The 71,235-nt window shown below is 47.4% G+C and overlaps 2 protein-coding genes across 4 annotated transcripts in view; one reads left to right on the top strand and one right to left on the bottom strand.

The window, feature by feature from the left end:
* Positions 1–22,126, top strand: part of FLI1 (Fli-1 proto-oncogene, ETS transcription factor) — a 118,683-nt gene extending 96,557 nt beyond the window's left edge. For both annotated transcript variants that reach the window (XM_036449135.2, XM_036449136.2), the window contains exons 6-9: positions 14,154–14,219; positions 16,310–16,369; positions 18,583–18,630; positions 20,119–22,126. In XM_036449135.2, coding sequence (XP_036305028.1) covers positions 14,154–14,219; positions 16,310–16,369; positions 18,583–18,630; positions 20,119–20,648 — 704 coding nt within the window. In that variant the 3' untranslated portion in view covers positions 20,649–22,126. The remainder of the gene's footprint in view (positions 1–14,153; positions 14,220–16,309; positions 16,370–18,582; positions 18,631–20,118) is intronic.
* A 22,669-nt stretch (positions 22,127–44,795) lies between these two features.
* On the bottom strand, positions 44,796–70,985 carry KCNJ1 (potassium inwardly rectifying channel subfamily J member 1). Of its 2 annotated transcripts, none has more exons than XM_036449584.2 (2): positions 70,777–70,985; positions 44,796–46,579 (listed from the first exon to the last, which is right to left on the bottom strand). In XM_036449584.2, exon 2 carries the CDS (start codon positions 46,556–46,558, stop codon positions 45,440–45,442), a length of 1,119 nt encoding a protein of 372 aa, XP_036305477.1. In that variant the 5' UTR covers positions 46,559–46,579; positions 70,777–70,985; the 3' UTR covers positions 44,796–45,439. The 2 variants fall into 2 exon arrangements, with proteins under 2 accessions (XP_036305477.1, XP_036305476.1); XM_036449583.2 differs by lacking the exon at positions 70,777–70,985 and adding an exon at positions 49,008–49,159.
* Between the last annotated feature and the right edge of the window lie 250 nt (positions 70,986–71,235).

Genomic DNA, 71,235 nt, shown 5'->3' with positions numbered 1-71,235 from the left:
AGGTAATGCCCGGGTATTTGGGGGAGTAAATAACATTTCTCCGGCAGCAGGTCAGATGGCTCCCCGGCCCGGCCATGCCCACTCTGCTGCACTTAAATCCCAGGCGCTGGAAGGCTCACAGGAGGGCCTGTTAAGAACTTTGTCATCATATGTTTTTCCTTTATGATGAAATACCGCTAATCCATTTTTAGCAAAAGTGGGGATGATTGCTGGCTCTGTGTGTGTGTGTGTGTGTGTGTGTGTGTGTGTGTGAGAGAGAGAGAGAGAGAGAGAGAGAGAGAGAGGGAGAGAGAGAGAGAGAGGGCTCACACGGCTTCTGCGGTCCAAAGGCAAGATTTATTATTACAGAATAGACAGTAGCTTGCTCTCTTGGTGTTTTTTTTTTATATTAAAAAAATGTTTTCCTTTGAAATTCCAGAGTTAATGTTTTGTCTGCTTTCGATCTGACCCCTTTTGGAGAGCAGCATGCTTTTGTGTGTGCTTTTTTTTTTTCTTCTTCTTTGCCAGAAAGAGAGATAGAAAGAGAGGGAGGGAGAGAGAGGCGAAAGAGAGAGAGAAGGAGAGAGAGAGAGAGAGAGAGAGAGAGAGAGAGAGAGAGAGAGAGAGAGAGCGCTGGAAACAAAGAATCCTTGTCTGTAAGCGAAGCAGGCAGGAAACCCCAGTCCCCAGGGAGCTCCGCCAGCCAGGCCTGTCCCGGAGTCAGACTCCAGCCTCTGAATTCAATCTGACAGCTTGTCTGGGACACTTTCTAAGTAACCATTCTCCTTCCTTTCTCTGAGGAACAGAACTGCTATTTTTTTCGGTGGGTGTGCTGTGTGTGCTGTTATCACACGTGTGTGGGTTGCACGGCGACCAGGACACGCTTTCTCTCCATTATGGCCGGCACTTCGCCTGTTTCCTGGGACAAGTGTAAACTGGTTCCATGATAAGGAGGCCAACAGCGCCCAGCGTGGTGCTGTTGCAGGTACAGAGGCATGTGGCAGGGGCATGTCATCTTTCTTTGGTGCCAGTGAAGGTGTGGGTTCCCTGATTGGAAATAAGGGAATTCCATCTCAAGAACTATTCACATTGTGCAGGTTTTATGTCTTTGAGGATCTTTCACAAAATGTGTACGCAAATGTCTTCTAATGATCATTCTGGCTTTAATTCATTCTTTTCTACCCCAGACATGTCCCTGCAAGAGAGAATTCAGAGGTGACCTCCCAGCATTCAAAGTGGGGTCCTTCTCCCTCTTGCCTCCTCCAGTTACTCAGATGGGGTGACTGTGCCACCAGGAAGTGAGGGATGGTGGGGCAAAGCCAAGCGTTCTGACATGCGCATTTGGAGGCCGTTCAACTTCAGCTATGTGGGACCCACAGAGGCACAGAAAAGGAATTAATACATCAAGTAATAAGATTGCAATACACTTAATTTTTTTAAATGAGGGGAGATGGGTATTAGACCAATAAATCTAGTTGTGAAATGTCCCTCCAATTACAACAGGTAGACAACCCCTTGCTTTTCTAAGCTTCATTGGCCCATGGCTCTCCAAGAAGAGAAAGAAAGGTCTCAGAATATCTGGGAAATTTTAAAGACACCTGCCAGGATGCTTCAGCCACCCCATTCCACATCATCTGCTCATTTATATGCACCCTTGGCAGGTGAAGGAGCCCAGGAGGAAGATGGAACTGAGCATCTGTTCTTAAAATAAGTGCCTTCCATTGCTTCTGAAGCACCCCCCCCCCCCAATCCCTACTGTCAAGTGCTTTATTGGAACACTTAACAGAAAAGCAATCCCTTTCTGCCACTACAGTGCGGGTCTTTCTCCTACCTCTACCAAAAGGTACCCAGGGCCCTTTCCTGGTCTTGAATGGTTAGAGGTTCCCATGTTGACGTTGACATTCCTGCCTGCCTTGGGTATGTCTTTTGGCTTTATGTTCATCAAAGCTGTTCTTAGATGCTCCCTGGAGAAATCAGGAATGTGATAGGCTATAGGAAAGGTACTTTGGAGCAACTTGACCCCCAGAGCATCCTTAGACTCAGCCAGACTACAGCCTTTCCCAGCACCACCAAGGAACCCCCCTCCCCCGCCCCCATCTGCGACCTTGAGTACTCAGCTGGCCAGAGCTCCACCACCTCTCAGTGGCATTTCACACTTACTAAGTGGGACATAGGGGTTTTTGCATTTCCAATTCATCTCCAAATTCTTTACTGCTACTATTTTAGGCCTCCCTTCTCTACCAACTTTCACTTTGACTCACATTTTTCATCCCATTCCAAATAGCAAAACTAAGACTCAAAACGAAATTGCCTTCGGTTGCTGTAACTCCATTTCCACTACCATGCGATCTTGTTTTGTAATAGAAACTAGAAGTGATCCCTGTTGGCTTTTCTCAGGAGTGGGGCCCCAAAGTACTTTGGAAATAAAAGGCTAGGTCTACAAGTGCTCCCAATGGCCCACATCAACACAAAGTATTCCAAAGGCATTTGTTCCACTACATGCACTGATTTTGAAATTCTACAGGGAGATTCTCTGAGGGCAGCAGTAGATGTAGAGTATTGAAAGATTGTTTAGTCTCATGCACATCAAGCAGATTCTATCAATCCATCCATCTGTCTATCTCTCTCCCAGAGAAAGAGAGGAGCTTCTCTCCTGCCCGACAGCAGTGTTGAGGTTTGGGGCATGTTTTAGTGAAAAGTCCAGGCAGGGGTAGCATCATCAGCTTCTATAATAATAAAAGTGTAATATGCTAATTAGTCCGGACATCCTTCTGGAGGACCTTCTGAATGAAACCAGAGTTGTGAGGGAAGCCCAAGTCCAGGGTGCAGAAGGCAGGGGCTACTCTTGCATGAATTTTGTGCACCAGGCCTCTAGTTTTAATATAAAACCTTTCCCCAAGTTTTTTTTTTTTTTTTTAATAAATGTAACAACTTCTCTCTTTTTAAAAAAATATATTTTTATTAGTTTCAGAGAGAAAGGGAGAGGGAGAGAGAGATAGAAACATCAATGATAAGAGAGAATCATTGACTGGCTGCCTCCTATGCACCACCTACTGGAGTTCGAGCCCACAACCTGGACTGGAATCGAACCCAGGACCCTTCAGTCCATAGGCTGATGCTCAATCCACTGAGCCAAACCAGGTAGGGCGCATCTTCCTCTCTTAGAGAATCCCCTAGCTAACATTAAAAAACAAAAACAAAAAAAAACAACAACACTCATTTCTTTTGGGAGAAGATAGTCTTCGAGAAAGAAATACTATGGCTAGAAACACTAACCAGGACATATATTAGCTTTTCCTCTTGAGTCTCAGAGATCTGTAAGCTGAAGGTCAATCAAAAGTTTAACATGACTCTGTGATGAAGTTCAAGTTCTTGTGTCAGGCATCCTCTAAAGAGATAGTGGTTCATTAAGTGAGGCTATTACTTTATATCAAAATCCAACACATGCTTCAGGGCCCAGAGCAAGTTCCAGCCCAGTTCAAGATATATTTTCCTTACTCCCAGACACTGCCATCACTTCTCAGAATCCTCCCACATGCACGAGATATCCATGAACCTAAATACCATACCAGTACCTGCTCTTCTCTAATTGTGACTTTTTCCCAGTCCTGTAGCTATTCAGTAAGTACTTCTGACAGTAATGGATTCATTGGGGAAGGAAAATGTAGTCTTTGACCATTTAATTTAACATTGACTCAATCCTTCTGCTTTCCTAAAGAAAGAACCAGAGGAAATTAGCTCTGGCTGACACAAAAAAGATTACCTTCTCATCGCCAATGAATTAAACTCTGGAAAAGAATAGCAGCCAACATTCTATAGGACACATTGGAGTAGTAGAAGCATTTTCTCAGGCGTGAGCTCATTTATTCTCCACGTAACCCCGTGGGGACTAAATAGGCCATTTGCTTTTCCAGACTCTTAAATTTTAGAGGAGTTATTTCTCTCTGAGTATCTCCCTTTTACAGATAGGTTAACTGACTCTTAGAGGCATTAGCCACGTGCTTAAGGTCACACAGCTGACAGAGAAGTGAGGCAAACCAAGGTGTTCTGAACCCCAATCCAGCATTCCCTCTATTGCAAGGAGCTGTTTCCCTGTTTGGAATGGATGAACGAGAAGTGATGGAATCTTTTCCCGTGAAAATCTTTGGAGTCTTTAAGAAAAACCACAAACAGCCTTCTGCTTGATAACATTTAGCTATGACTCTTCCAGAGAGATGAAAATTGTTCTTGGTATCATTTGGAAAAATCTTTGAGCTTTTAAATGGGTTTTGGCCTGCCTGTAAAAGAATCATCAGTCCTGCCCAATATCCTAGAGGAGTTTAGAGAAAGGAAGTTTTCATGGCATGAGTCATACTTTCAATTTCTATTAAAATTCTTATATGGCCACATATGATTTCTCTCATGCTTCAGGCCTCCAGGCCTGTGCTAATTTGCATGTCTGGTTTAGATAATGTCTGAGGTACCTTCCAGGCTGAAAAGAAGCCTCTAATTCTATTATGTAAGACCATGTTCTAACTTCCAGAATTGATGGCTCTTTTTTTTTTTTTTTCAACCCCTGGGCTCTTGCTATGTGGACGCAGGATTCGGGGACAGAAGCATGTCATGCTCACCACCAGGCCATGAACATGGCATGTTTAGGATGACTTCCATGGCATGTTTAGGATGACTTCCATGTCCACTTAAAAAAAAAAAAAAAATATATATATATATATATATATATATATATGAGAGAGAGAGAGAGCACGCAAAATTATAACACTAGTATATATGTATGATTGATTATTTCAGAGAGGAAGGAAGAGAGAGAGAGAAACATCAATGACAAGAAAATATTATTGATTGGCTGCCTCCTGCATGCCCCATACTGGGGATCAAGCCGGCAACCCGGGCATGTTCCCTGACCGGGAATGGAACCGTGACCTCCCTCCCAGTTCATGGTTCATAGGTCAAAGCTCAACCACTGAGCCTCACCAGGTGGGCCACCTGTCCAGTTTTTTCAAACTGACCCCAGAGAACTGCCTTTCCCCTAAGACCACTTCAGATTTGAATCAAAGGGCAAACATGGGAAGTGTAGGTATTTTCAGTTTCTTGAGTTAAATGGCAAGTCTAAGTTGGCGTACATCTAAGAATGAAGATTTGGCAATTACCCTGATTCTAAATATGAAAAAAACTGGTGAACTCCTTAATAGACTAGGCTTATCTCACCATTTACAATCCCTCACCCACACATCACAAAGCAACTGTCAAGTTCTTTAGCTAATTTTGTGGTCTTCCAACATACAGACATTCTTACTAGGAGAAGAACTAAGAAGAAAGGCATTAGACTTCTCATCAGGGCACTGAGATGAAGGTAGTGCGACCCAGTCCCTTTTCATAAGAAAATGATAACATTACAGAGAGATCTATGTTTATAACATTGGACAGGTCAAGTCTGTGCTTAATTATTTTCAGGAAGACCCTCCCCAACCCAGTACCATCTACTCCCCTTCCTGTGTTTTCTTTTTTTTCATAGCACTTATCACCTCTACTGTTTGTTTGAATATAAGTCCCACAGAGCAAGGACGTTTGTCTGGACATCCCTATATAGTAGTGCCCTCTTATCCATGGGGATATATGTTTAAAGAGCCTGAAACCCCGGATAGTGAAGAACCCTACATGGATGGCTTTTTCCCTATACATAGAATCTATGATAAAGTTTAATTTATAAATTAGGCATAGGGGGAGATTAACAATAAAAAATGATAAGATAGAACAATTATAATAACGTACTGCCGCCAGAGAGCATGAGACCAGCCTCACTGTGAAATGTCAGCGTAAGACGCTCAGATCAAGGCCCTGAGCAGAATGGAGGGGGCTGAGCCCAGACAGACCACCTCTCCTTGAGCCGCAAGCCCTGTTTCCTAAGCAAACGGTTAGGGTTTCTTTTTTCCTACCTGGAATTCTCTTAAACCTGAGGCAGACCTGGCCGAAGAAGTGGGCAATTTAGTTGTGTCTACAGGGCCCTATGGTGGCCAGGGATTTGCGGGGAGGGGGTGTCGGGCAAACATCCAACTAACCTAGTCAGTATGAATAGCCTTCCTGCATAAGGCTGGCTCTGAAACCCCACTTTGAGGCTCTATCCAAATAAAGGGGTCCTTTAGACTCCTGTGTCACTTAGACACGGAGCCCACAAGAGAAGCAAAGTGAGAGGGGGCCCGCCTCGGTAGGCAGCCTGCGTGACTGTGGCCACTTGACTCCCCAAACTTTTCCTCTTTCAAAACCGTCCATTCCCCCAACCCCCCAAGCATTCTGCTCATATGTCTTTGTGTCCTCTGCACATGTACTATCGGAAACACTACCTCCATTCTTCTCCACGCAGCGGGGCTGTCCTGAGCCCAGGCACTGTTTGGATTCCAGGACGAGGTCCTTGAGTAAAGGAAACCTGATCCAGGATGTTTTTTTTCCCCCCGAGTTCCAAGTTTGAAGACAGTCCTCCCCAGATATTTCCCTCCTCCTGGGGGCTCCGTGGAAGCCAAGATCCTCTGTTGCTCTTTGTAAAATTAGATGCCACGGAGGCGAGGGCTGGGCTGCCCCTATAGGATGGGTTGAAATGAGGTGAGGACCCCGCTTCAGAGCCAGCTGCCTGGGGACTTGGAGCTGACAGGGGTGCAAGGAGGATGCCAGACAAAACCTGAGCCTAATGTACCAGGAGGCAGCACCTACCTCCACCCCTCACTACCTTCCAGGAGATATTCTTCAAACGGGGGCCCAGGATAACCCATTTCTTCTTTTAAAAAAAAAATATATGTGTTTACTGATTTTAGAGAGATGAGGGGGAGAGGGAGAGACAAAAAACCTGAAAAATCAACGAGATGAAGGAGAAACATTGATTGGCTGCCGACCCATACTGGGGACCAAACCTACAACCCAGGCATGCGCCCTGACCAGGAATCGAACCAGAGACCTCGGTTCATAGGACAATGCTCAACCAATTGAGCCACACCTGCCAGGTCGTTTCTTCTTTTGAAAGCGAGCCACCCTTTATTGCAGTTTGGGAATCAGTGGTCGGGATCACAGGAATGGGACTGTCCTTCCTCCTTCTAATCCTTCCCCAGGCCTTTCTTGCTGAGATGTGTAACCTCGTTTCACCACACTGAAACTCGGAGAGGTGCAGGCGAGGTCATGTCACCTACATGTATGTACAGTGTGCCTATTTTTAAATCGCCATGCAGCAAATGCTTGTTTCATCTTCCTCGCAATCCAAGAAAGTATTTTGTGATTCATCCATTTTGGAGAAGCAGAACCTGAGGTTTCAAAAGGGGTGAGGAACCTTTTGACTAAGGTCACCCGACAGAGGAAATGGTAGGGCTGGGACTTGAATCCAGGGTGGCGTGGTTCTAAATGCCGTGTCGCCCCCACAGAGGTAAAGCCCCCTAGAGAGAAAGGACATCTCGGCGAGGGCACCCTGCATGGATGCTCACTGCTTATGCACCGGTTGCCTGTGCACTGTGTTTGCAGGGAGAGACCAGGCCTGTAGGTCGGGCATCTTAGTGATCACCTGTGGGCGTTATAGCAGAGACCATGCCTAACAAGTAGCTGGTCCCCAGTTGTGGGTTGAGAAGGTTCCAGAAGCAGAGCAGGCGTTCACAAGCTGGGGTGCATTATCAAAGGCATCATGGAGGAGAGCCCCGAGGCGAGCTGCCTGAATTGGGTTGGTGGCCAGACGGGGCCCTTAGAAGCCAGGACCTCAGAGAGAGGTGGGGGTGAGGGGTGAAGGTAAGGGATCATCCAGCCCAGTCCTCCACCAACAACATAGATGGTGCTCCCTTGCGCAAGTCCTCCCTGAGAGCCGGGGAGGCATCTTCTGCCTGCCCAACCTGGTGCTTTCTTAGGAAGGTCAAGGCTGTGGGTCAGCGTCCTCTGTCCTAGCGCCCTTCTCCGTGGTCATCCTCTCTCTCTCTCTCGAGAAGGGAGGTCAGGACCTGACCAAGAGGAGCCCCTGCTCGGAGCTCCAGCAGCTGTCCCTCTGCCTGGGCTGAAAGGTCTGATTCAGAGCCCGGCTCTCCAAGGATAAACAGGGCGAGGCGCTGCCAGCCTTCTCGGCACAACCAGAAATTCGACGAGAAGGTTCAGGGAACATTCATCTTTTTCCATCAAGTAATTGAGGGGGCGGCCTCATGTCGTCAGGAGTGAAGAGAGAGGCCCTTGTGTGCGGGCGGCCCTGCACCCAGGGCCTCCCGGTGAGGTCATGACAAAGTGGAGAGCCGCGTGTTGCCGGGACATGGGGCCTTCAGACGGTGAACCTTGGGCATCAGGGCAGAAAAATGTCTTTCCTGAGACGCTTGGCCAGACTTCTGAGGCCCGTGTGAAAGCTTCACACAGAAACTGAGCTAACACTGGATTGTCTATGAGATGGCCGTGCCCAGACAAGGCTTCCCCTTCCAGAAAAAAGTCTCCATGCTCAGCTTTCTCCCCTCGAGAGGCTCTCCTGGAATCTAAGAGGCCATTTAGTGTCAGCGTAGCCACGTCGAGCATCCCATGATGGAGATACCACTCGGGCCATTGTATACAGGAGGCGGAGTGCCCCACGGGTGCCTGGCGGTGCCCGCCTTCTCCACAGCAAGGCTCTGGTCTCTGTCTGCTGTGGCTGAGTTTGACCTTGGGACCGCCTGAAACCACAAACACTAGGCCAAGCCCTGTGGGTGACTCGTCTGGGAAATCATCACAACATTTGTCATCCATGAAGCCAGGTGGCAGCAGCCTTCACCCAAGTCAAAAGTGAGCTTGTCAGACGGGTGTGCTTTTGTGCTGACGAAGCAGGCTGCCACCGCACACCAGCCCGGACTGTCAACCGTGGGCTGGTCACCGTCAGTCACACTGTGCCCTTGGCTGCTCCCTACGCTGTTTCCAGAAGCCAGTTCCCAGGAAGCAGACAGCAGGCGTTGTATTCGCGGGTGAGGGCTGGCGCTGGCGCTCACTCTGGTGGCTCTGGGGACCTGCACACCCACCAGGGCACCCGCCACGCCCGATGACAGCCAGCCGGGGTCAGGGAGGCCTGACACAGCCACAGGTAGTGTTTGTGCAGGAATGCCAGGCGCCAGCTTAGCGCCCTGGACCAGGCCTTTTCATCTTGGTTGTAGACATAGTTCTGCTTGTGTGTCCGGGTCCAGAGATGATCATGCTGCTCAGTGTTCACTTGCACCACAGTTATTAGGAGGAAAACAAACCCTCCTTTCAACAATGACATTGAAAAATTATCAAGGTAAACGCTGGCCACTTCAATAAAGTGGCATCTAGTCCGTGACTTGCCAGTGGGGACAGATTTTAGCCAGTGCCTGTAGCAGATGGGCTGCCGTCCATGATGCTCAGAGGGCTCACGGGGTTAGCAGAGTCCCCTGGAGACGGCTCAGCAGGGAGAAGGAAGGGCAGGCGCCTTGAATTCTCTTCAGCCAGTGAATGTGAGAGGAAATGTGGATGTTTGGCAAGAAAGAAAGCATGGCCCATCTATTCATCCAACAAGTTTCTACTGTGAACTTGCTGGGCTGGGCACTATTCTAGGTGCTTGATAATTAATGTCAGAGAATAGCCCTAACCCATTTGGCTCAGTGGATAGAGCACCGGCCTGTGGACTGAAGGGTCCCAGGTTCGATTCTGATCAAGGGCATGCACCTGGGTTGCGGGCACATCCCCAGTAGGGAGTAAGCAAGAGGCAGCTGAATTGATTTTTCTCTCTCATCGATATTTCTAACTCTCTATCCCTCTCCCTTCTTCTCTGTAAAAAAAATCAATAAAATATATATTTTTTAAATAATAATCTTTAAAAAAATTAATGTCAGAGAATAGAAGAAAGGTATTCAGGTGGGAGATACAGACAGTAAACAACAAACATGAATTAATTATTGATTCAGTTCAGTGATCAATGGGAAACTAAGAAGTAGAGCATAGAAAGCGGGTAGAGAAGAGGGGAGGAGAGGGGAAAGTTATGTGTTTTTGGCGACCATGTTTCTGGGTCTGAACATCCTGCAAGTGTATAATAATGATGCAAATATTAACATGAATTGCTGACATTTTCCACGTCTGACTCGATGCTAGGCCCCATGCCAGGTGTTTGCTTGGATATCTCATTCAATCTGCAAGGCTTGCTGGGCTCTTAGACCTCCCAGGCAGAATGCCAGACCTTGGCTCTTGACATTGGCCTTCTCCGTCCTCATGCTCTGTCTCTGCAGTAGGACTTCCTCCAGAAACACTGTCTTTCATTTCAAATCTTACACTTGGTGGATGTCCCCCCAAAGGCCTGTGCCCTCAGAGGCATGGGTTGAACTCCTCAGTGATGAAAGTGGGGGTTCTTTGTAGATTTAGGTGCCAGTAGCAGGACTTTCCATCCGATAGTTGAGGATGAAAAAGCAATGGGGAGGGGGGAGTCTTGGGGTGTCTGTTGTTCAGAAGCACACACCGCTCCTAGACCCTCGGCTAGAGACACCAGCCTCCGAATGGCCATTGTTATTGATTGCTCTGCTAGCTTTGCGGTGAGGACACAGTCCAGGCTGATTGCTGGTGGCCTCGGATTCGGTTGATTTTTTTTTTTTCCCCCCACTAGAGGACTTTTGTGTTGGTTGGAACCTTCATCGTCCCCTCAGCCAGGCTGGCTTCCCTCGTCCCCCTTCCCACCCCGACTCCCATCCCAGGTGGGCATGTGGGAGAATTATGACCCACAGCTCTGCAGCCCCAAGGCCCTGAGGCAAGGCAGCCAAGATGGGCTGCCCGACACTTTCTGATAAGGCACCAACTTCAGCCTTCGCCGGGTACTTAGAGTTACAGAAGAGCCCAGCCATCACCTCCCGCTGTTCATTTTGGGGATTCATTCACCCATTCTGTCACTGCTGCATGTCTACTCTGTCCCTGGAGTTAGAATAAAAGAATAGGAGGAAAAATTGACAAGAAGGTGGGAAGGAAATAAGCAAAGAACTTATGTGCATAGCCCATGGACACAGACAATAGTGAGATGAAGACCTGGGGTGGGGAATGGGTTGGAGGGGGTTACTGGGCAGGGGGGTTGGGAGGGGAACATGGGTAATACTTCAACAATAAAGACCAAAAAAAGAGAAGTCAGTGGTGATGATAGTCATAGCCATAATTTGGGCTAAGAAAAAAATGGTTCCAAATATAACATGGCTGTCATAGAGGATGCCTTCGGTAAATGAATGAATGAGCAGAAACAAGGGTTAGAAAACTTTAACACAGATCTTATCAGTTTAGTAAGTCAGGAGGCAAGTCAGGACTTCAGATAACACACACCAATTCCTGGAACTTAGTGATGTTTTTTTCTTATTGCATCTGTCACTTTCTATTCCACTTTCTGTTCTGTTCCTACTCAATTCACCTCCTTCTCCTAGGCGCTCTCCCATCTCACACACCACCACAAGCTTCGTCCTCCACCACCCCCTGTTTTCATGGAATTGCCACCTGCCCACAACATCTCTGGGCTTCTGCTGCCTGCACCCCAAGGTCATTAGACATGTCTATTGCCATGAACATGGCCTTGAACATGCCCTTGGCCCCCTCTTCTAGCCCTCTTTTCCTACTCGTTCCTCTGCATCAGTCCTGAAGCTGCCTCCATGGTTGTCCCCAGACAGCACTGGCACGTCCCATCACCCGCTTCTGCCCTATGTCTGTCTGCATTGCTCACTCTCTTCTCTCCAAGGAGATCTCGCTTAGTTTAGATGACACCAATGACAGTCTCCTTCTCCTCCTTCACCTCCTAATGTCTCTACCACTCCTTTGGTCCATTCCCCATCATTCCTCACAATCATAGTTTTCTTCTCATAGTCAAATGCAAGGACAAGAGAACATTTTCATATGGCCTAATATCCACTCTATGGCCAAGCACTCAATATATGGCAGAGGTCACTCGGAAGTAAATCACTGGAGGCCTACCCAGCATCCCCCACCACAGAAAAATCTTTGAACCCCACTTTTCCTTTGGCTTATAACAGCTTTGCACACACTCGTCAGACCCCCGCAAGACAGAAAGAAAAAATGCAATGAGAGCCATCAACCTCATTCCAAGCTTGTAAACAAGTTAGGTTTTTCGTTTGCTTTTGTTCTATTTTGTTTTTAAGCAAGCAGAGGCATCTGCTTGCAGGAGGAATTGTTGGGGAGAAAAAAAGTCAAGTAAAAATAAAAGCAGATCACATAAATGAGTTGAGCTTTGTCTCTCTTGTGTCCCCTTTCCTGCTCTCTCTTCCCCCATCCCCACCCCCTCACTTTCTGTTTTGCTTTTCATGCCAGTTGCTAAATACTGTAGTTTCAAAACTGCACTGGCTTTTCCAGAACCAGGAGGAATGTGCATTCGCACGTGGATTTTTCCACAAGAACATTCTCCCCGTCTTTCGGCTCTTCTTCGCCAGAAATAACTAGAACAGAAGATCAGATGCGCCCATCCATCTTTGCAGTTCTTATTCTAATTCGTTAGAGGCTCAGGAGGGGCAGAGGGGATGGTTTGTGTTTCATTCTGTCAGGCTGTTGTTTGATGAGGTTTGCACTCCATTTGTTCGGATGGTTTTCATGGTTTCTTTGTTGTTCATGGAAAGACTTTGAAAGTCATAATTCTGTATCCTCGAGCTCTTCTGCCATGCCTGCTCCATGTCACCACAGGACTCACATCAGGAGGATGGAAAAGGGACCTTTCCAGCCAGTTAGTGAAGCCATTTCTGAGCACAGCTATGGAGGCATGTGGGAGAGGGTGGGATCACAGAGGTTCGGGTTCGATGGAGACTTGGAAGCAAGGCTCTAGTCATTTCCAGGCAAGGCATCGCTCCAGCCCCTCATTTCTTCTTCCCACCCTTCTTCCAGCCACACCTCTGGCTTTTTTCTTTCTCTGTGGTCATCAGGCCTGGCCCTCTCCACTCTCAAGAGGATAACATGAGAGCCATGGCAGGTTTGGCTCAGTGGAAAGAGTGTTGGCCTGCGAACTGAAGGGTCTCAGGTTTAATTCGGTCAAGGGCACATACCTCAGTTGCAGGCTCAATCCCTAGCCCTGGTAGGGGCACAGGCAGGAGGCAACCTATCAATGTCACATCGATGTTTCTCTCTGTCTCTGTCTCTCCCCTTTCTTTCTACTCTCTCAAAACTCAATGGAAAAATATCCTTGGGTGAGGATTAACAACAACAACAAAAAAAAACAACAACAAAAAAAAGAAATAAAAGAAAAAAAAATACAAACATGAGGCCTAGGTGAGCCTGGGGTGTGTTCACAGGATGAGTGTGCTGGGGAAGGGCTGGAGCTGGCCACCTGAGAAGTCGTGGGCCTGGACTTTGAAACAATCCTCCCATGGAGTCTTGAATCTGGACGCTGCCCATCTCTTCAGAGCTGCTATGGACATGTTTTCTTTCTATTTACATTTCCAGAAAGCTTTGTAAGACGTCTCACATATGTTTAGCATTTGATCATCACCTGTCTTAGTCCATGGGGACTGCTCTCACAAAGTACAATAGAGTGAATGATGTATAAACAACAGAAACTTCTTTCCCACGTGTTTGGAGGCTGGGAATCTGAGATCAGGGTGCCAACGTGATCAGTTTCTGGCCTGGGCCTCTTCTGGGTTACAGATTGCCGATTTTCTATGGCATCCTCAGGCAGCAGGAAGAGAGCAAGCTAGCTCTATGTCCTCTTCTTACCAGGCCACTAATCCCATTCCTCAGGGCTCCACCCTCACGTCCTGATTACTTCCCAAAGACCCCACCTCCTGATACCATCACATTGGGGATTGGGTATCAACCTATGAATTTGGGGGAGAACACATACATTTAGTTCATGACATTAGCCCTACCCTACAAGGTAGCTACGTCAGGTAAATTTTAAGTTTCATATTAAAGAAGGTTGAATACAGGAATATGTTGTGATTCGTCCAAGGTCTCACAACAAGTAACGTTGGGGACAGAACTTGAACCAATCTTCTGACTTCAAATTCAAGGTTCTTCTTTACTTTGACTCCCCATCAGAACATTCATACTCCTTCCACTCCCCCCCACCCCCTTTACCCTAGGGCGAGAACACACTTCTGGAATTTAGTGAAGTCTGAAAAGTGATTGCTGAATTACATTTAATTTCTCCTGATTACTACAAGATCATTTTCACGCAATCATTCTGCAAAGCAGGAGATGCTGATGTACAATTATGTGTTATTTTTCATTAGATCCTTCTTACGACTCAGTCAGGAGAGGAGGGTGGAACAATAACATGAATTCTGGCCTCAACAAAAGTAAGTAAATGTCATTCTGTTTTCAGGAGGAAAACATTTTCCAAGGATGGGGTGGAGAACTGGGTCATGAGATAAAATAGGAGAGGAGCAAGCATTTGTTTTCCTGTTTGTTGAGTGGGCATCCAAATTATTTGCCAATTCAGGGCCTGTCAGTGATGCCAGTTCCTTAAAGAGGGTTGGGGTTTTCGTTCAGAGCCTTGAGTTTGGTTTCATGGCCTTTGGTTTGAGAACTATTAAAGGCAGAAGGTTTCTCAGGACAAGGTTCTGTGTGAACAAATAGTCACTGGATTTAGATTCTGTCATTTAAGTGATGATAATGACCCTCTATGACTTTGCTGCTCAAACCGTCGAAGCTCAATCATGTCAGGGTCACTGTCCCCATTTCATGAGAGGTTGAGATGAAGGATAAGTTGATGAGGAGATGGAAGGGGTCTGAGACATCAATTGGAATTGAAGTCTGACCCAAAATTCCCCATGAGTGGGGGTGGGGAGAGAAGAGAAGGACTCAACTCCTGAAGCAGAATGTGGTCTTCTTACTGCCTGTAGGGAGTAAAATATCAAGTGCATGAATGGATGTTGAAGGAAATTATTTCAAGAAAGAAGTTGGGGTTACAAATGTATGCCTCAGCAATAACCAATATCTCTTTTTTTTAAAAAAAATATTTTTATTGGCTTCAGAGAGGAAGTGAGAGGAAGAAGGAGAGAGAGAGGGAGAGAGAAACATCAATGATGAGAAAGAATCATTGATTGGCTGCTTCCTGCATGCTCCCCACTTGAGATTGAGCCCAAAAACCCAGGTATATGCTCTTGACCAGAATCGAACCCGGGACTTTTCAGTCCAGAGGCCGGCGTTCTATCCACTAAGCCAAACCCTCTAGAGCCCAAGATCTCTTTTAATGATATGTGTGATTATTTGTTTACTCTGTGCCCAGCACCGGGCACGTTGAGGTTCACAAAGATGAGTCGGGTTCAGAGAAGCTGGGGAGAGAGCCTTCTTTCTTCACTCTCCACACATCACTCTTTATCCGTGAACCTGGGACCATCTGAGCTGGCTCTAGAGAGAGAAGCAGGATGTGGATCTGCAGTAATGGGAAAGACAGACCCTCCAGAAGTGGGGACCAGGGAAAGACATCAAGGCTGATGTGTCTGACAGTCAGGGAGGACTCCAGGTTCCTGGAGCTTAGCTGGGTGAGGGGAAGAAGTCTGGGAAGGTAAGGAAGGGGAAAGAAGGAAACCTGGAGGACAGACCTAATTCTGTAGTCAATGAGGAGTCACTAAAGTTTTTAGACAGAGAGTACAATGGTTTAGGGAGATTAAACTGGGTAAATAGCATGTGACGGGTCTGTGGGAAGAGCGAGTAGTAGTGAAGATACCAGTCAGACTGAGCCTTAGACCGTGAAAACAAAACAAAACAAAACAAAAAACCAGCCCAGATCTAAAATTGGCATAACAGGATGGGAAAGGAATGGGAAGGGTGCATGGGAGATCCCATGGAGGAAGCTCATGAAACAGTCAACACAGGAAGCAGGTGCTCTTCACTCAAATGTCGCCTTCTCTTGAAGGACCTCTCTACATTTTCTATTTTTACAACGAAACCCACAGTCCCAGTACCATTAGCTGTGCTCTCCCAGGTGTTCATTGTTGTTTGCCACTGTCTGCACCATCAACTTGTAAGTTCTAACAGGTGCTGCTGCTTCATGGCTCAACCCCTAGCATCAAGAATGGGCAGTGCACAGAAGAGTCTAGATCACATGTGTCAAACACAAGGCCCGCGGGCCAAATCCGTCCCGCCAGGCCTTGCAATGTGGCCCGCACCGCGCTGTCATCACTGCACTCCGCTGCGTTTCCATCACAATGACAGTTTATGACTGTTCAGTAAACCATTCGGCCCGCGATTTAGGCTGGATTTTAGATTTTGGCCCCTTCTCTGATTGAGTTCGACACCCCTAGCTAGATCAATAGCTATAAGAGAAAATGAGTTGGTGAGTGAGTGAGAAAGTAGCTTTCTCCTCTGGAGGGCATTTGACAAGGTATTTCTCTTCCCTTCGGAGGTGGCCCCGCTGACCGGATTTCCACTTCTCTTGCTGTAGGCCCTCCCCTGGCAGGAGCACAGACGATGAGTAAGAATACTGAACAGCGGCCCCAACCAGGTACGTGTCCAACATGTGTAACCCCTCCTCTGCTTCTCATGCAGCCATTGGTTCCATGTGGCCGCCTGAGGAGGATTTAAACAATGTGCTGTCTGTGTCATCACTTTTTCACGTAGAGCCTTTGTTTGACACCATCACATATCTGAGAGTCAATACTGGCACTGGAATGAGGTTGTTAAATGTCAGGGGTGAAAGACACATTAAAGATGAAGTCTTCCAATGCCTCGTTTGGAAAAATAAAGAAACTGAGGCCCAAAGGAGCAACGTGATTTGCTAAAAGCCACAGAGCTCACTGACAAGAGCTACCCCATTCCAAGTACTCTCCAAGCCTTTCGTATCTCACCAACCTTGCTTTCAAAAACACCTCCATCCTGTGATGGATCTACTTAACAATTTAGACAGGGGAACTTTAAAAAAAAAAAAAAAAATATATATATATATATATATATATATATATATATATATATATATATATATATATATATTTGTATTGATTTCAGAGAGAAAGGGAGAGGGAGAAAGATAGAAACATCAATGATGAGAGAAAATCATTGATTGGCTGCCTCCTGCATGCCCCCTCCTGGGGATCAAGCCCACAACCTGGTCATGTGCCCTGACCGAGAATCGAACCATGACCTCCTGGTTCATAGGTTGACACTCAACCACTGAGCCACACCAGTTGGACAGGAAGGAGAACTTTTGAAAGCATGGAATTGGAGACTTTTAGCATTAGAAAGGAACTTAGAGACATCCAGGTCTATACATCCTTCTTTAACATCTCAGTCTTATGATTGCTCCACCTCTTCTTGAATACTTATAACAACAGAGAGTTTACTATCTAGCTGGGCTCAATTCTACTATTTGAGCCATAGCCCCCTCCCTATTACTCATTCAAGTTTCCTAGTTTACCCTCTGGAGAAATCCTCCTCCTATTCTATATGAAGATCTCTCATATAACTTAGGGAGGCTCTTGTGCCAAACCCGAAAGGCCAGCCATGTCTTCTTCATGTGACACAGCTGAGATTAAGGTTAGAATAAGCCATTTTCTTTGAGACGGGCAAACACTGTTTCCATCTCCACTAGAGACGGAGCAATAGCAAATTGACTTAAGATTCATCAGGAAAGTTTAGAAACACAAGACAGACAAGGGATTTGACATAAAAGATTTAAAGAATCCCTAACAACAACAAAAATCAGATGTGACCTGCCAAAAAAATGTGTGTTGTCATACTGTGTGGATAGAAAAGGGTAGGCTAAATGGCCTTAGGGATTCTTCAATGTTAATTTGTGGGCCTAAGTAGAAACCCAAAAATCATGTTGATTTTTTTTTTTAAATTGCAATTATAACCATAAAAATAGTAAAATTGCACCAAACATTTAACAGCATGGTCAAGTAATAATCAAGCTCTCTGCCATGATTTCCCCCGAAAAAGGAGACAAACCTTACATAAAACCAATATTGCAGAGATTTTTTTTTATAGCTAATCACATAAATGTTAAGTAAACTGAGATACAAGAATAGTTACTTTATATTTAAAATACAAATTCTGGTTGGTTTAGTGTTGACATTTCCAAGCTTAAAATCACAGAATGTTGTACTAGAAGGGAACTGAAGGATTCAGTAGCCCAACCCACTCATTTTGCTGATGAGAAAGCTAATACTCAGAGATGTTCCAATGGCCTTAGTTTATAACATAGCTGGGGCTAGAACTGGCTGCTTGATTTTGGCAGGGTGTATGCTTTATGCCTCCACAGAAAAGCAGAGGTGTGTAAAGTTGTTAGTAATAGGTAGAGATATGAAAGACCACTAGCCGTTAGATCTTCAAGCCCATGTAGTAAACTATGTTCACCTTATTCGTTTTGGTGAAATATATAGCCAACTCCTTTCCAAATCGTTTCATTACTCTGTTTTAGATAGTAACAGCATTATCTACAAACTTTAGACACCAACTATGAACAAAATATAATGCTGTTACTATTCCATGTTGTTTCTATAAATACTGGGATGGATTCTAACTGTGATCAAGATCTTGGGGTCTGCAAAAAAAACACACACACACACAAAATAAAATAGTCAAGTTTTCTGAAATTAGACTTTCCTATGATGTTGAAATAAAAGCATAAAGTTTACTCTTGAAATATTCTTATTGTTAATTCTGCTATTCTTATATTTTTAATAACCCTGTAGCAAATCTCCTTTTTTGTTTCCTTAGATCCATATCAGATCCTGGGCCCAACCAGCAGTCGCTTAGCCAACCCTGGTGAGTTGACTTTGCAGGATTTTCTTTCTAGAATGTTCCATAGCTATGTGAGATTACAGAGACCTCTGTCCAAAGTTCAGACACCTGCCTGGGGAGTAACATGTACTTCTTCCCTTGAAACATTCGGCACTTGTTTCTCTAGTGTACCTGTGAGGTCAGGGTGGGTTATTTGGTGGCAATAGTGTCCATTAGCCAAGGATGTTTCTAGAAAGCAGGCATGTTATCACTGCACACCTTCATTGAGCCTTAGCTTAGTTATAAGTGGCACAGGGAAAGGTTTCAGGAGGGAAAGACAGGGTGGGAGGACACAAAGCCACTGGCTCTCAGTTGCCTCCCTCCTGCGAGGCACAAGTGAATAAATATTCCAAAGGTGTTTTATTATTTTTAAAATATATATATATTTTTTATTGATTTCAGAAAGGAAGGGAGAGAGAGCGAGAGAGAGAGCTAGAAACATCAATGATGAGAAAGAATCATTGATTAGCTGCCTCCTGCACACCCCCTACTGGGGATCGAGCCCACAACCTGGGCATGAGCCCTTGACCAGGCATGGAACCATGACTTCCTGGTCCATAGGTCATTGCTCAACCACTGAACCACACGGGCCCAGCCAAACATGTTTTATTCTTCATTTTAGAAAACATTGAAGCTATTTGGCCTTATAGAAGAGGTGTTTCCCTAAAACGTTGCAGATGAAGTAAATTTGACAATGTATTTTAAGGGTTTATTACTAAAAGAATAACTCTAAATCAAGAGTTCTATATCAAGATCGCTGAGCATGGGAGCTGATAATAGGTTGTCCTAGTGCAGGAGTGAGGCCCGCACCCTCCCAGCTGTTTGCATCGACACTGCGGGGTCTCCAGTCTTCTGTGCTTGACCCTTTCTGCCTAGGGAAAAAGAAGCCAGCCAGCTCCTTCTTCTCTTACTTTTTTCTCGGCCTGGGTTTTTCTCTGTAGAACTTAGACTCGGATCTGGACTCTGTGCCCTGATAAGGAGCATCCCGAGAGCTGGAAGCCTGTGCCACACCTTCTGCCTGTGACTGACAGAAGCCTCCTGGCCCAGACTCTTCCCCTGACATAAAAACCACTCCTTCACTACATAGGAGAGCTGGCCAGTGACTCAGGCCTTTACAGAAGGAGAAATTCCAAACTCTGGCCCAAAGGAGTGGCTGTGGTTTGCCCCAAATCACACAGCTAGCTCTGGGCCCTCCAGCACCTCATTACCCACAGTGCATTTCACCAGGCCTTGGGGCCCGTTGTTTTAAGATCTAGCTATGCTTATAATGCCCATCTCAGCAGCAAATGATAAAGCAAATCAACAATGAAAAGAATGGGCTGCCAAGGCAATGCAGAATGTAAAAGGAAATGCAGATGTATTTTGTTGTTTTGTTTTGTTTTGTTTTGTTTTACAAAGGGTCAGGGAATCCTTGCACTTAGGGGATGCATTCTGAAATGTTCTGTTTTCCCTGTTCTGTCTCACCACCTGCAGGAAGCGGGCAGATCCAGCTTTGGCAATTCCTCCTGGAGCTACTCTCCGACAGCGCCAACGCCAGCTGCATCACCTGGGAGGGGACCAACGGCGAGTTCAAAATGACGGACCCCGACGAGGTGGCCAGGCGCTGGGGGGAGCGGAAAAGCAAGCCCAACATGAATTATGACAAGCTGAGCCGGGCCCTCCGATACTACTACGACAAAAACATTATGACCAAGGTGCATGGCAAGAGGTATGCCTACAAATTTGACTTCCACGGCATCGCCCAGGCACTGCAGCCACATCCAACCGAGTCGTCCATGTACAAGTACCCTTCCGATATCTCCTACATGCCTTCCTACCACGCCCATCAACAGAAGGTGAACTTTGTCCCGCCCCACCCGTCCTCCATGCCCGTCACTTCCTCCAGCTTCTTTGGAGCCGCCTCACAATACTGGACCTCCCCCACGGGCGGAATCTACCCCAATCCCAATGTCCCCCGCCACCCTAACACCCACGTGCCCTCCCACTTAGGCAGCTACTACTAGAAGCTTAATCATCAGTGGTCTTCTAGCTGAAGCCCATCCCTCACACTTCCCGGGAATACTTTGGACTCTAAAGGACATACATGGCCTTGAATGGAAAACAAAACTGGATATGTTCTTTCTTGTTGGATAGAACCTTTGTATTTGTTCTTTAAAAAAAAAAATTTTTTTCCTTTTTTTATTTTTATGTTGCTTCCTCTACCTTGAACAAAGAGATGGGTAATTCCATGGGCCAGTAGGCTAATGTGTATTCTCAATCTCTTATCAACTTCTAGATGGAACTTTTAGAATTACTGGAATGGTTGTATCATGGTTCTATGAAAGAAACTATAAATTGTCTTTATTATTTTTATGACCAAAGCAGTTTCTTATCCGCACACGGGTCTTATCATGGATCTCGTACGGTTCACTATGCTAAGGATTCGTGGACTTAACCAGTTAGGCTCTGGTTTGAGACTTAGTGAAAATAGAGGCAGGAAGCTTATAACCTTGTTTTAGGGAGACCTAGCTCAGTGGACAGCAACTGGAACATTGGTTGTAAGGCCAGTGAAGTTTTCACCCAACTGGAATTTTAAGAAAGAAGATGTGTGTGTATTTAAGAAGCCATGGGCATTGAACAATTCCTCTCAATGGGCAATATGTACTAGGCTGACCATTTCCTCTAGATATACTCAAGATATTAACTAAGAAATGTTCATGCAAGGGCAGACATTCCTGAAAGACAGAGACTTAGATAACTTTTTTTTTTTTTTAAAGATAGTGACAGTGAGTCCCAGAACTTTGAAAAGTCTTAGGGATTTCTAAACACAAACAGATCCGCAGGCGCTGTGCGCTTGTCAGACCGTCAGTCCAGGGGTCACCCAGTCAGAAGGCAACTTACTGTATAAATTATGCAGAGTTATTTTCCTATATCTCACAGTATTAAAAATAAATAATTAAAAAAAAAGTAAGAAGACTAAGTAAACGAGTTGACCTCGGTCACAAAGGCAATTTTACTATCAAATCAGTCGGTGTTATTTTTTTAAATGTAATTTGTACATCTTTTGTCAATCTGTACATTTGGTCTGTTTGTACGTTTTTATAGCTGTTTTTTTTTTTTTTAAATAATAAAGCATAATGTGTCTATTGCTGAAAAGGAAACGGACATTTAAGTCACTGACTTGCTAGAAAGAGAAGCACTGGTTGTAGTTATTTAACAGGTGAGCACACGTTAACCAAGGAGAGCCATTGAAACGTTCATGCTTGGACATGTTTGTACATACCATCTCTCCTGCAATCACTGCAACTTTTAAAGGAACAAGCAGATGTTCCCTTGTGGGCACAAGGGATTTTCCCGCCCTATATATGCAATATATTTTTTAGATATTAAAATATATATAATTTTGCAGGTAATCATTGACTCTTGTAAACTATGTTAAGCTGACAACTGTCCATGAAGACTATGTTGTAAAATAAACTAAATAAATTGTGCCTTCTTCTCTGAGACCTGAGGATGTCGTCTTCTTATTGGCTCCCTCCCATAGACCAAGGTCCATCCTGGGCCAAACTGTTTGCTTTGTTGCAGTTCTTGGACACAGATTGTCTATGGCCTTGACTGTCATCCTATAAACCTCTTTTTGGCTGGAGGGAGATTGAAATAACATTAAAAAGAAATATCTGCAAGCATCATCAGCCATGTGAAGGTTAATGTTAAGTATTTAGTTGACTGGGCCACAGGATGCCTGGATGAAACATTATTTCTGGGTATGACCCTGTCTATTAGACTTCATTCTATTGCATCCACTATACTCCTCAAACCCAAGTGGCCAACCCCCCTGATACTCCATCAGAGAATCAGGTGGCCCAGCTTCAGGCCTGTTCCATGCTTCTTCTATGTCTCTGGATCTACTTTGTTCAATAGTTTATTTTGTTCATTAGATTCCACATATGATTGAAAAAGGGGACATATTGTAATACTTTTAACAATAAAGATTAAAAAAAGAAAGATGGCGCAGCTTTCTCTGGTCCCAGGCCAGGATTTTATATGGCCCATGCAAACTTGTAAGATCCTTTTTCTTCCCAAGGCAAAAACTTTCTTCAAAGTGCTTCATTGTTAGGTAGCTTGTTTTCAGTTTCTCTTTTTTTTTTTTATAATGGGAGCCGGGGGGATGGTGGGGAGAGGATGAGGCTTGGAAGGTCCTTGATGTGAGGAATGAGACCCACAGTGTTGTTAACCCTCTGAGCTTCCCTTGGTAACACTATCTTCTAGACAACAGGTCTACGCAGGCAGAATGAGACATGCTCCAGAACTTTGGTCTCCAATTTGTTTAACTTGCACCCTGCCATTAAAAAAGGTGTTAGGCCGGCGTGGCTCAGTGGTTGAGCATCGACCCATGAACCAGGAGGTCATGGTTTGATTCCCAGTCAGGGCACATACCCGGGTTGTGGGCTCAATCGCCAGTGGGGGGCATGCAAAAGGCAGCCAATCAATGATTCTCATTATTGATGTTTCTGTCTCCCTCTCCCTTCCTCTTTGAAATCATTAAAAAAAATATATTAGAAATAAAAAGAAGCTATTCCATTCGCTCACAGGACCAACATACCATTTTTTCCTTAAAGGCGTTTGTGCGGAGGAAGGAGTAGCAATGCCCAGATTTAAGACTGACTGGCTTACGGGAGGCATCCAGCTGGCTGGTCACAGAGGACAAGCGGGATCTTGTCCTCCGGCTTCTGGCTCAGCATTTCCCCCACTCCAGCGTTCCGCACCTACGTCATGACGTTTATTTGTTCTAACCAACAGTGCAAGCCAAGGAGAGAGAAGCGTGGCACAGCTGTGGGCAGTTCTCCTGGAAGCCAGTCTTCTCCACAGTTGACAGTCCTTTGGAGCAGGAGATCGTATTTTTTAGTGTCAAAAAAAAAAACACAACATGAAGAACGCTCTGTTTTCAATATCTGCTGTTCTGAGATGTGTTTATTGGTCAGTGGCCACCAGAAATGTAGTAACACCTAAACTAATCATTGTTTTGTTTAAGCAAGAATATCTCCATGCTATGGAACAATGAATCAGATGTTTATATAGTTCCATGGTCCGCAAACTGTGGCTCGCGAGCCGCATGAGGTTCTTTGGCCCCTTGAGTGTGGCTCTTCCACAAAATACCACAGCCTGGGTGAGTCTATTTTGAAGAAGTGGCATTAGAAGAAGTTAAGTTTAAAAAAATTGGCTCTCAAGGGAAATTTCAATCTTGTACTGTTGATATTTGGCTCTGTGGACTAATGAGTTTGCCTACCACTGATGTAGTAGTCCAGGGGTCATGCATCAAGTGTGGGCCATCAGATGGGGTATGACTGACTCATTTAGACCAAATGAGATCAAGAGGCTCGAAGGAACATGGGTCTCTCTTTCTTTTTTAAATTTTACTTGTTGGAGAGAGAAAGAGAGAGAGAGAGAGAGAGAGAGAGAGAGAGAGAGAGAGAGAGAGAGAGAGAGAGAGAGGTGGATTTGTTGTTCCACTTCTTGTTCTACTCATTGGTTGATTCTTGTGTGTGCCCTAACTGGGGATTGAACCTGTAAACTGTAAACTTTGGCATATGGGGAGGATGCTCTAACATACTGAGCTACCTGGCCAGAGTTTAAGCCAGCGTGCTGCCAGGCCAAGGCAATGGTTGGGGGAGAAATAAAACACAAAGCAAAATGAAACAAAAGGCAGTGCTTTCTGTAGATCTCTGGGAACTTGGCTTCGCACTCTGCTTCCTCTAATATCTGTTCATTAACAGCCGTCCTGTAAACACGTCACCTTAAACACGATTGAAGAGACACCTCGTTGGGAAGCAGCCCTGGGCCTGGCTGCCCTGCTCCCCCTGAGCTTGGGATCTGCCATTCACAGCAGCACTGGGCTGGTGGCCAGCATTCCCTCCGGAGGCTGTAAAACGGTGCTTAGTATCAATGGTAGAGAGAGGGGAGGTCATAAAGAACCTGAATGGGGGGACAAGGGGCTGGATTCTGGTGAATAAACAGAGGCTTCAGCTCGTATCCAGGAAGAACGTTGTGTTTTGCAGAATGCACAGTGGACACTTCATCATGTGGAAAGCTACTGAAGTTGAACTGCACTCCCTCAGCCAGGGAGCCAGGGGTAGGATTAGGAGAGGTCTGCTGATTTGGAGACTACAAATCCCAGGCTCCCCTGGGGGATGGACACTTCTGAGAGGAAGTGAGTTAGCCAGTCAAACCTCTAGGGTTGCAGCCAATTGAGGAAGCACATGAAGGGAAGCTTTGAGAAGGAATGTGGGCTCCCAAGCCTGGGGTCTGTCTCCCTCTCACTCTGGCTCGACCTCCTGTCTAATTGTTTCAGGCTGTGTGAGCTGGGAAATTCCTAAGCACATAGTCAATTTACACTTCGCTTAAAAGCTCTAGGGAGAAACAGAGCTTTCCAGTGAGACCACTCACTTACCTACAATTGCTAAAACTTAACTTAGATTTTTTAACTGAGTTGCTTTATGTGTTTGTTTAGTGGAAAGAGAGGCAATTTAGGTAGAGAAATGAGCAAGGAGGCAATGCTGAAGGACCTGGCTTCAATTTCTGAGCCTTCCACCTTCTGTGCAACTATCTGCACCTACACATGGGGAGCTGAGCAGTCACTATCTCCTGCAAGAGTTCCTGTGGGGTATCAGGTGATCCCTGTGGAAAACCCATAATAAATTCCTGTACAGGAAGTAGATATATTATATCATCATGGTTAAAAAGATGATATAAAAGTTGGTCTTTGCTAGGTTTCCTCCAAGAATGTTTATTGAGTCCTTACTAACTGGTGAGCTGAGTGGGGAGCTGAGTACAGAGTAGATTTTCATTTTACGGCCAGAGGCATTTTTTAAAAATATTTTTTTATTGATTTCAGAGAGGAAGAGAGAGGGAGAGGGAGATAGAAACATCAATGGTGAGAGAGAATCATTGCTCGGCTGCCTCCTGCATGCCCCATACTAGGAACCATCCCACGATCTGGCCATGTGCCTTGACCAAGAATCAAATCGTGGCCTCCTGGCTCATAGGTCGATATTCAACCACTGAGCCAATGGTTATTGAACCATAGGAGAATGATTTGCCAACCTGATGCTTCATCCCAACAAATACGGGAGTGTGTATCTTCCACAACATTGTTCCCCCACATAATGCAGTACAATCATAAAAATCAGACGACTAACACGAACAGATGACCACCTAGAATCCTCAGGCGCCATCCACTCTTCCCTCATTGCCCAGCTCTTGTCTTGTATGAAAGGATCCCATTCAAAAATATATATTGCATTTAATTATTGTGTCTGGAGCGCTCCCAAGGCATTTCCTTGATTTTCAAGGCTCTGACAACTTTGAATATTATAGGCCAGGGATTTGGAGAATGGCCCTCCATTTGGGGTGGTCTGGCATTTCTTCATGTCGGGGTTTAGGTTAGGTGCCTCTGACAGGTACCAGGAGTGACTAGCTTCCTTCTCATGGTAACCTGGACATTGCACACATTTCAACTTTTCCCATTCCTGATGGGCTTTGTTTTGGTGATTTGATTACGGTGGTGTCTGCCAGGCTTCTCCACTATAAACTACTCTGTTCCCCTTTGTAATTAATAAGTACTTTGTGTGCTTTGAAATTATGTAAATGTCCCATTCCTGGTCATATTTCAATGTATTCATGCACTTATTTCTACCTCTGAAGGCTGGTGGTTTTCTATCTTATTCAGTGAATATGAGATGTTCTTATCATTATTTATTTTGATGATGACATTGTCCCAGGGGCAGGCCAGTCAGGCTTGTGTCTGTATCCCTTGCTGTTATTCCCAGCAGTCTTGGGGCCCTTCCTCAACATCATACTTGGGGCTCCCTGTCCCAAACAGCCCTGGAGTCAGTCGTTTCCCCCAGGGTTATTGGTGCTTTTAGTGAAAAATGATATTTAGAAGCAGATATTTGGAGGATAGGTGTGCTCATTTCTTTGCAGTGTTGCTACTCCCAGGTCTTCTCAGTGGACAGAACTAGGCAACATATATGTATACATACATGCACACACATATTTATCATCTTTACACACATACACTGATTGCCAGATTATTATGATCTCTGAATGAATAATAATCTGCCTGGTGCATGAATTCGTGCATGGGTGGGGTCCAGCCAGCCTGGCCAGGGGGAGGGGACATGGATGGTTGGCCTGCCTGCCTGCTGGTCGAACTCCTGGTCCAGCGGACAATTTGCATCTTAGCCTTTTATTATATAGGATACACACTGAATGGCCAGATTATTATGCGTTCAGAGATCATAATAATCTGGCCACTCAGTGTATATTGTATTAATCCAGGTTCCCTGAGAAACAGAACCATAGCACCTAGCTTTAGAGAAGGGTCTAGCCCATGCCTATTACTTTTCAATCTCCACCCATGGGGCAGAAAGGTCCAAAGCCCAGCTGCCCAGCAGTTGTGGGAGGCAGGGCGAGAGGTCAGTTCTGCTCCATCATGGTTCACTCCAGAGACTCAGAGAGAAAATAAAGCACATGGGCAAGACGTCTCAGTTTAAGTATAAGCCCAGAGCAGGCTTATAATTAGCCTGGCGATTTCTGCTGAGTCAGGGTTTGGTGCTAATTGGTTTCCCCAGAAGTCTTTCCCATTGACTGAGATACTGCCCTAGGCTCTGGCTTTCAGAAAAGTTTCATCAGGCCTCATAGGTATTCCACAATATTTTCTAGGCACTGCTTTTCCTGACAACTTTCTTTTCCTTTGCTCTTCCCGTCTTTTTAGGAACTTTTATTTATCTAGTGTTTTTCCGCATATAAACAAAATCATTGTAGCCTGGCTGGTGGCTCTGTGATTGAGCATCAACCTATGAACCAGGAGGTCACAGTTTGATTCCTCGTCAGGACATATGCCCAGGTTGAGGTTTGATCCCCAGTGTGAGGTGTGCAGGAGGCAGCTGATCAATTATTCTCTACTTATCATTGATTTTCTATTTCTCCCTCCCTCTCATTCCTCTCTGAAATCAATAAAAATATATTTTTTAATCATAATAGGACATTTAACCATCAGAAACTAATTTGCATTGACATCCACCTGAGAACTTTAAATGGTGAAGAATGCAAACTCTATCCAGAGGTGCTTGGCCTATAGGGAAGAAATATGAACTTGCCATTCATTTCAGAAAAGCACAGTTAATTGGATTGCAGCTGAAACCTGCCTTTAAAAGAGTATTCCTGATAATCCTCAGTCTTTCCCTTTCCCAGTGAGTCTTTGCAAACGTCAGAGATTACCTGATCAGAATTCAAGACACAAAACTCCAATGATCTAATTATTCAAGTGGCTTCAATCTTACAGCAAATCCTAAGATTGCCTCTCATGCTCACAGTCAACCCTTCAAGGAAAGTTTGGGGCAAAGGGTGTGAAGAGGGAGCAGTAGAGGAAACCATGGTTTCCATCTACGTGATGAATCACATGGCCATGGCTACAGCCATCCCTGAGCTGCCCCACATGCATCCCTGGGAGACACCAGCCCTTTCTTATGGGAGGTTTCATTAATTTCAAGAGGACTTCCTGAGTAGGGTTTCCAGAAAATTCTGGAAGTATCATAAAAATCACATTTGCATACAGTGTGCACTTAGGTTCAATCTTACATTGTAAGAAATATCTAGTTTCCAGGAGGTCAGTTACTTAGTTTGTTGAGAGTTAATGACAAATGACCTCCGGCTTTCCAACCACACATCCCCACAAGACAACGGAGGGAAAGCTAGAGTCGGAAGTACAGGGTGGCTGTGTAGTCTGGTCCACCTCCAACATTTTGGGTAATCGTGGCAGATGGACAAATGTCCTTTACGCAGGAGGGCCTGCTGGTTTTCCTGGGAGAAACTCTGACAAAAAGACAGAGGGACTGGTCCTGGGCTTTTCAGGATGCAAGCATCACAAATCTTCCTGCAAAAATATTGGTCTCCTCAGAGTCACAGCATCTTCAGAAGATAAAAACGACCCTCCCTAACTCCTCAACCATACTGGTCTCTGAGAAAAAAAACATGGAATTTCCTGGTCTTGGTGGATTTATGACCAAAGATCCAGCCGCAGATGACCCAGGTCATAAGTGCTGGCTGTACAGCAAATTCAATTATCCTAAATTCCTACCCGTCACCCCTCTTCCTGTCCCTGGGCCCTTTCTCATCATCATCTTTCCTGGGCCATCGACCCCCACCAGAGTGTCAGAGCCCAAGTTCAAGCTTCTGGCAAGCTCAAAGCTGAGAATCAATGCCGAGGGCATCTCATCAGAGGGAGGACACCACGTTCTGTTTGAAGAGTTGGGGACATCCATTCAGCCCCAGCCTAGCCGACCACCACGAGGACCAAGTCCATGAGTTTTGTCCCCTCTCGGCAGCCATCTCCAAGGACGGAGACAAGGGCACTGGGATCTGAGCAGTTATTTTTTAGGACTTTACAGTGGATGCTTTGATGCCCAGAGGGCCTTAGGAACAGATTTTAAAAAAGGACAATTCTTGAAAGTGTTTCTGCTGAGGTTTTAACACTTTGGTGCACATAGACATGCCTGTTCTTGGTATGGCCTCCCCCCACTCCCTCCCCTTGTCACATACAGTTAAAGAGCATCCCTACGTTATTTAGACAGACTTCCTGGAAGGTGCATCTTTGGGTGGGAAGACAAGGCACTCCCTTGGGCTTCTTTGAGTCCTGGGAACTGACTGTAAAACCCTCCAGGGGATGAAGGAGACAGGACCCTTGAACAAATGGACAGACAGCTTCATGGATCCTGAAACAAAAGAGGGACTAGAATCCAAGGAATTCAAGTGGGAATGCTTCTGAGCTCCCGTGACTAAAATACCCTCTTCACATCTTCTTCCTTGTTCTCCCACTACCCTGGACTCCGCCTCCACATTTCCCAGTTAATAGGTGGGGGGCTAATGGCTTGCTAAGCTAATTGCTGTCTCCTGGCTCTGATCACTTCAAGGTTTACTTGAACTCTATGGATTGGCTATCCCCAGGGCAGGGCCCAATGGCAGTGGGCACGGCAGGAACCAGGCGATTTCTGCTGAGTCAGGGTTTGTTGCCTAGGCCACCCTTACTGCCAGATGCTGTCAAGTGTGGGAAGATGGGGCGCAGCATCTCCTATGAAGGGAGCTCCAAGCTCCAGCTTCCATGACTTACTTGGTCTTCATGTTTCACCTAGAAATCTTGTTATGTTATGGAAAGTTTTACAATGTCATATTCTAACTGGATACAGCATCTCCGCTGGACCTAGGCTAACGCCTGGCATTTGGAGGGGGGGGGGTGTATCTAACATTGAGTGAAGTGGGCTCTCCATGTTCACGGAACCCTTACAACAACCCAGCCACGTGGACATGATCAGGCCTGACTCACAGCTGAGGGTGCTGAGGCTCTGGAGCTGTGCTGGGAGGGAGATGCGGACTTGAGACATTATGGAGCCATAGCTTCTCCTTGCCACCTGCCACCGAGGAGACAAACTGGCCCAGAGGGACAGCTGTTTCCACCGCACAGCCCAGACACCAAGCTCTTTACCGTTTCAAAGTGTCTTCTCCCACTTCCCTTTTCCCATAACACACACCCCTGAGTCTTTTACCTCTGTTCTTGTTAACTGTCTGTCTCTCCTCACTGCCACATGAGTTCCACGCAGGCAGGGCTTTCTCCCTTCTGTTCCTGCTGCACCAAGCACCTACAGCCATGCCAGCCCGGGGAAGGCGCTCTGCATCCGTTCTCCCAGGAGAGGTGAATTGGGGGACACCCCCTTACAGGGGGACACCCACTCCACAGGTGAGGTACTGGCAGCCCCTCTGAGGAGCTCCAGCGCTGGGGGCACTGGGCTCTGCTTCGTTCCGGAACCCACATTTGACAGGTAGATGCTCAGCTTTACAGGGAAGCTGCTCTTCTTGTTTCTAGAAGTCTCCCTCAGCAGCAACATGCGGTCCATGGGAGAAAGGTTAATATATTTTATTGATTTTTCACAGAGAGGAAGAGAGAGGGATAGAGAGTCAGAAATATTGATAAGAGAGAATCATCCATCAGTTTCACACCCCTACTGGGGATGTGCCTGCAACCAAGGTACATGCCCTTGACCGGAATGGAACCTGGGACCTTTCAGTCCGCAGGCCCACGCTCTATCCATTGAGCCAGACCGGCTTGGGCGGGAAAAAGGTTTTTAATGTGTTTGCTCTGAGAAGGGTTCCTGAAGGCTGTCCCTTCCCCCACCCCACCAGCACAGAGAGAGAGAAAGAGAGAGAGAGAGAGAGAGGGAGGGAGGCTGTCTGAAGAGAGACAGTTTACCTGGCTCAGCTCTGTCCTGACCACCCAGGTCCTGTGGGGGCCGCCCACTTCCCCAACTCCCTGCCCCCCTCCCCCTCTCCAGCCCGTCCCTCCCCCAGCTCTCATGTGAATCCAGCCCATTTACAATTCCCTTTGAAAAGGTCTCTGTTTGGGTGAGTTAGTTCCGCGGGCCCTGCCTGGAGCGGCAGATTATCTGAAAATAGGTGTTATTGATTACAACCAGGTGGTCTTTATGGAAAGGGGTCCACTTGAACCAAAATAAATATTTGCCCGCACAAAGCACAAGGCGGGCCCTGTGGCGGGGCTGGGCGTGCTGAGGCCTGTCCTGGCCTCGGCGCGGGCTCCTCGCAGCCCAGCCCGGATTGTGTTTCCTCAATGGGACGGCTTTTGGGGGGGTCGGGGGGCGGCCGGGGAAGGGGGCGCCCCAAGGCCCGCGGGTCCAGCGCCAAGGGCTGGCCGCCCAGGCCGGCTGGCTGCGGGCCGGCGGAGCCGGGGCTCAGGGCCTCGCGATTGTATTTTCTTTGGCTTCCTGGCGCGCTCCTTAGTATTTATTTCTGTTCCCCTCTGTTTTATTTGTATTTTCAAGTTGCCGGCAAGACTGGGATGCCGTCCATTCACCCCGCTGCCTTGGAGAGCGGCGAGCAGACGGCGGGAGCCGGAGCCGGCTCAGCCCCACCGCCCGCCCGGCCGCCGCCGCCGGCTCCCGGGGAGGCCCCGCCGGGCGCGGGCAGGGTTGGGGGGCAGCCCGGGGGCAGGAGCAGGGCTGGGGGGCAGCCGGGGGGGGGCAGGGCTGGGGGGCAATGAGGGACAGGGCTGGAGGACAACGGGGGGCAGGGCTGGGGAGCCCCCGGATGGGACGTGGATGGGGGCGGGCGGTGGCTCGGAACAGGGGTGCCCCTGTCAGGATGGGACAACAGGAATTCAGCTCCACCCGGAGTCGCACCCCAGCCCAGAGTTCTAGAGACCTCGAGATTATAACGGTTTATAAAGTGGCTTTCTTGGAAAGATGATGCTAACTTGGGGTGAGATGTGGGGGGTCAGTTCCGGAGGAAGCTGAAACTCCCACCCTACTCAGATCCCCTCTCCGGACCTCTGAGCTCCAGGCCCCTGCCTCCTGTCCAGGGTCAGCGCAGACCTCCCCCAGGGGCGCCCCCTGGCGTCCGCTCTGAGAAATCCTCGCTGGCCCGTCCAGAGTCAAAGCAGCCCCTCTAGAGCCAGGAGTGTGGTCCAGGGAGCTCTAGGGAGAGAAATGGGGGTGAAGGGAGGGGTCACCCTCCTCGGTCAGTGCAGGAGGACGTAATCTACATCGTACAGAAGCTTTGGGCAGGTCCCCACCCTTGCAGCCAGGGGGTTGTCCAATGCCAAGGGCAGAGGTGTGGAGGCTGGATGGCAGAGAGGAGAGCTGGGCTCTGGAAGGAGAGACTTGGCACTGACCTGAGGAGACAGAGAGTCAAGGTGGACCAAGCAGGGCAGAGTGCGGGGCTGACAGAGGCAGGAGAGGGTCCCACTTTGCACACCTGGAGCTTCCCCCTGTTCAGGGACAGAGGACAGACTCCTCCCAACCCAGGCATCCTCTCTCCTCACTGGAGACATTCCTGGTGGCTGCTCTGAGCTCGTGGTTGGTGGCTGACAGGGAGCAAAGTATCTCAAAGTAGAATCTCAGGACAGGAATGGATGTTTACTTACAATCACCTCTGCCTCTGTCTCATTTTGGGAGCAATTTCCTCTCTTCCCCAGCTCATAGCGAGTGCTGCCATTAAGTCCCACATACCATAGACAACATGTGGCAGGACAGGCCCTGGAGATCCAGGATGACTTCCTAGTCCTGAAGGGGACCTGGGACACATCAAGGCACCAGTAGACACCTCATTACTCCTGTGGTCCTCAGTTTCCCTTGGATGTCATTTCTGAAAGGAACCCTGGTTATTTCACTGCCATTCCTCAAGCCCCCGCATCGCTGGTGAGGACCGGCTGGTCACAGGGACCTCCCACCCAGAATCAGGATGACTTAGAACTTGGGACCAGGAATTACCTCATCAAGGTGGAAACAGGTCAGCAGGTGCAGCCATAGCCATAGTCCTTGAGTTCCCCCATTAGAGCAAAGCAGTCCCCAGATTTATAAGGAAGACACAGGCTAGGACTAGAGGCTTGCTTACACCTACACCAGTGGTCTCCAGACTCACTGTCTATTCGTGTCACCAGGAAGCTTGTGAAAGTCCCTATGAAGGATGGAAAAATCCCAGTGCCTGGATTGTAACCCCAGCCAAGGAATTGAGTCAGAATCTTGGGGTAGAAGACAGCAAGCATCCGTATTTTATGAGGCCCCCAGGTGGTGCCATTGTGTGCCCATGGTTGAGGAGCACAGGCCTAGAACAGTCCCTTCCCATCACTTTGCAGAGCCGGCTCCTCCCATGGGTCAGCTCTCAGAGTTAGCTCCTCCCAGAGGCCTTCGCTCACCACCTCATCCAAAGCGGCTCCCACCAGCCAGTCATTCTCTAACCCTCCCCATTTTTTAAAATATATTTGTTATTGATTTTTTTTTATTTTTTTTTTTACAGAGAGTAAGAGAGAGGGATAGAGAGTTAAAAACATCAATGAGAGAGAAATATTGATCAGCTGCCTCTGCACATCCCCTATTAGGGATGTGCCCACAACCAAGGTACACGCCCTTGACCGGAATCGAACCTGGGACCCTTCAGTCCGCAGGCTGATGCTCTACCCACTGAGCCAAACCGGTTTGGGCTAACCCTCCCCTTTTTAATGTTCCATGTGGCCTGTCTCATTACTCAAACTTCTCTCAACTGTCTGCATGTGTCTGTTTATTTTCCATCTCCCTCATTAGAAAGTCAGTTCAGAAAGGTGGGACCTGGACTATCTTTTTCATAGCTGTATCCCCACTGCCCTTCACAGTCCCCAGAACCACAGGCCCTCCAAACACACTTGATGAATGAGAATGAATGAATGGATTTGTGGTTACTTCTTCGTGTGTACACAAACATATGTATATACATATATGTACAACAAAAGTGAATGTTTTAAAAAATGACTTCAAATTTAAAACATTTTAATGAAAAATCCGTAATAATAAAAGCTTAATATGCTAATTAGACCAGTCGTCCTTCCAGACGACCTTCTGGATGAAGCCAGGGTTGCAAGGGAAGCCCGGGTCCAGGATGCTGAAGGGAAGCTAGTGCCAGCAGCTGGGGGAAGGAAGGCCTACTCTTGCACAAATTCATGCATCGGGCCTCTAGTATGTTTAATATTTTTAATGGTTTTCTCTTTTATAATAACAGTGTGGCTTATTCAAAAGGGCAACAAAACACGTTTATCTGTTCATAAAATGCATTACTTGTTATTGCTCTTGGATATTCATTCATTGAAGTGCAGAATTCAGTGTAGCCTAACTGGGCAGTGGTAAAAGGAGTTTTACTAGTGTCATTTGCAGGACAGTAGTGTGTATCGTGTTATACTGCTTTTAAATATTTGCTTGTCTAGACTTTATTGGACCCTTAATGCAGTATGACTTAGGATTTATTAAAAATTAAAAACCTTTGCCATTTTCTGGATTATCTCTAAATGATACTTCCAAAGATGGTCAGGTCATACAGACTTTCTCAAGTTTTTTCTGTTAGCTTTTTTAAAGTATTTTGGACAAAATTTCTAAAGCCATACATTCCACACCGCTGAAATATATTTATTTTCTCTACACATTCTTTAAAAATAGAATTGCAGTAAGGTAGTTCTAACAAAACCTGATTATGCCCGAATTCAGGAAACTGAGAATGGGCCATTTTCATCTTCAATTAATCTTGAGATTTACTGTTACTGTATTACTCTTTTCTGAATGCTGTATTGTCATAAAAACTCGCAGCCTAAAAGATATTTGAAGATCACCTCGTTTTTGTGGGGTTTCTTTTAAAAATATATGTAAGATGCATGGAGATCAGGAAGGTTGGGCACTTTGCCTGAGATGCTAAAGAAAGTTCAAGGTGACACAGAACACCGAAGTCGCTTTGACCTTCAGCCTAGGATTCTTCCTATGATACCAGCGACCTCTTGAACCTGTCAGGGCGTTTTAAGAAAGTAATCTGGTAGCCAAACGACACCTCAGACCCTCAGAAAACGATAGTGTTCGGTTTCTAAACAGACTTTAATATTGTTGGTTCACACGTCTTTCATTTGACATTCTGAGAACATTGTCTGAAACCATGGCCTGTTTTTTTAAAAGTGATTTGCAGTGTGTTGTGTGCTCATATCCTGGACTCGGACATACATTTCCTCTTCCTGGAGCACCCCCTCTCCTGATCCTCACCCTCGATGCCCCCTCTCCCCCATGTGACTAACTCTTTCTGTGCCTCAGGTTTCACCTTGCTGGCAGCTCCCCAGGCAGACTCTCCGTGGGGGCCCCAGACTAGGTTAGGACCCCTGACCAGTCTCCCCTCCAACAACTGTGCTTCCTGTCAGCTGCCTCCAGCCCTGAGCCCCAAGGAGCCGCCAGTGTGTTTTGCTTGCCAGCGTGTGGCCAGGACTTTGCCGAGTTCCCTGGATCCTTGTTGAAAGCAGCACAGGATTTTGCCCTATTCGGGTCCAAATGGCACACACCCATTTCCCCAGGGAGCTAAATATAGGGGGTTCATCCTGACAGAGAATCCCGTGGCAGGCAGCTGTGTGTCTTTACGGCAATTAAGCTGCTCTGTGCCTGCTGTAGAGATAATCCCGTAAAATAGAGTCTTGCTTTGTAATGAACATGTTTTCCCCATTGAACTTCCCACAACCTTGCCTGGTGATTATCTCATCTTCCAGATGAGAAAGCTAAGACTCAGAGGTGACGTGGCTGCCCAGATTCATAAGGAAGGAAGGGTCCTGCCGAAACTGGTTTGGCTCAGTGGAAAGAGCATTGGTCTTTGGACTGAAAGGTCTCGGGTTCGATTTGGGTCAGGGACATGTATCTTGGTTGCGGGCACATCCCCAGTGTGGGGTGTGCAGGAGGCAGCTGATCGATGTTTCTCTCTCATTGGTGTTTCTAAATCTCTATCCCTCTACCTTCCTCTCTGTGAAAAAATCAATAAAATATATTAAAAAAAAAAAAAAAGGAAGGTCCTGAGTGGAACCGAGGCCTCCAGGAGGCAGGGGTTGGCCTGGTATTGAGGAAAAGCCTGTGAATGTTGACACAGCATGGCCTCTGCTTGCATGGTTGGGCTGTTCTGCCTCCTTATTATGAGGACTAAATAAGTGTGTGTGTGTGTGTGTGTGTGTGTGTGTGTGTGTGTATGTATGTTTAATACATAGATGCAGTGCCAGCTCTATCCTCACTAGCCACATAGGGACCCTGGGCAAGTATCTTAATCTCACTAGCCACATAGGGACCCTGGGCAAGTATCTTAATCTCTCCGAGCCTCAGTCTTCCCATCTGTGAGAGGGGATAATAATATTATTGTATAACGTCAGCTCTCTGCAGAGAAAGCACCACGTGCCTGGACTCTAGGAGACTCTTCATAAACTGTAACAATGCTCTCCCTGCCACTCTCATCTCTCTAACGTTATAAACCTCTTTCTACAGGTATATCCATTTATTTGTTCAGTCTTTCTCAGGGGTTTTTTCAGCCCAGCAATGAGGAGATGACCCAGATATTTCAGGTCTCCCTGCTGAACACTAGGAACATTATAATGGCTCTTAGGGCTCTTCCTGGGAAGGCCAGCCCGGCACCTAACGCGGGGAGGTTGGAGGCCCTGCCTTTCCCATCAGGGCACTTTCACTTCTGTGATCTGGAAGCATATGGCGCCACCTCCTGGCCAGAGGCCCACTGCACTGAAGGAAAGTGGCCACTTGCTAATGAGACAGCTTTGGGAAGTTCCTCCCCCCACCTTCCTCTCTGGTCAGTTCAATAGCACCTAGTACCTGTTTCTACTCTCTGGTGTGGTGGCGTGTCCGAGGCACGGGCTGGGTCAGCAGTGACACTTTCTGAGGTGCATGAAGACACCCTGGACAAGCCATTTCCTTCCGGGGCCTCTTGTAAGGTTCTCGGCTTGGAAAATAAGAGGAGTCTATGCATCTGCAGTGGAAGCAGAAGCAGTGACGAGAGGAAGGTGAGGTGTTTTGTCTCGGGTTCAGATCAAGGCTGGGAGCAGACAGCAAAGCGGGGGGCTGGGGAGTGGGAAACGGTGAGGCTCAGGCGGAGGGAAGAGAGCACAGTGTGGGACGAGCCTCATGGGCGGGTTCCACCTCTTTTTGTTTTTGTCCCGCCAGCATCAGAATCATCCTTTCAACGTCATCACCACTCACACTAGCATTTATCAGAAACCCATGAAGACAGGTGCTTTCGTATTATTTCATTTCATATTCTTTCATGCTTTTGTCCTTGGAGTCATCCTCTCAGACGGGTATTCTGTGATTTGCAACTGGAAAAGCACAGTTCAGAAAGGTGAAGAACTCGTGTTAGGTAACGCAGCCAGGAAACAAGAGGCTGTGTTTGACCAGATCTATCGCCAAAGCCCTCAGCAGGGCACTCCTGCCTTCAGCTCTCCTCCTCCAGCACCTGCGATTCATGCTCTTGACAGAGGGCATCCTTAGGAGGCGGTCTATGTCCAGCCATCCCAGGATGAGGGGACCTGAGAGCCATTGGGGTTATTATGGTCTTTAACCAAGACTGTTAGATGAGCTGGAACCAACTTGCAGGTGGCCCAAGCAGCCCACTAATAAGTGAATCACCCACTTTTCACGTCACATCACAGTTGTAAAGAAAGTCACCTCTGGGTCCCTGGGGACCAGCCTTTTTCCCAGGCTCCGTGGATGCAGGTGCAGAGCGAGGTGCACTGGCCTCTGGGCCCCCAGAGAAACAGTCCAGGGATATGACTCCCCCTTTGTCCCATAGACCCGTGATCGGCAAACTGTGGCTGGTGGCGAGCCACAGGCGTCTCTTTGGTCCCTTGAGTGTGGCTCTTTCACAAAATACCACGGCCTGGGGAGTCTATGTTGAAGAAATGGTGTTAGAAGAAGTTTAAGTTTAAAAAAATGTGGCTCTCCAAAGAAATTTCCATCGTTGTACTGTTGTTATTTGGCTCTGTTGACTAATGAGTTTGCCGACCCCTGCCCTAGACCCCAGCCCTCTGGCCCTGGTAAGCAAGGCGCTGACTTTGGCTGCCACCTCCTGGGGAGCTTGCCTTCGGGAGCAGTGACCCCCAGGCATGGAGTTTGTGGGTGGCCCAGGAAAGAACACTGCACTGACTGGCAGGGAAGCCCTGGGCGCTGGCCCCTGCTTGTTCTCTCTCCACTGGGTGACCTGGGCAAGCCAAGGTCTCTGGGTCTTTCCTCCCTCTGAAAAACAGGAGTGGTAACGCTTTCTCTCCCTTCCTGAAAGCTTGTTTGCACCCTAATTGCTTCTCCAGTCCACCCCTCACACCAAGGCCAGAGATTCTGCTTAATCATGCTGTCACCCCTCAAAGACTCCAGTGGTTAGTGATAGAGCCAGGATCCCAGCTCAGGCCTGACACCAAACCTCCAATTCCTCTGGCCACATGGTGCCACCTCCCTCTGATGTTAATGAGCATCACCCAGCCCCTCCCCTCCCAGCAGCCTCATGCATATGCACATCCTGTTCTGTAGGGCTGGGACAGTGCCCACCTGGTTGCCTACCTCAGTACCCCTCCGCTTCCCATCTCCCATTTCTTACCAATCCATGAAGCCCCATCAGCTGCCCTCTCCTCCAGGAAGCCTGCCCCTAGCTCTGAGACGTCTCCCTCACCACTTTCATCTGACTTCCATGGTAGCATTTTTTAAATTTAATTTCTGTAATTAATTTTCATTATAATATCCATGCACAACGTTTTGCATACAACAATGGGTTCTGGATCCTCACCAAAAGATAATTACTCAGAATGCCCTGCGCATTGAATCCTCCTCTCCCTTGTAGAGACCCCAGGCAAGCATGTCAAACTGGAGGCCAGCAGGCCAAAATGAGGCATGCAGCCCCTCTGGCCTTGACTTTGACATGCTTGTGAGAGGAAGGGTCTTTCTTTTTCTTTTCTTTTTTTCTCACTATATTTTATTGATTTTTCACAGAGAGGAAGGGAGAGGGATAGAGAGTTAGAAACACCGATGAGAGAGAAACATCGATTAGCTGCTTCCTGCACACTCCCTACTGGGCATGTGCCCGCAACCAAGGTACATGCCCTTGACTGGAATCGAACCTGGGACCCTACAGTCTGCAGGCTGACGCTCTATCCACTGAGTCAAACCAGTCAGGGCGGGGTTGTTTCTGTTGAGGACACCCATTTTCACTTTCATTCCAATGAGGTTTGATTCTCCAAAAGCTGCTGGTCCCTGGCAGATTGTCTGGCACGGGGAGCCCAGCCCCTTCCCTGGCTCAAGAGGCAGAGTGAGCCCGGCAGGCACCCTGCAAAGAGATGCAGGCCTTCAATCACCTCCACAACCTCTTCAGCTCGAACCAGTAGGGCAGGGCCTCCGGAGCAAGGTCCCATCAACTACCACAAACGCATCAGCCAAGGGAAGTGGAGGGGCTGGGAGGGGGAATCCTTGGGACAGCAGTGGTTGCCCCTTAGGGTGACCTGCTGGAAATAGGCTGAGGCGCACAACACCCTGCAGGGCAGTATTTCTAGAATGCTACCTTTTATGTAAAAAGGATGGATGGAACTAAATATGTATCACTTATATTTTTTAAAAAAGAAATAGCATGACAACACCAATTAGAATGGTCACCTTTATAAAAGAGAAAGGGAGTAGAGAGGGCACAGGAATAGAAATGGGTCTTCTGAACTCTGTCCTATGACTGTTGAAAGCATGTCAAAGCTTTGCATCATTAACAAAAGGAAATGGTAAAATCAGGAAAGAAGAACAATGAGCAAGCTCTAATCACTGGACATAAACTAAAGCAAATGAACGTGCCTCTATGCCACATCGGTGCGTAATCACACAGAGAAAAAAACAACTTCAGGGGACTTCAGAACAGGTTGCCAACTGCAGATACTTAGCAGGATACACTGCAAAGGCTTTTTAAGAATCCCAAATAATTTTAAAACGATAATCAGTCATTTTATTGTTGGCAGCCGCATTTATTTCTTCCACACTCCGCAGTTCTCCTGTTTAGCTCTGGTCCCCGGGCTGGCGTAAGCCCCCAGGACCTTCTACCACAGTGGCAGGAACCAGCCTTGGGCTCCCCATGCTTGTGTCCCCAGGGCCTGGCTCATAGTAGGCCCTCAATGAGCGCTTGTTGGGTGGAACTGAAGCTCAAGGCACTAGGATTCTTCTCAAATGAGCAATAGGCCTCTGAGACCTCCGTCTCATCACTGGAGGCCCCCTCGGTTCTTCGCATGGCACCAGCCAGGACTCTGCCTTCCTGGCCTCTGTCTGCCCTGGGGACCAGGCTCTCCCCTTCTGCTTCTCGGCTTCAGACTCATGCTCCTATCCCACTTTGCCATGTAGCAGTCATTTACTTTTGTTTTTTAATTGATTTGAGAGAGAGAGAGAAAGAGAGACGGATTTGTTCTTCCACTTGTTTCTGTATGCATTCATTGATTGCTTCTTATCTGATCAAATCCGAAAACTTGGCATATCAGGGATGACACTCTAACCCACATGTGTCAAACACAAGGCCCGCGGGCCAAATCCGTCCCGCCAGGCCTTGCAATGTGGCCCGCACCGCGCTGTCATCACTGCACTCCGCTGTGTTTCCATCACAATGACAGTTTATGACTGTTCAGTAAACCATTCGGCCCACGATTTAGGCTGGATTTTAGATTTTGGCCCCTTCTCTGATTGAGTTCGACACCCCTACTAACCAATTGAGCTACCTGGCCAGAGCTAGTCATGTGCTTTTTACAAAGGGGTTTTTACATTAATTATAAATAAACTCATGGTCTTTCAAGACAGAGAGATCTGGGTTCGAGTCCCACCCTGCCATTTGCTAGCTAGTGACTCTGGATGGGTTCCTTACCTGAGCTGCTCCAAGTCAAAAATAAGTGTTATGCTAGTGCCTCATTGGACTTGTGGGCAATCAACTGAAATCATGTATTCAAATGCCTTAAAACATAACCTAACATCTTCTAGGAACTCTAAGTGGCCCCTACAGCCAGTTGCTTCTACTATCACAAGTCTTGGGTTTCTCCCTGCCTGAAAGACACACGTCTTCTAGAACATCCAGTGCGGTCAAGGGTGTATGGAGTGGAGAAGCAGAAGGGGCCCAGCCTGGTTCCTACCCTGAGCCCCAGTGCAAATCTTCCTCTACAGGGCTCAGCTCCAAGGAGTCCAGCTGGGTGCATCTGGCTGGGGAGATTAAATTATTTTTGAATTCCTAACTGAATGTTCTTTTAATGGAAACTTAATGACAGGCATTGAAATAGATTTCCTCCCTCACCCCTTCTCCGGGCGCCCCCCTCCCCAAGGCTCTGGGTTGCCCGGTTCCCGATAACCTTTATTCCCTACCCCTGGACTTTTATCTCCCCAGTGACAAACAGCGCTGGCCGGACAGAAAGAGGAAATTCCAGTCATTGTTCTCCAACTTCTGGCTTCCAAAATAAAATGCTCTATCTCCCCCTGTCAAGCTTTGATTGACACACACTTCCTGGAATGGCAGACAGCAACGGCCCAGGGGCGGGGCCAACGGGTCATTTGCATGCTTTGCTTCAGAGGTTTTCAGAACATGTATTCCAAATGGGGGAAGATTTCCCCATGCTGGCCACCGAACCCCCTTGTTGGGACCCAGCTCCTGTGTTATGAAAAACTTCCAAGAAAGGAAGGCGCCCCTCACCTGCCCACACTATCTACCTAAGGACATTCTTCCAGGGCCTGTTCCACACCCCATCAGCTATGGAAACAGACAGGGATCATCTCACCTCTGAGAGTTGGCAACTGAGAGTGGATCTGTTCCTCACCCTTTCTCTCTTGAGAAATCAATGGTTAGACTGTCTCCCAAACCTTAACTCTGAATACTGGAGCTTGAGCCAGCCTAAGTCCAGGAAGATAAAACCAGGATCCCACTCTCCAAGTCTAAATCCCCATAGCAACAGAGAGAAATCAGGCAAGTTCAGTGGAATCAGTATCAAGACAAAGTTTGCATAAGGCAATGCATCATGGGATGCAGTTTTATTTATTTTTAAATTTTTTTTTTTAAGGAATAAGAAATGCTGAGTTCCTTGTGAAATGGATAGATCAGTGAATGTGGTCGTAGCTATAGTGAAACTGATGGAGTCACGCCCTGCTGGGAACAATGGTACCCCATTGGAATAAAAAGCCTACTGTCAGCATCGCCAAGTTGGCCTTCTGGAACCTTCTGTTTCCCATGTATCTTCTTTACTCACTGAGTTCCTGGGTGACCCTCTCCTTCTGAATGTCCGGGGTTTTTATGCTGCTTTGGGGTTCCAGTCACCCCAAATCAGCAGTACCTGCGTGGGAAGGGGGCACTTCCCAATGGGTTTCTTCGATGTCTGTTAATCATTGCTAGAGGGTCAATGGAAATTTATATTTCTTTTTTAAAAAAATATATTTTATTGATTTTGTTACAGAGAGGAAGGGAGAGGGATAGAGAGTTAGAAACATCGATGAGAGAGAAACATCAACCAGCTGCTTCCTGCACACTCCCTACTGGGGATGTGCCCGCAACCAAGGTACATACCCTTGACTGGAATCGAACCCGGAACCTTTGAGTCCACAGGCCGATGCTCTATCCACTGAGCCAAACTGGTTTCGGCAGGAATTTATATTTCAAAAGGATACCCCACGTGGCAGAAATGCCTTAATTCTGATAAAGGAGTATATGGAAGCAGATACGCTTCCACCAAATAGCCCAGAAAAAAATGCCCATCACAGAGGCTCCAGCTGTCATGCAGCATCCCTCACAATCAGAAGAAACAGATTGTTTGGGTCATCTTACTCCCAGCAGTCCCCAGGTGCTACCAGTGACAAGCACGGACCAGAAGGAATGTGTTCTGGTGTGAAGGACCCAGGTCATACATTTCTCTCCAGTTTACAGAGGGACTTGTATCCTAAGGCCTCATACCGGGGGCCAGGGGAGAACTCCAGCTCCCTCAAGCTCGACTGTCCTGATTTCCTTCCATTTATTCATAGATTAAACTGCTATGCCAACTCCCAGTCACACAGCAATCTCCCGTGTGGGCCAGCTGCGTCACTGTGATGGCTACCAACTAACTGTGCAACCCTGAACGAAGCAGACTGCCCACTGGCCTTGGTCAGCAGGATCAAGTTGGGTGGCTGGATCTGTCCAAATGCAACCCCAGGCCCGGGCAGACAAAGCTGTCCCTATGACAAGTGCTGGCAGCTGCCACTCTATGCGCCAAGATGCACTGGAGGGGTGTGCTGGGTGGCTCAGGACAGCACATGTTGGCAACCGAGCTCATTTCCTCCTGGGAAGCTGAAGCTGGCCATTTTCATCCTACTGGCCAGCCCCCCAGCCCTCCCATTGCTCCCTGGAGAAAGTCCACTCTCAGGAGGAGGGTTTCCATCAGCGGGTCCATCACACTGATGCTCAATGACTGACATTTTTAGAAAGAACATGCAGTACCAGATATTTAATATATTAATCATCACAGTCAGTCAAAACAGATTGATTCCTAAGCAGCTTTGAGTACCATCCTTTGGAGAATACATTCAAAATCACATAGGTGGGGAACTAAGACATTCACAGTAAAACCTTCCCCTGATGATCAATCCTGTCCAGCTGGCGTGGCTCAGTGGTTGAGCACTGACCTATGAACAAGAAGGTCATGGTTCAATTCCTGGTCAGAGACAGGAAGACCTGGAGCTTTCCTCACTGTGGGGCCACATCCCATTCCTTTTCACACTTTTTCCCCTTCAGAGGCAGCATGCCAATACCAGCCCCAGGCACAAAAACACAAATATGGTTTTTCTCAGAAGCATTAGAGGTACTTTCCCTTCTACACTGACTTCCCCCCTTTACACTCCTCATTGCTTTCTTGTGGGATCAAGAGATATTCTTTTAATACCTTCATGGCCCTTTATCCCACAAATACAAATGGAAAGAAATATCACCACTTTTTTTTTTTTTTTTTTTCAAACCAAGCATACTTTCTTGCAGAAAAGTGTTCATGGAGATTCTGGAGCGATGATCTAGCTTGTGTCTAAATATACCATGGGAGGTCGTTTGGGCCACAACCCAGCTTGGACAGCAGCGCATGGATACATCGTAAAGGAGGTTGGGCTTGGAGCTCCTCTCCATGTTAGGAATGGAGAGACACAGCGACCGTGGACTGTCCCTCGTTCCTCCAGAATCAGTGTGACCCAGGTTGAGATGCGAATTCCAACAACCAGGGCTTGAGAGGGGCAGAGCCCCACAGCTGGAACAGTCTTTTCGTATTGTCTTTGATTGGTTTAGTTCCCCCCAACTCAAGAGACAATCTTTCCTTTGATAAAAGTCAATGTTAAAATAAAAGTGACTTGCAAATGACATTGTACTGTATGGAGAAAACCCTAAAGATTTCACCAAGAAACTAGCCAATCAGAGAAAGACAAGTGCCATGTGATTTCACTTATATGTGGAATTCAATGAGCAAAATAAACTAACAAACAAAATAGAAATAGACTCAGATACAGAGAACAAACTGACAGCTATCAGAGAGGAGGGGCGTTGGTGTGAAGGGATTAAGTACACACAAGAAAACAAAAACTCATAGACACAGATAACAATAGGATGATTATCAGAGGGAAATGGGGGAGGGGAGAGGTAGAAGAGGGTAAATAAGAGAAAAATAGTGATGGAAGGAGATTTGACTTGGGCTGGTGAACACACAATACAATATACAATGATTTATTATAGAACTGTACACCTGAAACCTATATAATTTTATTAATGTTACCCCCAAAATTCAATAAATTTTTTAAAAAATAAATAAAGTGACTTATTTCTTATCAGTAGAATGAAGACAAGAATATGTTTTTTTTTCCCTGATCCTATATAAAGCTCATAACTTCTTTAAGGAAACTTTTAAAAATACCTTATTTGATCTCATTAAACTGATGAGACTTTTGTCTGTTTCTATTAACATTGCATGATTTTAAATAATCATATTCAAGTGAGCTCCCATGACTTCTATATTCTAGCTCCCTACAAATACAATGCATGATCTACTGCACTAGCCTTGTAGAGTCTTATAGAATCACGGTTATGGAGTTCAGGGGCATTGTGCTGGGGCTGTGGTCTGCAAACTGTGGCTCGCGAACTACATGCAGCTCTTTGGTCCTTTGAGTGTGGCTCTTCCACAAAATACTACGGCCTGGGCAAGTCTATTTTGAAGAAGTGGCATTAGAAGAAGTTTAAGTTTAAAAAATTTGGCTCTCAAAAGAAATTCCAATCATTGTACTGTTGATATCTGGCTCTGTTGACGAATGAGTTTGCCGACCACTGTGCTGGTGAACTTGAGTGGCTTTTGTCTGCTTTCACACCCCCACATTGTTGATCGCTTCATCATGCTGCTAGTAACTATGTGTGTTCGAAACTTGGCTTTCCTTGTGTTGAAAAGCTGCTGCTACATCTTAGTGTCATCTGTCTCGTTGACTTCTGACAAAGTGAAGTTGGGGTTGTCATAGCCTCTCTTCATCTTGGCCCTGGCATCCCTCTCATTGTAAAGGCACATGGCACAGTGAGGGGTGTCCACTGCCACTGTTTTGCTGAAGTTATGGAAATCCACTCGGTATTTCCCTTCCTTGGTCTTGGACACGATGGGAGCAAATCGGTAGCCCCAAAGCACCTCTTCTGGGACATAGGATGTCCGGACTTGGCAGGTGGCGCTGGTGGACTCCACAGTGCCATCTAAGAACACCACTAACTCAAAGTCCTGCTGGAGGAGTGTTTCTGCCGCCATGTCGAAGAAGGGGCTGTTGTGATCAATGATGTGGTAAATGGTTAGTGGGGAGATGAAGAACAAGTTTTCATTTCCGGCATCAACGATGAAGTTGATATTGGTCTGGTCCAAAATAATGGTCTCTCCCTCAGGAGTGACCGTGGTCTTCAGAAGCTTCCCGTAGATGTGACTGCCAATGAGGAGGCTCTTCCGGAGGTTGGCCACTCGGATGAGGAGACACAGCTTCCCGCCCCGCTTACTGATCACGGCATTCTTGCTGAAGGTAATCGTCTTTGCACGCTTTTTGGGTCTGGAGATCTTGGCTAAAATGGCGCCACACATGAAGGAATTGATGATGACTCCGAGTATAGACTGGAAGATGAGCAGGAAGATGGCGGTGCCGCACTGTTCAGTCACACACCTGAATCCATAGCCAATAGTCACTTGTGTTTCCAGAGAAAACAGAAAAGCTGAGGTCAAACCATTAATGTTGTCCACGCAAGGGGTGTGGTTGTCCGGTGGATGGAACTCGGGGAGATCTTTGTGAATATAGGCCACAGCATACCACAGGAGGCCAAAGAGGAACCAGCTCCCCAAGAAGGCTGTGATGAAGATGGTCATCTTGTACCTCCATTTGAGGTCAAGCACCGTCGTCCAAATGTCCACAAAGAATATAAACCTTGTCTGCGCCTCCACGTTGCCAAACTCTATGTTGCACCTTCCATCTTTGGAAACCAGCCTTGTTCTTCGCCGGGGATGCCCAAAAAAACGAGTGACAAACCATTTCCGAAGATATTTGAACATTCTTTCTGTCAACACCTTGATCTGAGAACACATCAAAGAAAGGCAAACAAAATAAAATTGTATTTAGAGCAGCAGTGACGTGCATGACACCCATAAAGAACTACCTGTTTATGAAAAGACATTCCAAACAATCTGGATTACTGACCATTTGGCAAGCTGACAAGTTTATTCTGGATGCCACAATTCTATTTTCAATAGAAACTTTCCACCAGAAGGCCATATTGCTTCAATATAAAGAGGAAAACTAACCCAATGAAAGAGAATTGGAAAGAATCTAAGAGAGTTCCCAACCTTAATCGCACACAACCTTTAAAAAGTTTGTGATAACCATCATGACCTGTACTCTGATATTTTTATATTATTCTTTAAATAAGTTCTCCTTTAAAAAAAAAAAAAGTAAAGTTAGGTTTGGGGGGATGAGAAGAGATAAAGCAAAGCAATTATATGCTTATATGCATAGCCCATGGACATGGTATGCAATAGAGTAGTGAAGACCTAAGGAGGCGGTAAATAAAGGTTTGGAGAAGAGGGGGGTAATGAAGGGGGGAAATGGAAGATATCTGTAATACTATCAACAATAAAATATATATTAAAAATTAATTTAGCTTTATATTAAGTAAAAATATCCGTGAAAGCAGAAGCTTGATGCACTATTTACATTTTTTGTAATATATAAAAATAAGTGATTATGAAATAAATAGCTCACAAATGTGTCCTGCTAGAGGCATATACATATCAATAAATAAGAATCCTGATTTGATTCAGTTCTCTCATTTATTAAATGAAGGAACTGAGACTCAGATAATCCCAATGACCCATCCAGGCATGTACAAAGCGGCAGGAGAACACGGAGAGCATGAGGGTCCCTGCTGGTCAGTCCAGAAGAGCCTCTTCCCCACCGCCTCTCAGTTATGAAACACTCTTTTCTAAAGTTAAATTTCCCTGAGACATTTTCAGAGAAGTATTAATCAACTTCCTTTTTGTGTTAATGCGGGGCGCTGTTTAGAGCCCAGTTCCTCAGTATAGTTTGGTCAAGTCCTACCATCTGATGGCAGAAGTTTTCTCAATGCCTCTGCAAACCTGTTTCTACTCTCTCTTTGTGGTATGCCAACACCCCCCCAAAAGTAATATGGTGGTCACCAGAAATCTCTCACACATTCTTCCCTGCTCCCAAGCTAAAGGACTGGGAGCTCTGACTTCAATTCTAATACTCTGTGAGGGTAGGATCGTGTTTAACTCACTCTTCCCTAGCTGTTGGCACAGTCTATGTCTTACTATTTAGTATAAAAACATAAATGAAATAAGTCAGTGAATGAATTAAACTCTTCAACTGCTATCTGATCAATGGTTTCTTATCGATGACATTATTTTGACTTCCGTTTTATAGCAAAGAATGAAAGGGTTTCCCCCTAAACAGCCAATGATGATGACACCTGGGGACATAAACACAAGAAAGACAACCTTAGGCGTACCTACTGCCACTCTAAGCTCGTTCACCATGGTGACCCATGTCTTCGTGATATTTTTAATCAAATGCAAATAAGTTTCTAAAATAGATTTCAAAACCCCCTTCAAAAATGTGTTTATTCATACAAACTAGGAAGCGAAACCAACTCAGTGATAAACTTCAAACAAAACTGATATTCCACAGTTTCTTGCTCATGATTTTAGACCAGGTGAAAATACAAGCCAACAAACCAAGTAGAAGTGGTGAAGAGAAAATTACAGCTGTGGTGATTTGAAATTCTAAGGACAGGTTCTAAAGATTTATATTCTTTTAATGCTATGAAGAGAACAAACAGCAGTGCCTGCCCACATCCCACCCAACTTCAAGTCCCCATGAGTATTAGGGGATGGTCCCAAATTGGATTCATGGAGGAAGACATGGGCTCCTTCTTTCCCATGCTCTCCCCTTTCTCTGCACACACAGCCTTTCACCTTGCTTACATTCACTGGGACTGTCTCCCTTTCTCAGGTTCATGGTAGTGCATAGCGTGTCAAAAGCTCTTCATAGAGTGGCCCTCACACAAGATATTAAATTCTAAAGCCAATTTTTATCAATTGAATTCACATTGTCTTTGAAATACATTATCATTTCCGAGATGACTCCTAACATACCAGCTTCTGGGTTTTCCCCCTGCAACCCTTTTCCAGTCTCTCTTAAAGTCATGGTCTGAGAGCAGGTAAAAATACAAGAAGCCAACACCAATTAGAAGTGGTTAAGAGACAACCACAGCTGTGGCAATTTGAAATTTTGAGGACAGGCTCATTTCACTTTGGATGATAAAGAATATTTCTGTAGAGTGAATAGTACCCCTTGACCTAGCTCTCAGATAAGTTTGGGTTTCCATGCCTATATTGCTAATAAAATATTGTCCGCCTGGCCTTGCAAAGAGTTGAAACAACAGCAACCAGCTTGTGATGCTTTCCCCAGATGGTTCGTACTCACCTTCATCCTAAATATATTCTGACCTGAAGCATCCATGGCTGGGTAAGGCAAGGAAGTGGTGTTGGGAGCTGGCCTCTGGATGCAGGCTGATTTGTTTCAGACCCAGCTTAATAGAGTTTATTCTTTCGTCCGTGGACGGATGCTAATTTGTACTAGCTTGAGAACACTCCAATTGGATAGTTGTGTGGTATAACCAAGGCAATTGTTTATTCTCAGACCGAGCCCCAGCCTGGGTATGTATTTTATCTTTTGAAACCTCACATGGCTTGAATACCGTCATGCTAAGACATGACAAGCCGCCAGCTGAGGTCCCTGGGCAGCAGGCATGCTGTGTTCCGACATTTCTCTCCTCTCCTTGCCACGCTCGGTGGCTCCCCTGCTGTGTCGCCCAGGTTGTGCCCAAGAACTTTGACCAAAACAATTAGTTATCCTCAATTTCCCAGACTCACCCCGAGATGGTGAGACGTCCAGGTGTTCCCAAAGATACAGGTGAAAACATAGACACAGGTAAGTACATATTTGTACTATGAAGGTAAGATCACACCAGAAAGCAACAAGATACCATGTTAATCTCTCTGGACAACAGACCCCGTTACGTAAGAAAGTGAAATTTATAAGCAGCCTTTATTGTTGGGTTTTTTAAAAATAAAATCTGGCCTTTATGAAAGGTACTTTTCACATATACCATTTATTTATTTATTCAGAGAGTGAGAAAAATTATACCTAGAGAAAGCAAGACTACAGGATAAATTCATCCTTTGATCAAAGCCATCCTTCACACGGCAGACCCCAAGGTATGCAGCACACATCCAACTTTGCTTAGACAGTGGCATTTAACCCAACCACAGACAAAGCCCATATGTATTTTTTAAACTATTGGTTGATTCCAGATTGGCCCTGGTGTCTGGGTTATGTAATACCCACCGATTTTAGGTTACTTTCTATTGAGATCAGTACATCTTAATGGCAAGCAAAGGGCTGGATATTAGCTAATATTTACCAAGGTATTCGGATTGGCCCGGCAAAGCAAGTGAATGATTCAAAAAATTCAGCATTAGCTTTCTGTAAACAGTCCACTCTCAGAAAATACTTTTTGTAAGCTTTTCAAACATTGAGTGTATGCTCATCATGCTGGATTTCAAAGACAAATAGAATTTGGTTCCTGTTCTCAAGGGGCTCACAGTTGAATGGGAACATGAGCTCCAGAAATCGGCTGTTGCAACGTGATTGGTCCCTAAAAGACCTCTGTCAGATGGGTATCCATCCCCTGCTAAAACACATCAACTGACAAAACACTCATTGCCTTTATGTATACATTCATGTATTTGTCTACTATTACCAAACACTGATATTTAATTCTGGAATATGTACCAGGTACCATGGTAGACACCAGGGAATTATCCTGTGGAAGTTTCCAGTCCAGTGTGGGAGTAAGAGATGCAAATGAACTGGGGAAAAACAACAATCAGTATGATACCAACCAGGATAGAAAAAAGTGGGAGTGATTTAGGGGGGAACCTTATCTAAGGGTGCTAAGGCCTAAAGATGGCATTTGGGGATACTTAGTAGGAACTCTGTACATGTGTGTTGACTGAAGATAAATCAATTAATCAATGTGTGCATAAATGTAATGAATTTGTTGTCACTATGTGGCTCCTGACAGATATTTTAGGAGAGACGTCCTGTGTCTTCTTTTTTTTTTTTTTTTAATGTATTTTATTGATTTTTTTACAGAGAGGAAGAGAGATGGATAGAGAGTTAGAAACAGCAGTGAGAAAGATTGACCAGCCACCTCCTGCACATCCCTACCTGGGATGTGCCTGCAACTAAGGTACATGCCCTTGACTGGAACCGAACCTGGGATCCCCTCAGTCTGCAGGCCAACACTCTATCCACTGAGCCAAACTGGTTTCAGCTAGGTCCTGTGCCTTCTTAACTAATATAACCGAGAAAACACTCTACTTATTGAACATCAAACCAAGATGGTCACAGTACCTGCTCTCAAGTTGCTCCAGATTAAATACATCAATAACTACAGTACAACAGGTGTACCACCCTGAGAGGGTTGAGAACAGGGTTTTAAAAGCAGCCACCAAAGAGGAGACCCAATAGACTGGGTGGCAAGCTGATACTCTTCAACACACCTTTGCTAGGAGGATAAATAGGTGCCCTGACTAGGAGGTCTTCCTGTTTTCTATGAAAACAGTCTCAGGCTGTCGGAGGATGGCTACCCAGCTGAATTTGCAAATCCTCAGAGCCCCAAGGAGCCTCAGTCATCCAGTCCCCCCTCCCCTCGAACTACCATTTTAATATCTGAAACCTATAGTTGGCAGAAGGTGTCATGTCCCATTTTCTCAGTAATTCTGAGACAAGTTAATTCTGATGCCTTTCGCACTATTAGGCAGTTCACTTGGGGTCAGCCTGGGTTCTTAAATAGAACTTGGCAAAGCTGGTGGAAACAATTTTCCTGGCCTCATGGGCATGTAAAGGGGCATCTGAACCTCAGGACTCTGCCAGCCTAGATTGGAGAATCCACTTTAGGAATAGCCCACCCTTGGCTTGAGTGTCTGCTCATGCCTTGTCCACCAAAGAACCCCAAGTCTTCTGTGTCCAGGGTGGGGATGCCACACAGGCCTTCCTGGGCACCTGGCTCCATCCAGAGAAGTGAGTTTGGGAACAAGAGCCAGGGAATCACAAGATCTATGGTGTTGGTACTCTCCCAAGGCACACTACGTTCTGCAGGTGCCTCTGGAGCCAGCTGGTCCAGTAGCATCAGCTGGATAACTACAGAGGTGGGCTAACAGTGGATGGGAGACCTGGTCCAGGGTGTTCATAGCATAGGCCATAACCAAAGGCAGCATGGCAGAGTGGAAGGAACTCCAGCTCGAGGACTCACAGACATGGATTTGAACCCTAGTTCTGTTACTTAATGACCAGGTGGCCTGATCAGGCCACTTAGCCTTCCTGAGCCTCAGTTTCCTCACCTGTGAAATGGCTATAATACTTTCAAAGGTGTGTTTTCAATGCAATCACACATGTAAAATTCCTAAAACACAGAGATTGTACAATCAATAGTAGCAACTGTTATTAATTCAGAAATTGAAGCTTGGGGAGCAGTGTAACCAGGAGTCACTGACCCAGGCCATTTAGTGTCTGGTATGCAGGGTCACATGGGCTGTGGCGATGACAGCCAAATGAAGGAAAGACTTCTAAGAGAAAGTGACCAACGTTGTGACAATTCATCCATGTCTATGGCATCGGAGCCCAGTGTGGAACAGAAGATCTGGGAAGGGCAAACATGTTTATAGAAAGGTGTTTTCTATAATCAGGCAGAAGCCTTCTCTTGGAGAGGTGAAACAGGAGAGAGGGAGAGAATTATGGTTGGCAAGGCTGAACAGAGGCGTGGTACGCAGGGCAATGCTGTTCTCTTACATAGATATTAACTGGAAATTTGATGGCATCACTGATAAAATACAAATGCCTGCTGAAAGGAGAAAAGCAGCTCTGGCATCAGAGAGCTAGCCTGGCACCCTCACTCAGTCTTGGTGTCCTCCTGTTGAACACACTCTCACAGAACATCAACATCAGAAAGACCACTCCACATTCACATCTGAACCCAGACAAAGAATAAACATTGTCTAACTAATCAAAACAACAAAAATTGTCATTCTGGTTATAATGAGTGGATCGCTGTGTCTTCACCAGTAATGGCTATGGCTTCACACCAAGCTTCTCTCCTTCTAGATCACATGTGTCAAACACAAGGCCCGCGGGCCAAATCCGTCCCGCCAGGCCTTGCAATGTGGCCCGCACCGCGCTGTCATCACTGCACTCCGCTGCGTTTCCATCACAATGACAGTTTATGACTGTTCAGTAAACCATTCGGCCCGCGATTTAGGCTGGATTTTAGATTTTGGCCCCTTCTCTGATTGAGTTCGACACCCCTATTCTAGATAATGAGATTTAGTAGCATAATCATAGAATTGCCCCTATCTCCTGACATGTAACCCAGAGCAAAGTATTGCTTCCTTAAATATTACTCAAATCCCCTACAACCAGCCCAAATTCTATTGCAGTGCTTTCTAATACTCTCTCAGTGAGGTTCCCCATGGTTCCTCAAAACCATTTTTCATGCCAATTGGTGAGAACCAATTTCATTCCCTTACTTCCAGAAGTCACACACACATATGTGCATACTTTGGTATGTTTGCTTTTGCATCAGGATGTAAAGAATCAAGGAAACAACCAAATTTAAATACAAAAAAAATCATTAAAATGACTTAAAATTTTCAAGTTCAGTTCTTAAATTCTATCTAGCTAACTTGTCTCCCAGGGCCATTGGTCATCCTGAGATGATTATACTCTCACCCCAGAGCCCTGTATCTCTTTATGGCACCTGTATTGGATCCCAATAGGAAGTGTCAGGAGGTGTGATGGCCCCAACAGTGGAGCCTGGGACCTGGTGAAACTGGGCCCAAGCTAGATGTCTGCAGGGTCTTACCAGCCTTTGCTGTGGAGTCAGAAAAACCTGAGCCTTAGAAGCTGACACTCTGTGTGTACTTTCAATATTGCTTTTCTATTGTCCTTTATCCCTGTTTATAAAAGTATTTAGCAAATGCTAGTTATGCAAACAAGGACCAAAAGGGGGTACTTCCTCTCTGCCTGATTCCAAGTTTTAAAGCAAGAGCAACACATCCGTGGGGTGGTGAGAGCAGAGTGAGGGAGCCCTAGAAGCCATGAGACACTCACAGAGCTGGATCTACTAGACTTCTATTCCAAAGACTTCCTAAGAATTCTTCTCTTCTAAGCTTCAGGAGTTCTACATCAGACTGAGCCAGAGTTAGGATAAGAGAAGGCAAAAGTGAAAACGTGCAGCTTAAAATGATGAAGAGAAAGATGATGGCTGAGAAAAGTCTCTAGAGAGTGTGAAATGACAATGAAACATGCCTTGGAGAGCATCAGTACCCTGCTCCCAGCAACAGCAGACCAGCGCCCCCTAGAGCACAGTACAAACGGTATCCCCTGGAGCTGTGGAATTACACACCCCTGAAAGCCAACGGTGTGAGCAAGGCACAAGTGCAAAATCTCCTACATGCATTAACATATTTAATTTTCACAGCAACCCTAGGAGGTGGGGAGCTGAGATTCAGAGAAGGTAAGCAATGTGCAGAGGTCACAAAGCAGAAAGTCAAAAGAGCTAAAGATCTAGAAGAATCTAGATGGGCCTGAGAAGCTCTTGCTTTTTGAGCCCTCTGGCATACTCAAAGTAGTTAATAAGCAATGTGGAGGGAAGGAAAACACTTACTGGAGAATGGTGACTTTCCATATGTTTTCTTACTCAATGGAGAGATCATAGGAGGTCAAGAGCTGTCAAAAGACCAGACCTCTTCTAGACACTGAACCTGAAAGGTCTACATTAGTGGAGATGGGATGGGTTTCCAGAGACAAGGAAGAGCATGAGCAAAAGCACCAAAAAAAAAAGGGGGGGGGGGTGAGAACCCCCTGGAGAGGGCACAGAATCAACTGGATTAGATCCGAGGGTATATGTTGGAAGAGAAGGTCACGGGCCCCGATAGCATGAGAAGGGCCTTCGAATGCTAGACAGAGTTCACCAATGGTAGTTATGCTTAAGGAACTGGGAAGCAGCTGAGGAGGCAGCTGCAGATGTTGTTCTGTTGAGCTCTGTGCTTACTTTGGAAGCTTCTAGAGATCGTCCTGGCTTGAACTTATTGGAGTTATGGGAATGCCCGCTTCCATTGGGAGGCATCTATAGATATGTACCGTGCAGTTACTGATTACTGTGTTGTGACGGTGATGCCTAGTGTGGGAGTGTGGGAGGGTAGGGCAACTTCCCACTAGCAGAGGCAAAACATCCTGGCCTGGAGTCAGTCAGCTGGGCAATATTCATTGAATGCCAAGGTCAAGCATAAGCAACAGACAGGGGCTATAGAGACAAGAACACGTTGGCCCAGCCCTGCCTCATACCAACCATAGAAACTTGGGCGAGTGGCTCTGCTTCTCTGAGCCTGCCATGCGTGCTATTTCCCTTGCTGGGAACACCTGGTCCTCTACTCTCCCCTCCAGACTCACGCCTTGGTTTCAACTGAAAGGTCGTTTCTCAGAAAGAAACTTAAATGTCAGTTTCTCAAAGAGAAAGGAGTGACTGACCACCCATCCCCATTTATGTTCAAGTCCCCTCCCTCCCATACAATATTATACTTGCAGCCCAGAAATGAATGGATTCCATGTGGACTTGAAGCAGTGAATATACTTTTCCTGTGTGTCTGCAACAAGTACACTCTGTTTTTAAGAAAGCATTCAGCATTCCATGCTTTGGCAACATATCAGATTGGGGAATAAGTGAGCGAATGCTATAACTACAGGCACTGGGGGGCCAGGACTCATGATGCCTTCCCACAGCTAAAGGAACTGTGGCAGGGTAGCCCAGCTTGGAGGGCATGCGAAGTGTAGGCACAGGGCACCAGGTCCTTGTGTTGGGAGGGGATTCTGAGTGCCTGCTGGTCAGACCCATGTTCTAGCTCAGTGTTCGGCAAACTCATTAGTCAACAAAGCAGCAAACTGAGAGCCACAGTTTGCCGACCACTGTTCTAATGATATCTGAAGTTTCCTGGTCACAGCCCCATCAAGGGGCCCACTGAGCAGGTTATTAAAAAGTGGGTGTTTGGGGTTTGAATTTGGATCAGCCCCTTACTAGCTCTAATCCTCAGTACTACATAACTTCTCAGTGGGCCCATTTCTTTCCTTTTTTTAAAGATATTTTTATTGATTACAAACAGGAAAGGAGAGGAAGAGAGAGAGAGAAACATCAATGATGAGAGAGAATCATTGATTGGCTGTCTCCTGCACACTCCCTACTGGGAATGGAGGCTGCAACCCGGGCATATGCCTTTGACTGGAATTGAACCCAGGACCCTTCAGTCTGCAGGCTGATGCTTTATCCACTGAGCCAAATCAGCTAAGGCTCAGTGAGCCCATTTCTTTATCTGAAAAAACGGGAACCTTCATCTCTATCTTACAGATAGGCAGAAAGAATTGAGACAGTCCTTGGACATGGAGGTGAGTGATCAAGCTATTAACACCTTCAGTAATACCACCAATGTCTCCTTCAAGCTCCAGCCGTGCATTGCATGAAGGATCCGATCACGTCATCATCTGCGGTGCCTTGAACTTGGGCTGCTCCGCACCAGTGTCCAGGCTGCAGTCACTTTCCAGAAAGGCCCCGGGAAGGGCAGGGCTCCAGGACCAAGTCCGGGCAGTGGATTAGCTGGGAAGCTGGTGTTCCTACCGGTTCTCCTGCTTTGCCTCGGGGGTTCTGAGGGTCAATGATTACCAGCGTTGGCTTGGGTCCTGCCGAGCCTCACAGGTGCATTAATGGGGCGGCACGTCCACCACTCTCCCATGTCCAAGTGCTTTCTGAGAAAGCCCCGGAGGTGTGGGGAGCAGAGCCAGGAGTCTCGGTGACCCTGTGGTTCCATGCCACAGAGCCGGCCTGGAACCGAGGTGGGTCCCATAAGGGGTGCCTCATTTCAGCGGGCAGAGCTCACCCAGGATGCCCTCCTCAGAATGGGGTGCCCCTGCGGAGACCTGCCATCTGGCTCCTCACAAGGCTGGCCAGCGACTCCAGCAACTGTTTTGGAGCTGTTCTTTACTGGTGCTCTTGTCTGCCACTGAGTCAGGAGGGTGAGCAGGACAAGGGGGCCCCCAAACCCAGACCTTAGAGCCACAGGGTGAGGTTGGGGGGAGAGACAGGGCCAATGTGAGCCCTCCCTGAGACCTAGCTCCCCAGAGAAGGCAAGTGGAGCCTTCAGCAGACCTGTGACGCACTTTCCCTCATTCCTTTCATCTCTTTTGACTCACTGGTGTATATCATGACCCGGAAAGCATGAAGCTAAATTCCACATTATTTCCCCTGATTTTGCCTTCTGTCATAATCACATCAAAAGAAGGTTTTCTGTCTGAAAAAATGTAATTCAGCCTCTCCGAGCGGCAGTTTTTCCATAATAAATTGGTGATTGCAATGCTTATTTGTAATGATGATTAAATGGAAAATGCATAAAAAAATTATACAGAAGTGTTTATAGCAGCATTATTCATGCAGGAATAGCCCCAGAGCAGAAACAACCCAAGTGGCCATCAACGGATGAGCCAAGAAATAAAATGAGGTATACACAGGATGTCCCCCAAAATGTAAACACACATTGAAGGATTATAAATTCAGTGTTCATTAACATAGAGTTCATTTTCAAAATTAAGTGAGCAATCAGCTGTTAAAGTGTGTATACATTTTTTGTCACTCCCTATAGATACAATGGGATATTATTTGGCCATAAGAAAGGAGTGCTCAACACGGAAGACCTTAAAAACCTTGCGCTAAGTGAAAGAAGCCAGATATCGGATTGCTCCTTTTGTACAAAGGCCTACAGTAGGCAAATCTATTGGGAAAGAAAGATAGATCGGTGGTTGCCAAGATGTGAGGGACGAAACAACCTGGGGAAGGAGTGCTAATGGGTATGGGTGCTGCTTTTTGAGGTGATGCAAATATTCTAATACTGACTGTGGTGGTCGTTGTGCAACTTTGTGAATATGCTAATGAACCAGTATTGTACATTGAAATGGGTGGTGGGTTTATGGCATGGGAATTACTACTATCTCAATACAGCCGGTGCAGAAAAAAGAGCCCAGGTAAAGTTGCCTACTGCATAGAAGAGAGTCAGCAACCCATGCCACTCCCTCCCACCCCCCAATTCATCCTCATCCCTCTTCTTCGTGTCTTAGTCCTCATTTCCTCCTCTTCCCTTTCTACTTCTCCCTCCAGCACCAGCCAGAAGCACAACCCTAGGTTCTTGCTGGAGCCTCAGCTGCACTTGGCACCTCCCTCCTGTAGCCAGCCGCCACTGTGTCTAGAGGCACCACCACCAAAATGATTTTCTTGGACACACAAGCCTTGGTCACAGAAAGCATCTTTTTGCTTGTCCTCTCTCTTAAACAGAAGCTCTGCTAGCATATGGGGCAGCGTCTCTTCTATCAGCATCTCGGGAGACATTCTTCTTCCCACCTGACCAGGTGGTGATGGGCGGAACCAGTGAGCAGAGCGTGGACACTTCTCAGCATCCACCTGCACTGAGTTCCAAGGGGGAGAACTGTGCACAATGTGACCCCAAGCTGGTAGTGCCAGGGTGAAGCCCCATCTCAGCTCTGCCCACTCTGACCTCTTTCCTCTGGGGCCAGAGGTCAAGCTAAAGTCAAGTGCTTGGGAGCCAGGTGAGCGGTTCCCCAAAGCAGAGCAGGCCGTTAGGGTCACAGACTATCTCTAGGATGCCCTAAGGGGGGAGGGCAGGAGGGCATTTATGTGGCCTTGACCCCATCCTGCTGCATACAGCCCCAGCCTCCTCTTGACCTCCCACATTCGCTCATCCTTCCGTGGGAACTCAATTTCATTCTCTCTCTCTCTCTCTTTCCTTCAGTATAGGTTTTAATTTTTTAAAATTCTATTTTATTGATTTTTTTTACAGCGAGGAAGGGAGAGAGATAGAGAGTTAGAAACATCAATGGGAGTTATCGGTCAGCTGCCTCTTGCACGCTCCCTACTGGGGATGTGCCTGCAACCAAGGTACATGCCCTTGACCGGAATCGAACCCGGGACCTTTCAGTCTGCAGGCCGACGCCCTATCCACTGAGCCAAACTGGTTTTGGCTTCAGTACAGGTTTTAATTTTTTTCTAGCATTGTGTTCCTTGCCCATAGCCCTTTTCCTGTTCCTGGGTCAGTGATGTCAATCATCCAGTTCTTCTTTAAACAGATCTCTCTGAGTCTCCCCACTACCTCAAAGATAAGCCAGATTCCATGGGACCATTTCAAACCTCACATGCCCCCATATCACCCTCTCCCTCCCCTCCTCCCCCCAGGAGAGATGAGGGGCAGGAAGCCTGATTGGCAGACAGCTAGACAGAGAGCTGTGTGAGTCCGTAGTCAGGACTCCTCCGGGGAAGAAAGAAAACCACCCACTGTGTGTTCCCAGGGCTTTGGCCCTTTCCCAAAGCAGGGCTAGCATGCTTCTGAACCAGGCCACTAGCATGAGCAAGACAGAATGTACCAAGCAGCCCGCCCCCCATCTCTCTGTTCAATTGCCCCCCTTAAACAGAGCCTCCTGGGACTCATACACGCCATGGGGAGCAGGCCCGACCTTATTAAGTAACTAATGGCTTGGGGCTGAAACAAAAGTCTAGCAGTGTCCTCTGTGGCACTAATTCCTCCAAAAGGCGCCGAGGCCCGTCTACCTGGGGAATGCGTGCAGGCGCCCCGCAGTCTGGCCTGGGCACATGGGCCAGTCTGGCTTGAATTCCAGCTCTGCTGCTGGTGGTGCGTGACTGAGCAGGCCGCCTGCATCCTGCAGAGCTCACTCCCCAATATAATTGATTAGCCTGGAAAACAGAACAAACTGAAAGCCACTATGAGATGTTAGTGAGCAGACAGGACCCTGGAGCTCATGGTGAGTTATGTTTGCTTTTGGGAGTCTGGGGGCGGTGGGGGGATGAGGGGGGTGACTATCTTTTTGTTCTGCTCACACCTAAGTTTCACTTTTCCTCTTTCATACTCCCAGCAGCTGTACCCTTTTCTTTTTTTGTTTGTTAAGTATATATTTTTATTGATTTCAGAGAGGAAGGGAGAAGGAGAGAGAGATAGAAACATCAATGATGAGAGAGAATCATTGATTGGCTGCCCTGTACACGCAACCTGGGTATGTACCCTGACTGGGAATCAAACCCATGACCTCTTGGTTCACAGGTCAATGCTCAACCACTGAACAATGGTACTGGTTGGGCAATTGTACCATTTTCAATAGAGCGGTTATCTCCACATCCTCCACATCCTCTGGGCCTGCCATGGTCCCTCTGGGCTGCCCTTGGCCTTATGGGGGAAAAAAGAGAAGGGAAGGGAAGGGAAGGGAAGGGAAGGGAAGGGAAGGGAAGGGAAGGGAAGGGAAGGGAAGGGAAGGGAAGGGAAGAGAAGAGAAGAGAAGAGAAGAGAAGAGAAGAGAAGAGAAGAGAAGAGAAGAGAAGAGAAGAGAAGAGAAGAGAAGAGAAGAGAAGAAGACCACCAGGAGTTGTAAAGAGATGAACAATGGTCTAAGCACTGATCAGAATGCTGGCCCCTGGGCACTGGGGGTGTGGGGTCTGCACTGTGGGCAGTGCTGACCGAGAGAACGTCACCACCGAAGGCCAGCAGTGGGGCTGGCAGAGCCAATGTTGGGCTCACAGGTGTCTTGGAGGCAGAGAAGGGACAGGATGTAAGATGGTAGAATGTGGCTTTAAACCCAACTCCTTCCACTCGCCCACAGGAGAAACAGCTCTGCTTCTCTGAACCTGGCTGCTGTCCATCACAATGGAAACATGGAGATAGTACCTGCTTCCCAGCATGGAGACGGGGTCCAGCAGAGGCCCCAGCATGGGGAACCTCCATATGGCAGCCCCTTCCTTGCTTAGCAGGGCTGACAAGCCCAGATGGAGAGCCAGCCAAAGGATGAGCTGGCATTTGGAGGAAATGTGAATTCTCGGGTCTGGATTTGAGCAGGCAGCTGGCTCTCCTACCAGACCTAAGACAACCTCAGAAGTGCCTTCCTGAGCTGCAGAGGAGATGCAGAGAGGGGCGTAGCATCCACTCTGGCAGATGCCAGGCCTTGGAAAGCAGCCTCTGCCTGCCTACCCCAGTCTTCCCTGGCTCTCCCCCTAGACCCTCTGCAGGAGGCGGGAAGAGGGGGAACTATGGTCTCCAGGCAACTATAAAGGAGATGTGTAAGGAGCACTTTGGGTGACCATGAAGCCCAGAGAGAGACCTCTTTGTTTATATGGCTGCTAGGGGGAAATTAACAAAGGTGGGGGCCAGGCTGAGGATCAGAGAGAAGATTGCTCCTAAAACGACGAGATTAGGTTAGACCACGAAGATCCAATTGTGCCAGACCGATTGCATTTCCTGGGAGGTCAGCGTGACCAGCCTTCCAGACCCAGGGCCAGCTGGAGTGCAGGGCTTGACGGACTCGGCACCATCCTTTCTCTAACGGCTGGGAGCAGGGGTTCCGGCCCCAGGAGCTCTGGGCAGGTGTGAGAGATGCGCCCACCCCTGACACCCCAGGGCAGCACATCCTGGGTTGCAATGCCTTCTCTGAAAATGTTTTCTTAGCACCCTCTTCATTTCCTTCTGAGCGCTTCATGCAGCATGTGTGATCTTTATTTTGTTGAGCGCAGGCCGTCCTCGGCTCGGGAAGGGCCACCACCAGCCCCTCCTTCAAGTGCAACCTGGATTCGGTCCTGGTTGTTTTCCATCAGCAAGTCTGCCTGCACCTTCTGCAAATAGACTCAGAATCTCTCTGCCCTCCTCAGTCCCTCTCCCTGCTGCCACCTTTGTCCACAGCATCCGGCTTGTTCTCTGTGACAGAATCACCGGCTCATGGACCTCTGTGCTGTCTCCCTCCTCCCTAGGAACAGGTATTCAACCTGTACATGGAATCCTGCTGCTAACTTAAAAAAAAAAAAAAAAATATATATATATATATATATATATATATATATATATATATATATATTATTGATTTTTTACAGAGAGGAAGAAAGAGGGATAGAGTTAGAAACATCAGTGAGAGAGAATCATCGATCAGCTGCCTCTTGCACACCTCCTACTGGGAATGTGCCCGCAACCAAGGTACATGCCCTTAATTGGAATCGAACCCGAGACCTTTCAGTCAGTAGACCGACGCTCTATCCGCAGAGCCAAACCGGTTTCGGCCCCGCTGCTGTCTTGCTAGCTTCTCCTGCTTCCCCTTTGCCCTTGTGACCTCGAGGCCCTAGGTAACCTGGGCTCGGCCGCACTCCCAGCCCCAGCTCATCTCGCTGTGCTCCCACCAGCCCTTCGGCCAGCTGTTTCTCCCTGCACTTCTGTTCCTCCCTGGGGACTGCCCTGCTCCAGGTCTCCCTGTGGCTGGCTCCTTTAGTTCTCTTGGGATTCGGCTCCTTGTCACCTCTTTACAGGCCTTTCAGCATCTGATCTGAGGTGACACCACCGCCCCAGGCAACCCTGACACTCCGTTCGTTTCAGCTTCTGCCCAGCTCTCATCAGATGTCATCTTGGGGTTTGTTTACCTGTTTACTGTGCTCACTTCGTGTCTAGCTTCCTTCTGAAGAATATATACTTCAGGTAAGCAGCCCCTTGTTTTCCTCTGACTCCTCAGTAGGAAATCTAATCTACAAATATTTTTTGATTAAATGAAACTTCACGTCCTCCCGGGCTGCAAGTTTCACCAATGCACAGACTTAGTCTGATCTGTCCACCACTTTCTAACAAACACCACCCAGGAGGCCTCAGTTGTCTGTCTAAAGAGAGATGGAGGCCCGACTAGCGTGGCTCCATGGTGGAGCATCGGCCTATGAACCAAGAGATCCCAGTTCCATTCCCAGTCAGGGCACATGCCTGGGTTGTGGGCTTGATCCCCAATGTGGGACATGCAGAAGGCAGCTGATCAATGATTCTTTCTCATCACTGATGTTTCTATCTCTCTCTCCCTCTCCTTTCTCTCTGAAATCAATAAAAATAAATATAATAAAAAAGAGAGGCAGGAGAGAGAGAAGCTATTTTCCTATAAGTTGCAGCTGAATATGTTTTCATTTGCTTATTCAATTTACAATCAAATGGACGATGGTCTGAGATGTGGCCAGTTCGTGGAAGCTAACACCACTAATGGTGACAGAGAGAGGATTGCTCCTAAAACGGTGAGATTAGGTTAGACCACGAAGATCCGATTGTGCCAGACCGATTGCATTTCCTGGGAGGTCAGCGTGACCAGCCTTCCAGACCCAGGGCCAGCTGGAGCGCAGGGCTTGACGGACTCGGCACCATCCTTTCTCTAAGGGCTGGGAGCAGGGGTTCCGGCCCCAGGAGCTCTGGGCAGGTGTGAGAGATGCGCCCACCCCTGGCACCCCAGGGCATCACGTTCATAAGCACCCATTGCATTTGTGGGCATGTCCTCTGCTTTTTAAGTCAAGCTTAAGTTTCCTGCCATTTGTAGTGGCACATCCATCTCACATATTTCGAACTCAGGATGGTGTTTGGAAATGTGTCTGAGAAATATGTGTGCTTCTGACCACTGGTTCCCATGATCACAAAACTACCCATTTTAAGCCTTTCTTTAATTAGCAAAGGGTTTAAGTGTTTTCCAACGTGCAAAAACAGCTAAACCATGTGCCAAAGTTCAGAGACACCGAAAGACACGGGGGTAAAACAGAGAGCAAACGGAGAGCGAGGGAGGGAACTGGGCTTAGAGAGGTTGGGTGGCTTATATGAGGCACAGCTGGGAGGGGAACCCAAGGGATACGGGTCTTTCTACCACGTGTCCCTAAAGAGGTGGCGGGTGGATGGGTGACTTCCGACCTAAGGGAGGGGAGGAAAAGCAGGAAGGCTGAGGGAAAGGACAGGCCTCAACCTCCCCCCCCCCAACCCCCACCCCTGGTTTTGCATCCCTCTCTTCCCCCCTTTGTTGTCCTTCTGTCGATAAATATTTATGGAGAGTCTGTCACCCGCTGGGCTCTGTGCTCAGAGCTGGGGACACAGCATTAACAAGATTGCTTTTCGGGGAGGTGGAGAGAGCAAGACAGATAATTAAAAGGAACCAAATAAACTCAGTGATTCTAGATTGTGATAAGGGCTAAGAAAGCCACAGTAAGGAAGGTGACCTTGAAAAGCATCAGTGAATAGAAGGGCACTGGGTGGCCCTGATGGTGGGGGTGGCAATGCCAAGGTGAGAGAGGGCAGGCTCGGGGGGGGGGGGGGGAGGGCTCAAACTCTGACTCTGCCCCCTCGCCAGCCTGGGTGGGTTCCCCACTGACCAGTCCATGGACTGAGCCCTTGCAGGCCCTCCCTTGGTGCAGGGATTTTCCTCTCTGGGACCTGGGGGCCATGTTGATGGGCCTGCCTGGAATTGTTTGAAAAGCAAAAACAGCCCAGCAGGTGTGGTCTAGCGGTTGAGTGTCAACTTATGAACCAGGAGGTCAGGGTTCGGTTCTCAGTCAGGGCACATGCCCAGGTTGTGGCTCGATCTCCAGTGTGGGGTGTGTAGGAGGCAGCTGATCAATGAGCCTTGTTCAATAATGATGCTTCTATCTCTCCCTCTCCATTCCTCTCTGAAATTACTAAAAATATTTTATTAAAGCTAACACATGCTATGCACAATGTCTGGGGTTACTTCCATTAATTCCACGGCAGGGAGGGACAGCCCTGGGGGCAAAGCCAGCACCGTTCTGTCCATGCCCTGCACACAGGTTCCCAGTCTCAGCAGCCTACATGCCCACAACTGACACCCTTTCCCTGTGAGCCTGCCCCTGCCTCTCCACACCCCTTCAGGCCCAGCTTCTCCCCATGTCCAACCCCAAGTCTTACGCTCAGATTTGCCTCTCCTGTCCTCCTGTCTTCAGTAAGCACGAGGCAGCCAGGCCTTCATGGTCAGAGAGCCATGTAAGCCCATGACCTCAAGTGATGCCTGTTTCCTGCTTCACTTCACGGTCCCTGCAGTCAGACCGTGGGAAGGAATGGGCTGCTTCTCGCCTTGAGCGCTGGCCTCCCCAGTGAGGTCTCTCCCAGCACCAGGCTGGACTGGGCCACTCCTCCTCCCCACACCTCTCACCCCTTTCCTCAGCATCACAGGACACTTACAGAAGCATCCTTGTCTGTGCAAAGCCACCACAGGCTGTACAACATCAGCCAAAGGCAGGTGTATATGAGCAGAAAGGGCAATAAAGTCCGAATCTTGTCCACACATCCCCCCACTCACCCCTCTGGGCCTTGGCTGTGGGGAGTGTGCATACTGATGGGAAGGAAACCTTGAGGCCTCACAGGATGGATGTGGACAAAGGATTCGCAGACCTGGCCCAGGTAAGCCTTCTTCTGAGTGACTCTCGGGACTTCCCTTCTCCTCTCCATCTCCAGGGATGGAGGAGTTGGGAGGAAAGATGATCCTTCTCTCCTCAACCACCCCATCCCGCTGGGGCGGCCTGGGAAACAGACTGGGTCAGAGAGACCCCGCAGGTAGAATGTACCTGTCACTCCCGCCAGTCCTCCCAGTGAGATGGAGACTTCCGTAGAGTAGGGACTGTGTCTTCACATATTAGCACAGCCTGGGCTTCCCCACGGTTTTCTAAGTGCCCCAGGGATTTATCTCTGAATCCGACTCAAGTCCTATCTATGCCACGAGTAATTCACCAACTGCCCGCCTTCCCAGCAGCATTGGAGGACCCTGGTTCCATCAATGGTCCAGTGTGCCTTTCGACCTAGGACTGGGACCACACTTCTCTCTCCGAACACCTCATCCCTGGGCTTGGGCTCCAAGGGGTGAAGTTTCAGGGAGTCCTTTCCCATCAGAAGCTCAACAACAATTACTCATATATTCCCAGTTCCATGGAACTCTTCAAGGACAAAGAGCCAAGCTGGGTAGAGCCAGCAAGTGGCCAAGAATGTAATCAAGGGCAGCGAAGCATGGACCTTCCCCTTGGGGCAGTCACCTGAGAGAGCGGGCTGTTCTAATTGCAGAGACTGTATTAACCTGTTGCTTTCAGCGGGGCTGTGTTGCCCATTTGAGTCTGCTCCCCGGGGACAAGTGGCATGGGGACAGGCCCTGGTGGACACGATTCCTGAATGCCAGCCAAGACACACGGGTGCCCATGCACTTGTAAGAGAGGGAGGGAGGGTCAAGGGCATCAGGACATTCAAAAGGACTTGAACTTCGAGGCTCATACTCTCCCAGAGCATCAACGGCATCTGCTCTCAGAGGGGGAGGTGGGTGACATGCGCCCAACAGAAGCAATGTTTACCAGGCTTGGTAACTGCAGGATGGAGCATGGCAGGCAGGGGCACGTGCGTGAGCACACGGGAATGGATTTAGGAAAACACCAGTCTTCGTGGAGTGATTGCTCCGAAGAGATACTGGTGAATTCGGGTTTCTATCTTTCCTCGAGTCCTCGAGCAAGTCATGGGATTTGTCTAGACCTCGGTCTCTCCACCTGTGCAATGAGTGAGCTGATGAGCCCTTAGAATGACTGCTGGACAGTAACCCCAGTGCTCTGCATTTTCATGGGATGATGTTGGGTTGAATTTTTTTCTATGAAGATGCTGAGCCCTCTGTAAGAGTTTTCGGGGAGCCACTGCTTGGGGTGCAGCATCTTTGGATTCCCAACAGCTCTGAGGGGGGCCCTTGTCTGCGTTCTCTTGCTGCTTTCTGCTATTCTTTTCAAACAAGGCCAGGAGTCCCGTGTGTATGGGCTTCTCTCCCGGTGTTTGCTCATGCATTCTGACAAGGTAATGGCCAGGATGGCAACATTCAACCTCTGAACGTCCTTTATAATAAACCCGGCAGAGAACCAACTCCAGTGACCCCTTTGACCTTCAGGTTGTTTTTGTTTGTTTGTTTGTTGGTTTGTTTCTGGTTCACTTTTCTAGGCGACTCCCACCTGTCTATCTCCACTCTGATTTTTCCCTCATCCCTTTTTTGGGAGAGGCTTTGTTTTGTGTTCCCAATGTCCACACACTCCCTGCTTGCTCAGAAAAATCTACGAGAGACATAATCCAGCCAACCATTTTCTGCCATCTAGAGTGTAGTTCATATTATTCAGGAGTCATGCATATTCCAGGAGACAGCGGACTGAGAATGGCTCAGGCCTTCTCCTTTTTGGCTCTACACTGAGTCATCACTGTTCTGTGCTTTCTTTGTTTTGTTTTGTTTCTTTTTTCTTCTTCTTATTTTTAAATATATATTTTATTGATTTTTTTACAGAGAGAAAGGGAGAGGGATAGAGAGTTAGAAACATCAATGAAAGAGAAACATCGATCAGCTGCCTCCTGCACTCTCCCTACTGGGGATGTGCCCGCAACCAAGGTACATGCCCTTGACCGGAATCGAACCTGGGACCCTTCAGTCCGCAGGCCGATGCTCTACCAGGGGTCTTCAAACTATGGCCCGCGGGCCACATGCGGCCCACAGAGGAGTCTGATCCGGCCCGCCAGGTTTTTTGGGCAGTGAGCGCAGCCGAGGTGTTACAGTAGGAATTAGTAGTTCATATAGTCCGGCCCTCCAGCTCTCTGAGGGACCGTGATCTGGCCCCCACTTTAAAAAGTTTGAGGATGCCTGCTAGCCACTGAGCCAAACTGGTTAGGGCTTATTAATATTTTTTTAAATCCTTACCCAAGGATATTTTTTCCACTGATTTTTAGAGAGAGTGAAAGGGAGGGGGGAAGGGAGAGAGATAGAGGAACATCGATGAGAGAGAGACACATTGATTGGTTGCCTCCCACCACACCTCTAACAGGAGCTGGGAACATGCCCTTGACTGGAAATCAAACCCGAGACCCTTCGGTGGGCCGATGCTCCATCACTGAGCTACCCAGTCAGGACACAGTTCTGTACTTCCTTTCCTCAACCTGTAAAATCAGCATGATCTTAGTGGCCCCCAAGCGTATACAGATGGCTTTCTCTCAAACCCCTTCTCAAGCGGCCCATCACCCCCACTTTGGAAAATGCCCAACGGCCATACAGAAGAGCGAGGTGGGAAACAGGAGTCTTTAAAACTGATTGCTGTGGTCAACCGCCCTCAATTAATTATTGAGCAGACTTTGCTTTTTGTGCCAACAAATGCACTCACAGTGACTTGAGCTAGCAACACAATGCGTATTCTGGCGTTCTGTCTTCTCGGGCCCTATAGCACTAACAGCAATGTGGCTAGCGTGGCTCCTCTGAAGTAGGTCAGAAGCTAAACCCCAAAGTGCTGACTTTTCCAGATATTCTGAACTGCGTGATCGAGTTTAATATTTTAAGAACTCTTGCCACATCTGCCAAGTGGAAGGGGGTATGTGTGGAGGACACTGGGGTCTGACAGAGGCGCGGCTGCGGCCCAGCGCTGCCTCTTTCTGCCTGTGGGACTTGGCTCAGCTTCCTCAGCTCAGAGCTCCCCCAGTGCGCCTGAAGAGGCGCCATATGGACAGAGACACTGACACCCTCAGCCTCATCTAAGGTCTAGGCACTCAGGGGAAAGAGATGCATGCGCACTGTGCTGAAAATTCCCCTTCTGCCCTAGCCAATGTGGCTCAGTGGATAGAGCATCATACCAGGGAACAAAGCATCCTGGGTTTGATTCCGGTCAAGGGCACATGCCTGGGTTGCAGGCTCCTCCCAGGCCCTGGTCAGGGCGCATGCAGGAGGCAACCAATTGATGTGTTTCTCTCACATTGATATTTCTTTCGGTCTTTCCCTCTCTCTTCCACTCTCCCTAAAAATCAATGGCAAAATATCCTCCGGTGAGGATAAAGAAAAAGAAGAAAAAGGCTCCTTCCCCCGATATGCATGCATTTCAAAGGTGCAGAAAAGCAAGTGGCCGTGGGCTTGTTTTGGAGGAGGCGGCAGCTGAAAGCTAGCTCACTGCCCCACGCAATCCCTGACTCCCCGTAACATCCGGGGACTATCTACTCATCTCACTGGGGCCAACAGGCCATGGTGGATATGGGAGAGGAGGACCGGGGTCAATGCAAAGAAAATGCTCTTTTCCATTCAAAGCTTGTTCATCCCTTGGACTTTGGAGAAGCTTCCTGAATGAGGTCACTCCACTCTCGGGTGTGTATTTCAGGACCACGCTTCATCCTAGCAGCCAGTCTGCCACTGGATCCTGTGTGTTCTGCCTCCTAGCAATTTCCTACTTGGCTTCCCCAGCAATGGTCTACCTTGTGCTTTGCAGACAAAGCAACCTTTTAAAAATAGGACCTTACCCGGTTTTCCACTACCACCAACCTCCTTAGCATCGAACACAAGGTCCTTCATGGCATGGCCTCGCTCTTCAGCTTCTCCTGTCTCATCTCTCTTCATCCCTCCCCGTGCCTCCCACCCCCAGCAAGTATTCTTTGTACATGTCACACTCTCTCGTGCCTCCGTGCTTTTGTAAATGCCATTTGTTTGTTCTAAAATGCCCTGGCCTTCTGCCCCCACCAGGCCCCATCCTGCCTACTCTGAGATTTTAGGATCAGACTTCCATGAGGTTGGCCGTAGGCAATGTAGGATGTCCTTCCTGTGAGTGCAATGATGCCATCATGACTACATTGAAGTATAACAGCCCCATTCATCACGGTGTTTACCCTGCCAGGGTCAGAGCCTATTTCCAGAACATTCCCCCTAAACTGTAACTGCTAGGAAGACTGGGGCTCTTCTATCATGGCCCAGGAACTAGAGCAGTTCCCAAAACACAGCGGGTGCTCGTTATAAGTTTGTTGAAAGGAAAATGAAGGAAAAACCCTGCATGAAAAATAATAGCATCAATAGAAGGATAATCAGGAAGAGAAGAAAGACAGTAGTCATCCTTAGCGTCTTAAATGGTAGAACCAGGAGGAGTGAATGTTGGGGTCAAACTCAGAATCAAAGTGCTGAGACACCTAAGCCATCCAGTGGGAACTCTGAGGCGTTAGGAAACCTGGGGTCAGTGGAGGCCAGGGAATGGGAAAAGGCAAAGCATTGGAGACAGAGTGGAACCTCTGGGAACCCTCTGAGCTGTGAAAGGTCCAGGTGACCTAGTAACCTAGCCAAGAAAATGAACTGCTGAGCCAACGACAGGGACGTGCATGAGAAACCCCGAGTCTGAGCTCCGCGGAGCAGAGCATGCTTGGCAATCATAGCGCATCACATACTTTTCACCAAGTGCCATCAACAGCCAGCGCTCCCAGAACACCCACAAGTGACTCACTCACTGTGCTTCTTTACAACTTCATCCCTACACCCCCCTCTCTCCAAAAAGCTCTGCTGCTGGCTCATCCCTTCCCAGATGCCCCTACCCCATCATTCCTGGGAGATCTTAGTGGACTTAGTGCAGCTACCTTTTCACGGAACAAGGCAGAGTAGGACAACCCTGTAGGACAACCCAGACCGCACTCATGTCTGAAAGGCACCCACGGCCGGGCTGTGTACATCCTCGCCTACCACGGCCTCCTTACCACAGTCACTATGTCCCGCTCCATTCTGGATGCTCCACTCAAGGAAAAAACACACACACATTTTCTCCTTCAGCTTGCCATTCCCAATAGACACACTTCTTTGAACCTACAAGACAGACGTGTTGGGAGAACGAGGCTCCGAGCCTGCTCCTTCTGGGGCTCACACAAAGCAGAGCATAGAACAGTGGCATTCGCTGTCCCAGCAGGATTCAGGGGGCTGAGCAAATGTTGGGAAATCCAAATGCATGCACTGGGCATCACGCAGCATCACACAAAACGAAGGACAGGCATTTTGACGGAGGCCAGTGAAATGTCTTAATAACACCTTGCGCCCAGGTGAGTCTTAAGCCTTTTCTCTACTAGACCCCACCGATACCTGAACCCTCCCCCTTACCCATGGAAAAGGCCTGAGAGAGGTTCTGCTATTATTCAAGGTCTTGCAGCATTGGGAGATGCTAGCAGGGACAGCCGCTCTACCTACACACCCGTGTACCACCAAGAAGAGAGGAGCTGGCACCAGGCATGAGGCAACCAGAGGCTTCAAGGGCCCTTCAGCTCAGGGCTGGGAGAGGAAGCTCTGGGCTCATAACCCACATGGGACCAGAGCATCCCGTGAGTGAGTGAGTGAAAGCCAAGCCTTTACCCCCCTGGGAATGTTTCCATTTGAGATGGTAGAAAAGGGGCTACCTTTCCAGCGGAATTAATTCCTTTCTACAAAGGGGCACCGAGGCATTTCACCCCCTTACCTCATGGGCTGCTTGAGTAAATATTGAGACAAAAACTCAATGTCTTGGTCCCCGAGAAAGCAGCTGGGTCCTTGCTGTGAGCAGGTCCCTGGCACTTTTGATCCGAGAAATTGGGTGTCCCAGGCGAGGGTGCCCGAGGCCCCGTTGGTTTTTATGAGCCTGTGGGTCAGCTCGGACTGGCTGCCTACTCATCTGTATGCAGCGGCTCTCAAAGAACACAGTTTACTTTGGAACCGGATCCAACAGGAGTAGGCGTGGCAGTAAACCAGAGATGTTGAACTGGGGGGGGGGGGGGGGGGGGTGTGACACTAATTAAGAGAGATTGTTGGGATTGTTGATGGAGCCCTGACTTGGAGTCGGAAGCCCAGTTGGCTCAGGCTGGCCGTGTGATGTTGAGCCCACATGCACCAGGGCTACATGCTCCCACGTCGGGCCATTGGGGATCCCCCCCGGAGCCCC

The sequence above is a fragment of the Pipistrellus kuhlii genome, unplaced genomic scaffold (genome assembly GCF_014108245.1).
Source record: "Pipistrellus kuhlii isolate mPipKuh1 unplaced genomic scaffold, mPipKuh1.p scaffold_m20_p_20, whole genome shotgun sequence".
NCBI classification, from domain to species: domain Eukaryota; kingdom Metazoa; phylum Chordata; class Mammalia; order Chiroptera; family Vespertilionidae; genus Pipistrellus; species Pipistrellus kuhlii.
Note: the sequence above shows the minus strand (reverse complement) of the source record. Positions and strands in the feature narration are given on the sequence as shown.

Excerpts from the sequence above, each read along its gene's own strand:
- KCNJ1 (XM_036449583.2), bottom strand. The coding sequence starts at position 49,043 with ATGGATGCTTCAGGTCAGAATATATTTAGGATGAAG. Across the intron at positions 46,580-49,007 it reads AGAATATATTTAGGATGAAG|ATCAAGGTGTTGACAGAAAG; the intron begins GTGAGTACGAAC and ends ATGTGTTCTCAG.